This window comes from Schistocerca americana, chromosome 3 (assembly GCF_021461395.2).
Source record: "Schistocerca americana isolate TAMUIC-IGC-003095 chromosome 3, iqSchAmer2.1, whole genome shotgun sequence".
NCBI classification, from domain to species: Eukaryota; Metazoa; Arthropoda; class Insecta; order Orthoptera; family Acrididae; genus Schistocerca; species Schistocerca americana.
In genome coordinates, this window is record NC_060121.1 from 420267475 (window position 1) to 420339563 (window position 72089).

Here is a 72089-nt window from a genome sequence, read left to right on the forward strand (position 1 = left end):
CAAGACGCCCAGACCGCTCGGCTATCCCGCGCGGCTCCCTGGTTTTGTCCACCTGTATTTCGACAACTATAACGAGAGTAAATGTTATATTTTTCAGCAATGGCGTATTCCTGAAGGCAGACTATAGCCAATTTCCATTTGTGACGAGGACACTATAGAAGATTGCATGCACATAACTGTCAGGATAATCAGTTTCGGCTGTTACGTGACGCGTGTTATGCAACGTTATACTGCTGTGATAACATGGATTTAGGAATGTACATACCCCGTAACTGTATATGCAGCTTGTGCGTTAAAAACTGTTCCGCTGGCAAATTTCGGATTTCTAGATTCCTTTCGCTGAGGACTGATTTCCTTATTAAACTAATAAAGAATTTAATCTGTCTTGCCTTTGTTAGCGGGAAAGCTATTCCATGTTACTTTCTACTAAGACACCTTTGGATCTTTATTTTATTTTATTTTTGATACCTTGCACCAGAGTGTTAGATTATTACTTATTCTTCTTCTTTGCTGATATATGCATTGCGTCCCTTGCGTCTTCGGTTAAAGAAGAAGAAGAAGAAGAACAAGAAGAAGAAGAAGCTATCAAAGTTAAGAATTTAAAAATGAGGAACCGCCTCTCGGGCCCAGTGGGTATGTAGTAAAGAAAGGTAACTGAATAAACAAAAATTATGTTTTACCTCTTATGAGAAACATCCGCACCGTTGCAGAAAATGGGCGTATACACAAAGCTACCCGGTTGATGTGTGGAATATCAGCGTCCAGTCGTCAAGGTTGGAACATGATGTACTAATCCAGAAGCTGATCGATATAAGCAGAGTATACGAACCGACGGTATCCAAATTGAAAGACATTTTCTTGCACTCGACAGGAACTTGCGTATGAGTGTATGGCTCGAGATGTCAAAAGTAGCCAATGCGTCCCGAAGATTTAGTAGGACAACACGTTTTGCCGATTATAACAGAGCTCCGTCAATATCTAAAAGTGTTGACATCGGCGAGACTCTAGCCTTCTTGCTTTCTTGAAAGTGCCTACAAATTTCAACTTGTCAGTAGGTATATTCTATTCCAAGGAAACACTATCGCGGATCTTATTTAGTGCTGCCGCACTAGAATTTTTGCGAAGGACCTAACGATGTTCAGAAACAATAGGCTAAATGCAGTTGACGGTGGCGTGTTTGTTGCTGTTAGAAATAGTTTATCTTGTACCGAAATTGAAATAGATAGTTCCTGTCAGTTAGTATGGGTGGAGATCATTCTTGGCAACCGAAATCAAATAATCTTGAGCCTAATTTCACACGCCCGATTCATACGATTATAGTTGATAGTGACTTCAGTTTTCCCTAGATATGTTTGCGAAATAGATGTTTAAATCCGAAGGTACGCATAAAACATCCTTTGAAATTGTACTAAACGCATTCTCTGAAAATTATTTCGAGCAATTAGTTCATGAGCCCTCTCGAATATTGAACGGTTGAGAAAACACACTTGACCTCTCAGCAACAAACAATAAGGAACATCAAAACCGATACAAGGATTAGTGAACACAGGGTTGTCGTAGCCAGACTGAATACAGTAATTCCCAAATCCACCAAAATAAACGAAAAATACACCTATTCTAAAAAGCAGATAAAAATTCGCTTGACGCCTTCGTGAGAGACAATATCCACTAATTCCAAATTAACAATGTAATTGTAGACCAGATGTGGCTTGAAGTCAAAGAAACAGTATCGACAGAGACTGAGAGATTTACACCAAATAAATTAACAAACGGCGGAGCTGATCTCCCATCGTACACAAAACAGGTAAGAAAGCTGCTGCAGAAACAACTAAAAAAGCATCCCAAAGTTAAACGAACGCAAAATCCCCAAGATAGGCGATCTTTTAAAATAGTTCGAAACCCAGCGCGGACTTCCCTAACGAAACATTGGCTCGAAACCTGGCACAGTATCCAAAGAGATTCCGGTCGCATGTAAAGTATGCTAGCGGCAAGACACAATCTATGCCTTCTCTGCGCGATAGCAAAGGAGATACTATCGAAGACAGTGCTGCAAAAGCAGTGTTACTTAACACAGCCTTCCGAAATGCCTTCACAAAAGAAGACGAAGTAAATATTCCAGAATTCGAATCGAGAACAGCTGCAAACATGAGTAACGTAGAAATAAATATTCTCGGAGTAGTGAAGCAACTTACGTCACTTAATAAAAGTAAGTCTTCTGGTCCAGACTGCATACCAATTAGGTTCCTTTCAGAGTATGCTGATGCATTAGCTCCATACTTAACAATCATATACAACCGTTCGCGCGACTAAAGATCCGTACCCAAAGACTGGAAAGTTGCACAGATCACACCAGTATTCAAGAAAGGTAGTAGGAGTAATCCACTTAATTACAGGCCAATATCATTAACGTCGATATGCAGCAGAATTTTGGAACATATATTGTGTTCGAGCATTATGAATTACCTCGAAGAAAACGGTCTATTGACACACAGCCAGCATGTTTAGAAAATATCGTTCTTGTGAAACACAACTAGCTCTTTATTCGCATGAAGGGTTGAGTGCTATTGATAAGGGATTTCAAGTCGATTCCGTATTTCTGGATTTCCGGAAGGCTTTTGACACTGTACCACACAAGCGGCTTGTAGTGAAATTGCGTGCTTATGAAATATCGTCTCAGTTATGTGACTGCATTTGTGATTTCCTGTCAGAGAGGTCACAGTTCGTAGTAATTAACGGAAAGTCATTGAGTAAAACAAAAGTAATTTTTGGCATTTCGCAAGGTAGTGTTATAGGCCCTTTGCTGTTCCTTATCCATATAAACGATTTGGGAGGCAATCTAAGCAGCGGTCTTGGGTTTTTTTGCAGAAGACGCTGTCATTTACCGACTAATAAAGTCATCAGAAGATCAAAACAATTTGTAAAACAATTTAGAAAAGATATCTGCATGGTGCGAAAATTGGCTGTTGACCTTAAATAACGAAAACTGTGAGGTCATCCACATGAGTGCTAAAAGAATTCGTTAAACTTCGGTTACACGATAAATCAGTCCTATCTGAAGGCCGTAAATTCAACTAAATTCCTAGGAATTACAATTTGAAGGAACACATAGAAAATGTTGTGAGGAAGGCTAACCAAAGACTGCGTTTTATTGGCAGGACACTTGGAAAATGTAACAGATCTACTAAGGAGACTGCCTACACTAAGCTTGTCCGTCCTCTTTTAGAATACTGCTGCGCGGTGTGGGATCCTTATCAGACAGAAGTGACGGAGTACATCGAACAGTTCAGAGAAAGGCAGCACGCTTTGTATTATCGCGAAATATGGGAGAGAGTGCACAGAAATGATACGGGATTTGGGCTGGACATCATTAAAAGAAAGGCGCTTTTCGTTGCGACGGAATCTTCTCACGAAATTCCTATCACCAACTTTCTCCTCCGAATGCGAAAAGATTTTGTTGACACCGACCTACATAGGGAGAAACGATCACCACGATAACCAAGGGAAATTAGAGCTATAGGTGTTCGTTCTTTCCGCGCGCTATACGAGATTGGAATAATAAAGAATTGTGAAGGTGGTTCGATGAACCCTCTGCCAGGCACTTGAATGTGATTTGCAAAGTATCCATGTAGATGTAGAACGTTCCATTCTAGATTTTTGGATGGGTCCGAAAAACATCTGTGTTTAATGGTAGTAAATCAGTTTTAACTCCTGATGAAAATTACAGATTTAACTTGAGGCAAACGAAGAAGTATCAGTCGGCGCGTCAACCTGATATGCAAAGAAACATGTAAGAATCATGATCAATGAGACACCTAAAAGTTGCTGCAGAAAGCTGCGTTTCTCTTAAACGCTTTCCGACGCGGTTTTCAGTTGTTTATAAAATTCGGAGAAAGTTTATCACAAAAATATTATTATTCCAATATTCTGAAGAACTAATCAAATATTATTATTCCAACATTTTAAAGAACCAATCAGAACAGCGGATAATTTATGTTCAAGGCGGCTCACAGGTAGAGTCACTTTAGACAAAACTTTTAATTTTCATGAAGATGAGCGATTAATGTTTATTTCAAAATTCTCATAGCTTTCAGAAAGATTGCATGTAATAATGGCCGTTACGGACAAATGCAACTTAGAATGCGACAGAATGTAAACCCGGCATAGAACATTTTACAGGTGGCTCGCAGTGGAAGCTGTTAGACCTGGTGGGTCCGCAGTTTGAAGTTTATTGCTTTCTTTAGTCAGAATAAGAATGAACCAACACAAGTATTCTAACCGTTGACAAGCCACAGTTGGGGTGTATTAGATGGACACTGGAGCAGTAACAGTCTTTGAGACGGTCTCTTGATAACGTTGTGAAGACAAGCGATGTATGGCAAAATAATGAAAAATAAAAAAACAGTCAATAGCAACCAACAAAAACCGTACATTAAGTGGCGAAAAATGCGGCATATAATTGATTTCCACATAGATCCGTGGTCGAGGTAGTCTCCAATGGAGCCAGTCCGATATTCACCTCTAGTGATTTAAGGAAACTACAGATAGCGAAGGTAAATTTGCGTAGCTGTATGAGAATTTGAAGTCCAAGCCTCGCGAATGCGAGTCTATTTCCGTAACAACTGTGCAGCTCGCCTGTTGTTTGGAAGGCTAACACCAGAATTTGATGCACAAGGTACAGCAGTATTGCTAAAAAGCTTCCGTGAATTCGCGGTAGAGCACTGCGTGTGAAATAAACCCCAAGTCTACTGCCGCAGTACATTGCTTGTGTTTTGTTATTAAAATAGCGACCCGCGCCGACTTCGTGCAGGTAGCACTAAATACCTATGGCTAGATGACTTGCTTGGCGTAGCAGTAGTACATCACATATACGAACTTCCCTCGTGAATCAGTCTATCTTTTAATGAAAACCTTATCAATGTCCCTACAATAGTTTCTGAGACTATCCTTCATAAACGAACAGAAAAATGTGACAGGGGACTTCAATTAGTAATGTGTGTAGATAGCATGCGTATGGACTATCGTCTCAGTCGTGGGACTGGACTTGCTATTTCCTGTCAGAAAGGCCTAACTGACGGAAAGTCATCGAGTTAAATAGAAGTAATACCTGGCATTCCCTAAGGAAGTTTAATAGGCCCTCTGCTATGCCTGTTCTACATAAATGATTTGGATGATAGTCTCAGCAGCCCTCTTAGACTGTTTGCAGATGATGCTGTCATTTACCGTTTTGTAAAGTCATCGGAACGTCAAAAGAATTGCAAAAGACAAGACATCGTATGGTGTGAAAAGTAGCAATTGAGTCTAAAAAATGAAAACTGTTACGTCAACCACATGAATAACAAAAGGTATCCTCAAAATTTCGGTTACACGATAAATCACACATGTCTAAAGGCTGTAAATTCAACTAAATACATAGGGTTTACAACTACGAATAACTTAAATTGGAACGATCATGTGGATAATGCTGTGGGGAAAGCAAACCAAAGACTGCGATTTATTGGCAGAACACTTATAAAACTCAAGCGGTCGACTATAAAAGACAGCTTAAACTAAACTTGTCCGCCCTTTTCTGTGCTACCGCTGTGCGATGTGGGATCCGCATGAGATAGGATTGACGGAAGACATGGAAATAGCTCAAAGGATAGCTCACTTCGTTGGTTGGTTGGTTGGTTGTTTGGGGAAGGAGACCAGACAGCGTGGTCATCGGTCTCATCGGATTAGGGAAGGATGTCGGCCGTGCCCTTTCAGAGGAACCATCCCGGCATTTGCCTGGAGTGATTTAGGGAAATCACAGCTCACTTCGTATTGTTGCGAAGGACGGAAGAGAGTGTCACGGATATGATATGTGTATTGAGGTGCCAATTATTAAGACAAAGGCGGTTTCGTTGTGGTGAGATCTTTTCACGAAACTTCAATCATCAACTTTCTCCTCCGAATGCGAAAATACTTTATATACGCCAAGCTATATATAGAGAAATGTTGATCGCAATAAAATAAGAGAAATCGGAGCTTGCACGGAATGATGTAGTGTTCGTTTTTCCTGCACGCTGTTCGAGAGTGGAACAGTAGATAAATTGCCTGAAGGTACCCTCTGCCAGATACTTAATAATGAAATGCAGAGTGATCACGTAGATTTAGATGTAGATGTAGATGGCTGCACGTAGATATTCCCACACTACTGTACCTGGGTGAGTTGCGTAGAAAGACTTCAGAAAGTAATCCGAGTTTATATGACTAGTTTCTTTTGCATTTCTCACAATGACTGAAGAAGGCGCAAGACTTCTACGAGACAGCGCTTTACTCACAAGATGGAACGCCCGGTCACATGGTACACAGGGTAATTTCTTGTGAACCTCTTCTAAATCGAGTGCTGTCTGTGGCAGCTGAGAAACTGACTTCTCCTCAGGTTTTTGTATGTAAAGCCAAAGCCAAGTCATACGCAGATATACATACATAAAAACAGTGCTATAAACAAAGATGAAATAAAATTGCATATGTGCTAAGTAAAGAGACTGTGTTTGGTCCGTGCTTGTTTTTCAGGACTTGCAGGTCGCTTGCAGATATATCGGTAGTTTCGTATGCCTCACATCGAACGATTGTTGTTTACGTTGTAACAGTGACACTGTGCACTGTGTCACTTTATTAACAAGTACGATTAAAAGTTTAATATATGCAATACTGTACAAACAAGTACGATAGGTTTGATTGTCACTATCTGGTCGACATTTTACGTACCTGTTAGCGTTAACCTGCACTTTAGCTGGTCTTTGTTTGCTGTCGCAGCCGAGTATAGGTCTTCCAGCACAAAATATCTAGTACACGTATAAGCGATTTTAGATTCGATGCATTTGATTTATTATATTCTCAAAATGGTTCCGTAGTTCTTTATGGATCGCTTAAACGTATTCGTGATGTTAGTATGCGGAAGTAATCACAACCAGCTATCTTTTTACGTAAATGCTGATAAATTATCTGCTTACAACACTTTCACAGGTCTAATGGAGTATCTTTAGACAGGTTAACCAACTTAAAGGCTTTGAAAACTTAGAGCACAGCGCAAGCTAGGAATATATGTCGCAGCCTATGTCAGTGTATTACTGAATATCTATTGAGACTCAGTCCATTAAAATTATTGTAGCCCTCCTCTCACGGATATCAGGTCAATATGAGTAGCCAATACGGGTAATGCAGGAGTATGTTTAATAATGAATAAAAATACAGGAATATGGATAAGCTATTGCGAATAGCTTAGTGAATGCATTATTGTAGCCAAGATAGACACCAAGCCCACGCCTACCAAAGTAGTACAAGTTCATATGCCAACTAGATGAAGAGATTGAAGAAATATATGGTACGATAAAAAAATTATTTAGATAGTTAAGGGAGACGAAAATTTAACAATCATGGGAGAATGGAACTCGATAGTAGAAAAAAGAAGAGAAGGAAAAATAGTAGCTGAATGTGGATTCGGGGAAAGGAACGAAAGAGGAAGCCGCATGGTAGAATTTTGCGCAGAGCATAACTTAATCATAGCTGACACTTGGTTTAAGACTCATGAAAGTAGGCTTTATACGTGGAAGAGGCCTGGAGACACTGGAAGATTCCAGATAACTTGCATAACGGTAAGAAAGAGAACCAGGTTTTAAATTGTAAGGCATTTCCAGGAGCAGATGTGGACTCTGTCCACAATTTATTGATTATGAACTGCAGATTAAAATTGGAGAATCTGCAAAATGGTAGAAATTTAAGGCGATGGGACATGGATAAACTGACAGAATCAGAGGTTGTAGACAGTTTCAGAGACAGCATTGACAAGAACGGCCGAAAGAAATGCAGTAGAAGAAGAATGGGTAGCTTTGAGAGATGAAATAGTGAAGGCAGCAGAGGATCAAGTAGGTAAAAGACGAGGGCTACTAAAAATCCTAGGGTAACAGAAGAGATACTGAATGTAATTGATGAAAGGAGAAAATATAAAAATGCAGTAAATGAGGCAGGCGAAAAGGAATACAAACGTCTAAAAATGAGATCGACAGGAAGTGCAAATCGCTAAGCAAGGACGGCTAGAGGACAAATGTAAGGATGTAGAGGCATCTATTACTAGGGGTAAGATAGATACTGCTTACAGGAAAGTTAAAGAGACCTTTGCAGAAAAGAGAACCACCTGTATGAATATCAAGAGCGCAGATGGAAAACCAGTCCCAAGCAAAGAATGGAAAGCGGAAAGGTGGAAGGAGTATATAGAGGATCTATACAAGGGCGATGTCCATGAGGGCAATATTATGGAAATGGAAAAGGACGTAGATGAAGATGAAATGGGAGGTATGATAATGAGTGAAGAATTTGACAAGCACTGAAAGACTCAGTCAAAAAAAGGACCCAGGAGTAGGCAACATTCCATTAGAACTACTGATAGCCTTGAGAAAGCCAGCCATGACAAAACTCTACCATCTGGTGAGCAAGATGTATGGGACAGGCGAAATATCCTCACAATTCAAGAAAAATGTAATAATTCCAATCCCAAAGAAGGTAGGTGTCGACAGGTGTGAAAATTACCCAACAATCAGTTTAATAAGGCATGGCTGCAAAATAGTAACACGACTTCTTTACAGACGAATGGAAAAACTGGTAGAAGTTGACCTTGGGAAACAACTGTTTGGATTCCATAGAAATGTTGGAACACGCGAGACAATACTGACCCTACGACTTATCTTAGACGATAGATTAAGGAAAGGCAAACCTACGTTTCTAGCATTTGTAGACTTAGAGAAAGCTTTTTACGATGTTGACTGGAAAACTCTCTTTCAAATTCTGAAGGTGACAAGGGTAAAGTACATGGAGCGAAAGGCCGTTTACAATTTTTACAGAACCAGATGGTAGTTATAATAGTCGAGGAGCATGAAAGGGAAGCAGTGGTTGAGAAGGGAGTAAGACTGGATTGTAGCTTATTCCTAACGCAATTCAATCTGTATATTGAGCAAGCAGTAAAGGAATCAAAAGAAATATTTGGAGTAGGAATTAAAATCCGTGGAGAAGAAATAAAAACTTCGAGGTTTTTCAACGACATTGCAATTCTGTCAGAGACAGCAAAGGACCTGGAAGAGCAGCTGAACGGAATGGACAGTGTCTTGAAAGGAGGATATAAGATGAACATCAACAAAAGCAAAACTAGGATAATGGGATATAGACGAACTAAATTAGGTGATACTGAGGGAATTAGATTAGGAAATGAGACACTGAAAGTTGTAGATGAGTTTTGCTATTTCGGGAGCAAAATAACTAATGATGATCGAAGTATCGAGGATATAAAATGTAGACTAGCTATGGCGAGGTAAGCGTTTCTGAAGAAGAGAAATTTGTTAACATCGAGTATACATTTAAGCGTCAGGAAGTCTTTTCTGAAAGTATTTGTATGGAGTGTAGCCATGTATGGAAGTGAAACATAATTTAGACCAGAAGAGAATATAAGCTTTCAAAGTGTGTTGATACAGAAGAATGCTGAAGATTAGATGGGTAGATCACGTAACTAATGGGGAGGTACTCAATAGAATTGGGAAGAAGAGGAATTTGCGGCGCAACCTGACTAAAAGAAGAGATCGTTTGGTAGGACACGTTCTGAGCCATCAAAAGGTCACCAATCTAGTATTGGAGATAAGCGTGAAGGGTTAAAATCGAAAAGGGAATAGAAGAGATGAATACACAAAGCAGATTCAGAAAGATGTGGGTTGCAGTAGGTACTTCCACAGGATAGAGTAGCGTGGAGATCTGCATCAAACCAATCTCTGAACTGAAGACCACAACAACAACATGAGTAGCAAAACCTGCTTACACGTAAGCTTTTCATTTAGGAAATTTCCGGCCAGCGAAGATTACGCTCTTTTGTTCTGGAAGGTGTATCACAGTCTCACAGAGATCATGCTACAAGCGAGCTCAGCGACATGTTTCACTACCTACGTTGGCTTACTTCTATTTTTCTCTTATGAAAATAAATCTGATTTTCTTCGCTTTTTACTTTTGCAATATGCAGTTAGTTTTGTAATATTTGTAAACCAATCAGAATATGCTCGATTCTCTTGTAAATCTCTTTTATAGTAGATTTCTTTTTTTTTAAGTTAGATAGTAGTAGTAATTTAACTAAAACTCTTTGCGTTAAATTTGAAGACCTTCCAAACTATTATTTCTCAGTTAACTTTACTATTGGTTTAATATAAAGTTGTTGAAGGGCAGTTTATTTTAAATTATAAATCGGGAACTCAATTTTGTTTTATGTGCCGTGGCTTAGCTATACTCATTGTTAATTTCAATGTCAGCACAGTCAGTTCTTCGGAAGTGTACGAGTGCCAGCAAACTTCTAAGTCCCCACTGACGAACTATAATCATCAAGAAAAAGTACAAACAAAGATCCTACGTGCCACCAACAGTTTTGGTCCAGAATAAATAGTAGAGAAAAAAACCCATGTCCACGCACAGTAGTTTTAGATTTATTTTCAAAAGTCTTACCCAGAACACAAGGATTGGCAACTAATGTGTAAGAGAATAGGGTGGGGGAGGGTTGGGGGGGGGGGGGAGGAGGTGGAAGGCGCCAAATGATGTGTGGCTTGTGTGGAACAATGTTCTCTAACCGGTTCTGTCCATATCAAAAAATAATTACTCAAGCCTGTCAAACAGCAACTCGCTACTAAAAATATCCCTGCACCATATGAATCCTAACTTTCTCATCCGCGAAACTAGAAAGCAAATCCTCCATTATTCTGGAAGGATGTGTGAAGCAATACGTATCATCGGTAATCTCTTCCCCAATTACGACTTACCGCACGCAATAGCTCGCCCCCCGACAACTATCTTACCTAAGACTATCCCTTCACGACTTGAACAGACTTCTCGTTCTGTTGAAATGTTACTGCCTTTCTAGACCATGTTAAAACAGACTAGAATCATTAATTTTGACGAATGCACAGGATCACTATTCTTTTTAACTATTTAAATATTGCTAACGAAGACCAGCGGCCAGTTCCAATGGTAGGCTGTAATCTCTCTCCATTGCACGGTAACAGGTTGTATGGCATCGTTGGCCAGGAGGCCCCATCCGAGGAAGTTCGGCCGCCAAGTGCAAGTCTTGTTTCAGTCGACATGCGCGCCGGTTACGAGGATGAAATGATGATGAGGACAACACAACACCCAGTCCACGAGCGGAAAAAATCACCAACCCGGCCGGGGATCGAACCCGGGCCCGCTGCACGGGAGGCGAGCACGGCACCACCCAGCTAAGCAGGCGGGCACAGGTTGTATCGTACCGTAGCAATCCCGAACACGTACGTACTGCATCTCGATTTTATGAAATCTACAACACAGTTACAATAAACATATTAGAAAACTTTAGCAAGTATTGTTTTTTACTTTTCCTTGGATATTAAACCTATTTCCAGATGCTGATTCTGCAAGTAAAACCGAAATAAAAAAAATGGACGTTTTCAGCTTGACACAGCACAACTGCGAAGGGAATCAGACTGTTCAGAATACGTGGTTCGGCTGAGTAATATTAGACCACTTATCAGAACATACACCGCCTGTGGAAAATATCACATATTATACACCAAAAATGTCGGAGATTACAGTTCATGTATGACTTACTACCTACCGTATTTCTTGTCCCGTGGTAGGTGGTATAATGGCTACGAAAAGCCATTCCGTTTTGGAAAGCGTGATGTTCAAATAGATGCCCAGCTACCAGGATTTTCGGCGATACTCAGTATGATCGTATGCTGGTTAGCAATCGACTATCTGGTACAGTGTCGAACGGCTTTCGGAAATATATCTATTGCTCGGAATGTGTTGTGTGTGAATAAACCAATCTGTGTTACACGGAGTGGCTTTTGCCGGAATCCATGCTGATTCTTGTAGGGAAGCCTGTTTCTCTCCAGCAACTTCATAATGTTAGGCTTTAGATAATGGTCTAGGATCCCAGAGGGACGTCAGCAATATTGGTTAGAAATTCTGTACATCTGATATTTCACTCTTTTTACAAGCAGCACTGATTTTCGCTTTTTTTCCAGTCACAGAGGAATTATCCTCAATAAAGACGACCAAGGAAAGATGTTACTTGTGCGGCATATTCGTTTTAAAATCTAAATGAAGTAGTCTTCATTTTTTTTCAAAGCAATGGGTGGTAATGTAGATATCTCTCATTTGTGAATCTGTCGAACATTGCCACGGTCACATATTCCTGATACTGTGCCAGAATGGGGACGATCAGCAGTTAATAAACTCAAAAGAAAAATTTCAAAAAGCCAAGATCTCTAGTATAGCATTTATTTCGATAACCGGTTTCAGTACGACTACGCTACCATCTTCGGATCTGCAGTGGATAGAACCAAGTTCCCAGGGTAGCAGGTTTGCAAGTCAAGTATAACACTGCACAAAAATAATGGTCCTTGCGTTTGGAAAAATAACATACCTAAAATTCTACGAATCCACGTAATCTCCTCAACCTGTGCTATGTATGTATTGCCATTTCTTCGCATGGAAACTGAATACTTAATAGGTTTAGTTTCTGAGTTCGTTGTTGCAAACACAAACTTGATCATTTCGAGCCTGTTTTTCGATGTATGTTATAGAGTACGAAGAATGTTGGCTTGATTACTTACTGGATTACAACATACACTGCTTACGTAAACCAATTTTACATCTTAACAGAATAGGGTGTTAATAATTCCCTAAAACTTTTTACAAAAAATTATTGTTTTAAGCTTACAACGGTTTCTGATTTGGTTTACGCTTTGTATATAAATAATGGCTCTTTTTTCAGTTAGCATATTTAAAGTTACTTGGTATTACATATTCATGTCTTACACAAAACGATTCTTCATTGTACTACCACGTGCCACTTGCTGGGCTTATGGAATAGTTGTGCTCATTCTGCATTTCCGTCTGCAATCAGCTGTTATGTAAGCATGAGCACTTGTGTACGGCGCACTATCCTTACGTTTGTACATATTGTGTATTTTAAATTTGACATGCCGAACCCACTGATTTTCATGATCTTCATACGCCTATTTGTGAAGTGACATGCTACGTAGCAGAGATGGAGAAGATCGCGTGAATTTGTAAGGCATGTTGTTTTTATAGTTGCATGGGCAATTATTTTTTTGCACATCGCTATACTTTACTTGTAAAATAATCGCCCTGCCAACTTGGTTCTATCCGTGGCAGATCCGAAGATAGCAACGTAGGGTTGCAGAAACCGGTTATCGAAATACATGCTTTACTAAAGATCTTGGCTTTTCAAAATTTTTCTTCCGAATTTATTTTTACGGTCAATTTCATTACTCATGCTTACGCAACTGTGGAACAATAAACGTTGCTTTACACTCCTTCAGAAGAGCTAACGAACGTAGAGCAACTTCTTTACGGGAAACTAATGAAATTCCAACTGTTATTGTTGAAGATTTGTATGGCATCAGCTCAAACAAATTTCAAGGAATTTTATAAGCCAAAGGTGGTCATATTACGTGGGAGGACGTTAATATAATAGACTGGTGCGTAATTTCGTAGTGTTTTTGCTCTGCATGTTGGATTTCTGGTTGCTATGAGGTTTTATTTATTGATTGTCATTTTTTATTTGTATTTTACTGTTGCCATTTACGTTTACGTATTGTTAGTTTGTCATTTGGAGATGGTGAATGGAGTTGTGGATGCTATAAAATGGAGTGCGAAGTGGAGAAATTGAAACATTTCCGACATATTCTTATGTTTGAGTTCAATAGAGGGGTGACAGCAGCGGCGACAGCCAGAAACAAAAAAAATTGTTCAAATGGCTCTGAGCACTATGGGACTTAACATCTGTGGTCATCAGTCCCCTAGAACTTAGAACTACTGAAACGTAACTAACCTAAGGACATCACACACATCCATGCCCGAGGCAGGATTCGAACCTGCGACCGTAGCAGTCGCGTGGTTCCGGACTGAGCGTCTAGAACCGAGCCAGAAACATTTGCGCCGTGTATGGAGATCGTGCCACTGGACAGAGAAAGGAAAGAAAAGGGGGTTTTCCTTTTAAGGACGATCGTTTTGACATTAGTGGCTCTCCACGTTCAGGAAGACCTTCAGGGTTTGATGAAGATCGTTTAAATGCATTAATTCACAATGCTCCACATCAGTGTACTAGCGAACTGGAAAATGTGGTGAACTTTGGTCATTCCACAATCGTGTGGGAAGCGGATGTATGGGTACCGCACGCTCTAAGCCAAAATCACAGAAAATCACAGAAACAAGCGGGTGATCATATGTGCATCTCTGCCTGATCATCATCAATTGGCTCGTGAACAAAAAAAAGGTTCAAATGGCTCTGAGCACTATGGGACATAACATCTGAAGTCATCAGTGACTTAGAACTACTTAAACCTAACTACTAACCTAAGGACATCACACACATCCATGCCCGAGGCAGGATTCGAACCTGCGGCAGTAGCACTCGCGTGGTTCCAGGCTGAAGCGCCTAGAACCGCTCTACCACAGCGGCCGGCTGGCTCGTGAACAACACCGACCATTACTATCCTGCATCGTTACTGGTGATGTGAAATACTGCCTTTATGTTGACGTAAGAAAAAGAAAAAATGGTTGAGCCAAAACAAAGCAGCAACGCTCAGCACAAAGATCTGTGTGCATCTTATGGAACAGCGACGGTGTGGTGAACTGCGAATTGTTTCCCCGAGGTGTAACCATCACTGCAGACATTTGCTGTCTACAACTGAGACGTCTTGCAGACGCAGTGCAAGAATAACGACCGGGAAGACTGCCTGAAGTGGTGCTACTCCAAGAGGACGGCAGCCCGCATTCTACTAGAGCGACAAAAATCACTACACAGGAGAAGGACTGGGAAGCCATTGAGCACCCCGCCGTACCCAACTGATCTTGCACCCTCAGATTTTCACCTTCTCCGCTTTCCATCGATCAACCTTCAAGGAACTTCCTTTGTGGATGAAAATGCGCTCCGAATATGGCTCGACTAGTTGCGGAATGGAAAAGTTACCCCAGCGTTAGCAGACAATTGTAAATAGTGATGGAGAATATATTATTGATGACTGAAGTCTCTGTTGTGTTTATTAGACTTATAAAGAAATGCTTCGAACTTATGTACCAACCCAATATACCGGGTGATCAAAAAGTCAGTATAAATTTGAAAACTAAACAAATCACGGAATAACGTAGATAGAGAGGTACAAATTGACAGACATGCTTGGAATGACATGGGGTTTTAATAGAACCAAGAAAATACAAAAGTTCAAAAAATGTCCGACAGATGGCGCTTCATCTGATCAGAATAGCAATAATTAGCATAACAAAGTAAGACAAAGCAAAGCAAAGACGATGTTCTTTACAGGAAATGCTCAATATGTCCACCATCATTCCTCAACAATAGCTGTAGTCGAGGAATAATGTTGTGAACAGCACTGTAAAGCATGTCCGGAGTTATAATGAGGCATTGGCGGCGGATGTTGTCTTTCAGCATCCCTAGAGATGTCGGTCGATCACGATACACTTGCGACTTCTGGTAACGCCAAAGCCAATAATCACACGGACTGAGGTCTGGGGACCTGGGAGGCCAAGCATGACATCCCCGTGCATAGACGAACACGCTACAGTCTCCATTTCTTCCTGAACTGTCTCAGCAGCATTACGCCTTGTGCTCGGTCGGACACTACGGGGTCTATCGTCTAAACAACCCGTTGCTTCGAACTTCGAAATCATTCTCGCCACAGCTGCATTTGTCAACGGATCATTACTCATTCGAATCCCCTTCCTATGGGGATAGGATCGTAACGCTGAACTACCACATTCCCCATTCTGATAATACAGCTTCACTAAAAGCGCCGTTCCAGGTAACGTCAACATGCTGCGACTGCTGGCGCATCTGTTTCTCTCTATTACAGCTCCTTTTATACACGATTGTCATGCGCAGTCACTGACGTTTTGCTGTCCAGCGCCATCTGTCGGACACTTTGTGAACTTTGTTTTTCTTTGTTCTAATAAAACCCCATGAAACCCCATGCATTCCAAGCATGTGTGTCAATGTTTACCTCTCTATCTACATTATTCCGTGGTTTATAAGTTTTCAAATTTATACTGACTTTTTGATCACCAGGTAAATAAGTAAGTTATGTGTTAAGTGAAAATTTCTTTTAATGAAAAATCGCGCCAAGTTTTTGACCGATTTACTTCAAATTTTTAAATGATGCACTAACACACATTAAGACGGATATAGACTATATATTTTTAAACGACAATGTAAAGGCTTTTTGTTCAACCTGACCGCGGTAAAGAAAGTGCTGTACTTGCGCCGTGAAAATGTGCGCTTTAGTTCGCTTTCTTCCAGTTAGTTTCAGTGCTACATCAGGGAATGTAAACCGTTAGACAAATTGATTTCCCTGTGTGTATTCTTTCTCCTCATAAAAAAGTCCTACTGTCGTCATTGAGGATTTGTATGTTTCCATCCCAAACAAAAAGAGTTTTATATACCTAGAGCCGTCATATTACTTGGGAGGACGTCCACATAATTTTATTCAGACTCTGTAAAGTAACCATAGACCTGACGGGTCACCGCACTAGATAATCTGTGGTTGTGGATGTTTCTGGCGGCCTCGTTTTATTTTGTTTACTGCGGCATTTGAAGCTCGAACAAGCATTCTTCGTTGCACACAAACGACTGATAACTGTCAGTTTAAATCATCATTTTCCGACACAGAAGCTGGTCTTGAAGTGATCCTTAGTTGAAACAGCGATCGGCCCCTGCATTAGGCGACAAACAACATGAGGAACGGCCGCGAGAGCTGCACCTGCTACATAATTCCTGGCACGTGTGCATTAGAGGAGCGGGCGGCCGCTATCTACGCGTGTGCATCGGACGCACGCCGCCTGCCGCGGCCCAGACCAGACCAGCCCAACACAGCACAGCAGATCGCTTGTTGGGGAAAATAACAGCCTGCAGCCGCCGCCTGCGGCCCAAGTAGATTCGCATCAGCCCGCCGCGCGCACTCCGTCCAAAACGAGGACGGCCGTAACAACGATCCAGACAAATTACAGAAGCTAGTACGTAACCTGAGCAGTCAGGTGGCCGAGAAATTCAGTTTGAACGCTTCCGTGCAGCTCTACTGCGCAGGATAAGTAGACCACTTTAACCAGATCATTATTGCGTTTTGCAAGCTGGAAAATTCGCGTTTTGGACCGTTTTCTATGAGTTGGAACAAAGGAAGTCTGGGACTGACAGAGTCCGAGATCATTAGAAGGTGGCGATATCTACGCTCGAATGTGATTGTCTGGAGCGCCATCTTCAAGACTGCGCTCTCGCCTGACGGTCTACAAGGCCATTGATGATGTAGAAGTTCCTACGAGTAATAAAGTCGGAGTGCAAGTGATTCAGCAAGGCCCGTCGGTGTTCTGCGGATGTGTTCTGCACTTTACAGTTACGAGTAATTATACAGCTTCTCATGCTAATAGTTGGATCACTGGTGGAATTGTGCGGTATGCTGGTGATGTAGTGAAGGCCGTTGCAGGTCTGGATAGTTTTAATAGCTAAGATATGATTGCTTATCGCACCTTTCAAGTGAACGAGGTGTACAACCGGAACATAGATCAGTCATATTTTACGAGTACGATGATTATGACCAGGGATCATCGTAAAATATATGAGTCAGAGTCCGTTACTGTATGTTCTAAAGGTCATTGCCCTTGGCTGCAGTAGAGATCATAGCCACAGTTCAAAGAGATGAATACCTGTATTGGTGCATGTACCGAGTGATCACGAAGTCCCATTGGGAAATCGCGTATCCACATCTTCACAGATGAACGCATTGTATTAATGTGGGATCATATCAGAGGAGAGCTGTGAGGCAGTGTGATTGTTCTTTATTAATTATTCCAGAGTTTGTGTGTGTACACCATCGTTTTCATAACCGACTATGATATCCTCCACGTACGATGTGAAATTCTCCTCGACATTCTTGGCATGATGGTACTTAATGAACTTCGAACATCCTTAAATTCCAGAATGAGATTTTCACTCTGCAGCGGAGTGTGCGCTGATATGAAACTTCCTGGCAGATTAAAACTGTGTCCGACCGAGACTCGAACTCGGGACCTTTGCCTTTCGCGGGCAAGTGCTCAACCATCTGAGCTACCGAAGCACGAATCAGCCCGGTACTCACAGCTTTACTTCTGTCAGTATCTCGTCTCCTACCTTCCAAACTTTACAGAAGCTCTCCTGCGAACCATGCAGAACCAGCACTCCTGAAAGAAAGGATACTGCGGAGACATGGCTTAGCCACAGCCTGGGGGAGGTTTCCAGAATGAGATTTTCACTCTGCAGCGGAGTGTGCACTGATATGAAACTTCCTGGCAGATTAAAACTGTGTGCCCGACCGAGACTCGAACTCGGGACCTTGGCCTTTCGCGGGCAAGTGCTCTACCATCTGAGCTACCGAAGCACGACTCACGCCCGGTACTCACACCTTTACTTCTGCCAATATCTCGTCTCCTACCTTCCAAACTTTACAGAAGCTCTCCTGCGAACCATGCAGAACTAGCACTCGTGATAGAAAGGATACTGCGGAGGAGAGCTTCTGTAAAGTTTGGAAGGTAGGAGACGAGATACTGGCAGAAGTAAAGCTGTGAGTACCGGGCGTGAGTCGTGCTTCGGTAGCTCAGATGGTAGAGCACTTGCCCGCGAAAGGCCAAGGTCCCGAGTCCGAGTCTCGGTCGGACACACAGTTTTAATCTGCCAGGAAGTTTCATCCTTAAATTCGTCTACTATCTCGTAACATGAGGCAGCAACGCTATGTTTAATGAGCACCATAATGTGTTATCTGAAGAGACAGATCAGAACTTCGAGGTGGACACTCCAAAAGTGCAGGCAAAGGGACAGCACCACTTACCAGGAATTACCTCATTGAGATTTTCTCCAGCGGCAATATCACAAATGGTTCAAATCGCTCTGAGCACTATGGGACTTAACTGCTGAGGTCATCAGTCCCCTAGAACTTAGAACTACTTAAACCTAACTAACCTAAAGGCATCACACACATCCATGCCCGAGGCAGGATTCGAACCTGGGACCGTAGCGGTCACGCGGCTCCAGACTGTAGCGCCTAGAACCGCTCGGCCATTCCGGCTGGCGGCAATATCACAATAGGCTGCTGCTCCATCCTACTGGAACTATATACGACCGACCTTTCCCCGATTTTGCAGATGTAGAATAAACCGATCGTGTAAGATGGTGTGATACGCGATGACGTTCAGAGCATCGTCAATGAAATATGGACCTACCAAGTGGGTTGCAGACATTTCAGACCAGTTCATGACATATGGCGTATTGTGTTAAATTTCTTCATAAAAATGTTGGTATTCTTTACTCCATGAATAAATGTTTTTCGCTTTTGAACTGCGACATATTGCACACTCGTCCCAGAAAAACACTTTCCACAAGCCTGATGGCGTTTTTGCATGTCATTATCACTTAATTCGTTTACACATGAAGGTTAAATGCCCTTAACTCCAAATCATCCGTGATGTGTTTCTGTAGTGTCCATGTTGTAAGTGGACTCATCAGCCACGATGTAGGTGTACATCAGCACACACAACAACAAGACACAAGAATTTAGTAAGATCTCTGTGATGTATAGGGAGTAATGGGGCGTATTGATCACCTTGCGGTACGACAGCACATTAAAAGTTGTTGGCCTCTCTTAAACATCCCGGCGACTGTTCATCTAAAACAAAAGTGAGTGCCCTGGAAAGTGTCATAGGACAGCCTTTGTTCTCTATATACAAAAGCGATCTGGCGGATGGGATAAGCAGCAAATTTGCGACTGTTGGCGGATAAAACTGTAGTGTACGAGAAATTGTTGTCGTTGAGTGATTCTAGGAGAATACACAATGACAGGCAGAATTTCCATTTGATGTGATGAACGGCAGCTTGCTCTAAACGTAGGAAAATGTAAGTTAACGCTGATGAGTACGAAAAACAATCCTGTAATGTTCAAACACAATATTAGTGGTGTGCTGCTCGACACAGTCGCACAATTAAATACGTAGGCGTAAGGTTGCAAAGCGATATGAAAGGGAATCAGCACTTAAGGTCGTTAATAGGGAGAGCAAATGGTCAACTTTTATATGCAAGTATTAGGAGAATTCTTGAAAAATATGGCTGATCTATTAGGGAGTCTGCCTATAAAACACTGGTACGAACCGTTCTTGAGAACTCCCGAATGTTTGGGATCCCTACCAGTTCGGATCAAAGGAAGACATCGAACCAATTCCAAGGAGTGCTCCTAGATTTGTTACCAGTAGGTTCGATCAATAGGCGAGTATTACAGAGATGCTTCGTAAATTCAAATGAGAATCGCTGCGGGAAAGACTATGTACTTTTTACGTGACACTACCGACAAAATTTAGACTATCAGCATTACGATTCTACCGCCGGCAACGTCCATTTCACATAAGGACCCCAAAGACAAGATAAGAGAGATCATGGTTCGTATGGAGGCATATAGACAGTCCTTTTTCCATCGCCAGATTTGCGAGAGGGAATGATTAGTAATGGAAGTAGACACTCTCAGCCATGCACTGTAAACTGGCTTATGGAGTACATATGTAGATGTAAATACAGATTCCTGTTTTCTGTTGTACAGTGAGAGAGGCACATTTTCTTCTGTGCTTATTGGGTTTTCATACAACAACAACTTCATCTAAAAACGTAGGACAGAAATTGCTATTCGTGAGATCTGGCGATCATGTTAATCTTGGAACTGGACCTCCACTACCAATTCAGCGTTGAGGGTAAATGCTGTTAAGTTGTTCACTCACAACAGTGAAGCAGAATGGTTGCTGTGTCGTTGCGTTGAAACTACAACCTCTCGAGAGCAACATCTGAGTCAATACATCTCAAATAGACACCAGACAATGTGCAACTTCATAATGGGTGGTAGCTGAAGAGCTGTTACGTGTCGTTGAACAATTTCAGCTCGTAAGCTGATAGAAAATCGTTGCTTGAGATCTAAAATTAGTGTGCCATATCGATTTTCCTTAGAGTTGTACATGACGCAGGATGAGCCCCGAGCATCGCGCACTAGTCCAAAGCGTCACAGGCTAGCACGTCTGACCCGCAGCCCGCCGCGCAAGATAGCGGAATAGCAGGCAACCATCCCACTATGTAGGCCCAACAGATCGCTGCTCTCTGCGCTCCGCTTAGGAACTCACTAGAAATGGGCTAAATTGTAATGAGGAATGGGTTAGAATATTCCAGTTCTGAATAGGTAATAGCTGACAGAAAGCGAGTAATTATTGAAAAGGTTCTACACAGGTTGTGAAGCACACAGGAATGGTCAAAAGTGATAGTATTACTGCAACAATGTTTTGTAAGTGTTTTTTTCGTTATTAAGAAAATCAATTTCAACTTCGATTTGTTTAAGAAACTTAACCATACATTCAACCCATGCTACGGTCGCAGGTTCGAATCCTGCCTCGGGCATGGATGTGTGTGATGTCCTTAGATTAGTTAGGCTGAAGTGGTTCTAAGTTCTAGGGGACTGATGACCTCAGATGACAAGTCCCATAGTGCTCAGAGCCATTTGAACCATTCAGCCCATAACAAACATCATTTAATTTTGTACACGTTTAGTGTTTAAGTGAGTGCGACGGTAATTGTGAACTGGTAAACTTATAGTTGGATATCAATAGCTGAAGTGCTAATCGGGTCCATGTGCAGACATGTTGTATACTTCATGACGTTTTCACGTTTTTTGCATGGTGCGTTCATGGTGTTGTAACTATAATGGCCAGCAGTTTATGAAATATTTTAAATATTGAAAAAAATCTTAGCTAAATAAATAAAATACACCTTCACTTACCTTCTTAAGTTTCCGCAAACAAATAACTATTGGCTGTCTTGGAAGTATTAGAGAATTGTCAAGACCGTGCCAAATAAGCCTATATTTGTTCTGCATCGAAAATTCGCTAGAGAATGCTAAATACAAGTCGACCTCTCATAAGAAGTTCAATGAATATTTTTTAAAACGACTTTTAACATTTTTGTTGATATGTTCTTCATGTACTGTATGTATCTTACGTTTGCATGTATACATTATTTTGCATATTATTAAAATAAACGTGAGTATATATATGTATATTCAGTGTAAGTACTAAAGTCTACTATCAGTCAAACTTGTTTACTTGAATTTGTCAAGACTGTGCTAAATGAGCCTATATTTGTTTTGCATGTAAATCTATTACACTTTAATAACTTTTCTTGTGTCCTGACCACACTTTAATTATTTTCAAAAACACCTTCACGTTCAGTCATTTTGAAAAGCAGTGTTATGGCAATCTTCGCTTTCGATTATTTGAATAAATGTTGTTTCGAACTCTCAGTAATTTGAATTTTTTTCCTGGTCTCGCGTTCCAAATTATCGACAGTCGTAAATAGGATGAGTCAACAACTATTGCCACCTAGAATAACATCGAAAGTATGATAGTAGCTGAAAATTTTGTAGGACAAATGTTGCATGGGACAACGGGGGCCATAATATGACGGTTTTTTGTTGCTAGGTAGGGTCACGTCAGAGATATGAAGGTCAACTTTGTTTTTTTAAATGGGATGCTGTAGTTTGATACTTTTTTCTGATAGCGGCTATCGAGACGAATCCAGTGATGTGTACAAGTAAGGTCTTTCAAGGTCAACGAATGGTTCAAATGGCTCTGAGCACTATGGGACTTAACATCTATGGTCATCAGTCCCTTAGAACTTAGAACTACTTAAACCTAACTAACCTAAGGACATCACACAACACCCAGTCAAAGGTCAACGAAGGTCAAAACGGTGGCATGAACGTCCATTTACAAAAGGTGTTCGAAGTGATGACCATTGGTATCAATTCAGTGCTGCAATCTTATTATCATGGATTGACTGGCATTCCTTATCACTTCGGCACTTATCGAAGCACATTCTCCGACAATTCTATCTCGTATATGGAAATTGGTACTCTTGCCATTGTGGTTCGAGATCCTTGTGTTAGTTCGCTCGCAAGGGAATCTGGCGTGAGCCAGAGTAGTGTTTGTCGCGTTCTGCATCGCCATAAATATTATCCTTACTATATCAGTCTCCACAAAGAATTAGCTGGTACGGATTTTATGCGTCGTATTGAGTTCTGCCAAAAGGCTCAACTTCAGGTTCAGAGGGATGACACATTTATTCAATTGATTTTATTTACTGACGAGACTACATTCACGAACCATGGAAATGCTAATTTGCATAACATGCATTATTGAGCAACTGAAAATACATTTTAGCTGTGACAAGTTGCACACCAAAAACCGTGGTCGGTGAATGTATGGTGTGGAATTATGGAGGACAGAATTTCATCGCAAAAAGTCTTAATGGCAGGAAGTACACCACATTCCTGCAAGAAACACTACGTTTGTCATTGGAAGAAATGCCATTAGGAACGAGGAACAGAATGTGGTATCCGATGGATGTCTGGCACATTTTTCGCCGATGATGCCTAGAAATGAGTTGCAGAGACAAATCGTTGGATTGGACGCCGAGGAGATGTACCGTGGCCGGCTAGTTCACCAGACTTGACGCCTCTGGGTTTTTGCTTGTGGGGACCCGCAAAAGACATTGTTTATAAAGATGTTCCAACTACACCTGAAGATATGCGAGAGAGATATGTCAGAGAATGTGCTTCGATAAGTGCTGATGTGATAAGGAATACCACTCAATCCATATTAGAATATTGCAGCACTGCATTGATACCAATGGTCATCACTTCGAACACCTTCTGTAAAGGGACGTTCATGCCACCTTTGTGACCTTCGTTGACCTTCAAAGACCTTACTGTTACACATCATTGGATCCGTGTCGATAGCCGCTATCAGAAAATAAGTACCAAGCTATAGCATTCCATTTAAAAAAACAAAGTTGACCTTCATATCTCCGAAGCGACCCCACCGTCATATTATGGCCCCCGTTGTCCCATGCAACTTTTGTCCCAGAAACTTTTCAGTTCCTATCATACTTTCGGAGTTATTCTTGGTGGAAATAGTTAGTGACTCACCCTGTATACATACATACATACATATATATATATATATATATATATATATATATATATATATATTGGGTGGGTGGAGGTGGAGGGGGGGCGGGGGGGGGGGGGGGCGACGGGCCAGAGAGCCTGCGCAACCCTGCCACTGAGCGAAGCACCGAAGTCCTGCGGATTGTCCGGGCTGGCCCACGCACCATAGAGGCCACGCCAGGCCGATGACTGATCTCCACCATTCCAGATATGGCATTTGCGACATTCATCATTCACAGAACATTAAACAATATAAACGATGCGTACGACGTACGTTCCGAAACAATCATGTTATTTTTCAACGTAATCACCCTTTATTACAATAAACTTATCACGTCTGTCGATTAAAAACTATGCATTTGAAAAAGTAATCTGATTCTTTGTCAGCAAAGTGTCCCATTACTGCAGCTTTCACTTCATCACCATCGTCATCGTCAATAAATTTCCTTCCTTGAAGATCTTTTTTCAGTTTGGAGCAGAGATAGTAGTCACTTGGGCTACATCTGGACTGTAGGATGGACGATCAATCTTCTGGAAGGTACGTTCCATCACTGCAGCCTTCGCAATTGCCACTGTATGCACTGGCGCATTGTAGTGGAGAGGACCACGCTATGTGACAACTTTTTTCGCTTTTCTAGTTTGACGGAGTCACGTAATTTGTGCAGAATAGAAGCATACATAGTATTGTGCGTTGACAGTGATAGTCCTTTCTTTCAAATCAATCTAGAACCCCAGAAGATTGCTGCCATGATCTTCTTTGTGGACTGAGTGACCTTCGCCTTTCTTTGTTGAGCTTCGCCTGGTTTAGGCCGTTCACGAGATTCTCTTTCAAATAGGGGCTCATAATAAAGAACAATAGTTCCGTCTCCTTTAACAATGGACTCCAGTACTTGATTGTCATGGCACAGCTATAAAAACTTTGTGCACAACTCACGCTCTGCTCCTTCTGCGCTGCCGAGAGAAGTCTGGGTACCTATCTTGCACTGACCTTTTTCATGTACAAATGATCATGCATGATCCGGAAAACGGTAGTTTTTGATAACCCTAACCTTGGTGCAATTTCTTTGAGTTACAACTGCCTGTCATTCAGAACTCCACTTTCAACAGTAGCGATGGTTTCGTCAGTAGGCACCTCAACAGGTCGACCAACACGTGGGTCATCAGCAATGCTCTCTCTGCCTAGACGAAACTGTTTAGACCATTTCTTGACTGTGAAGTGTGAAGGGGAAGCATCAAGCGGACTTTGATTTCAGCTGGCCCTTTTCTGTCAGGAACTTCATCACTGCACGATACTCGATTTTATTTATTGCATCACGTCCTACTCAAACAAGTGTCGCCACTCGACTGAGGCTAGTAGCTGGCCCATCTACTGATAGAGGTCGATAGCTCCCCTCCAAGGCGTTTTAACCTACGCGCGCTTATTCAATGTCAGACTGTAAACTTATGGTTGAAGGTCTCCTGCCCGTGTTTGCTTACAAACAGATTTGTTTTTGGAGAGGGTCCGCCTTGAGCAAAACACAATTTTTATTCCCCAAACATGTTTCACTGAAATGTCAGCATCATCAGTGGGCTTTTTGTTATTTTCTTATTTTCACATGCTGTGGATTTCCTTGATTTTATATAATTTAATGCAGTTGTTTTGTTTCACAGTTTTCATTTTTGTTGGTTTCTGTTTTCCCCATTACCTTCACCGGAAACGCCAGCACTTAGAAATTTTTCGTGTCTCTCACGCCTTCCCAGAGAAGGTAATTGGGAAACCAGAAACCAACAAAAATGAAAACTGTGAAACAAAACAACTGCATTAAACTACATAAAATCCAGAAAATCCTCACCATGTGTTAACAAGAAGATAACAAGAAACCACCGATGATGCTGAAACTTCAGCGTAACTTATTTTGGGAATAAAAAGAAAAAATTGTGTTTTGCTCAAGTTAGAGCCTCTCCAAAAACAGATCGAGTTTCTCGTACTTGTTCTATTAAGATTTCCGCCTTTACGGAAGTTCTCTCTGTATATTCTTTCGCCTTACTGGGCATATCCAATGAACCAAGCGGAAAAGAGTAACGTTATATCTTTGATACACAACCATGATCTGAAAGCAATGGTAAATTCCAGAGTGAATAAATCACAGGCGAACGTGCATCATTAATTTCGGCAACATCGTTAACGTCAATATGGCAGGCAGTTGTTTGTTAAGTTGTTTGTTATGAAACATAGCAGTTGCAAACACGTGCCTCGCAGGCACTGCTCATTCAGGATCTCATACCGCCTAAAACATTTATTTCCGACTAGTTGTTCGTGATCTCAAAATATTCAGTTATGGATACTCTGCTGTCTTTATAAATAGTTTTCATCCCTAAAGTTTCAGACACACTTATACGTAGGTGGTGTGGTGTGGTCTCACTGCTCAATCTACATCTGAAAAACGAGATTCACCATGTAAGCTAGTACAGTGGCGCTTTAACTAGAATTAACAGGTGCGAATAATGATTGTTGAAACTTCCTTTAGCAGTATTCGGCCAAATAGGGAAGATGGTAGTTTACGGTTCTTGATCACTGGATCATGCGCTGAAGTCCTACACTAAATTAAAAATCCCTCGGCTGTAGGTCATGGAGTCAAAATGGGGACATTGCAATCAGCGAACCATTTGGTGTTGGTAGAGACGAGTTGGCTATGCATCATGGCACGAGAATTAATCTTATAGCTTTTTTCCCACACCACCACCACCACCATAGACACAATCATCATCGTCGCGTCGTCGTCGTCACCATCATCAACAAAAGAAACAAGAAATGAAACTCAACACATACTAATTGTAGTCACTTGAACTAAACTGGTATACTCAAGAGACTTAACATGCAAGACCCTGAAATGATATCATCTGGTAAGGTTTTGCATCAGAACGCGTGCCACATAAATAAGTACTTGAATGTGTCCTCACATTCGTGCCTTTTCGTCGCTGAGTTTGGGAGTGACCCGCTACATTGTGATTGCTGCAATCACAAGTAGCAGATAATGACCCTCTCGGCCCACTTTTTTTATGTGTACGGCAATCTGCCATGTGTGCGGCCGCAATTATATGCACACTCGTCTCATATCTCGCTTATTTTCTGCACGACAGTCACTTAGCCGGCTAGTACAAGGTTTCGCGAACTGGCGACACATTCAGAGCGCCGAGTAGTGAACGGTATAGTAACGTTTTATGAACATAGAAACTCTGTGACAGACAGTTGTTTCTGTACCAGACTGATATATCCTGTCTCCACATTTCAAACAAAATACAACATACATCACCTGTCTGGGACTGTGTCTATACGGTGTCGTGTGTTTTGCACTTTTGCATAATTTCATCACATACAACAAACAACTGGTTCAGAATGTGCGAGTTTTAGATTCCGTGGCCGTTGTCACATTCAGTAAAACCAGTGTGACTGCTCGTTACGTTGTTTATAAAAACAGCGTTTCGACCACCAAAAGTTGACCGGTAAGTAGATCAGACACGACGGCATTGATGATGATGATGATGATGTTTAGTTTTTTTGGGCGCTCAACTGCGCGGTCATCAGCGCCCATAATACGTCCCAGTTTTTCACACAGTCCAATTTATTTACTCAGTCCAATTCAGCCACTGTCAAGAACGATTATCATGATGATGAAATGATGAGGACAACATAAACACCCAGTCCCCGGGCAGAGAAAAATCCCCAACCGGCCCGGGAATCGAACCCGGGACCCCGTGATGCAGAGGCAGCAACGCTAGCCACTAGACCACGAGCTGCGGGCAGACACGACAGCGTTCACGACATTATCAACCGGTCCGCGCTAATGTCTAGGATTAACAGCAAACTTATTCACTTTGTTTTACGAAGGCAGTGTGTGTTCATAGTGAAACAGAAACAAGATGCTTTTCGTGTGACGCAGGCTGAGGCGCTGTACTAATCAGACTGTGCATATTAGCGTAATACTGCTATTATAAACAATCAGGACACTACCTTGAAGCGCTTGCCATTCTATGACTTTGTAACATCAACGGAGCAGAAATCTAAGTGAAACTGTACATCAACATTCATGTTATTCATTACTACTTACACAATTTCAAATATCTGCGCTACTGGTGCATTCGTAAGCATAATATATAATACTATAATTTAATAGATGGCTCTGAGCACTATGGGACTTAACTTCTGAGGTCATCAGTCCCCTAGAACTTAGAACTACTTAAACCTAACTAACCGAAGGACATCACACACATCCATGCCCGAGGCAGGATTCGAACCTGGAACCGTAGCGGTCTCGCGGTTCCAGACTGTAGCGCCTAGAACCGCTCGGCCACACCGGCCGGAATAATTTAATAGAATATAATATAATAAGTAGACATCATTTGTGAATTCATCCTACCAATTGCAGGGCGAACGTCTCTTAAAAAGTTATTATTTTGACGATATATAAAAGTGCGAATATTTTAAAATTTTTAGTAATTGCTGTAAGTTTCTTTCAGAACCTTAAGGTAACGTTCGTAAACATAGATTACAAAATAGGAAAGTGTCTCACTGACAGATGCTGCGACTTTAAACGTTCCATCTTTACTGCGTAAATTCAATGTGAGCTTCCTACCTTGCAGACTCCATCTTACCATCGGTGTTCAGGGGCCTTTTCCCAGTTACTGTCTTTGTTAGAAAATGAGTTCACTTCCATTCATTCACTTTAACAGTACACCATTCCATGCAGCTATTCCACATTTACTTGTGTGTAATTAGCTGACTAATTTTCTTACTATAATAACTTCTATGTAAGTATTTCTTAGTCGATTAATATTTAATTGTGACAAGAACAAACAAGAACACTGTTTCTCGATACGTTTCTTATACGAAAATAAAAGTTATAACCGACTATCTCTCCACAGAATGGCTCCAAGCGTAAACATATTCTACAGGGTGTTAGGGGTGTAATTGTTGACTGCGGACGGTGTATTGAACAACATTACATCAGTATTTACTTCATTTACACACTAATAATTACTGATGTTATGAGTAAAATGTTTTTAGGTTGGTTAGTACCCCTAACTAGGTGTGGCACAAGCAAGCTATTAATGTTTATTTTCCATTGGGCAGCAGTTCAGGTATTGAAATGTGGACGCGTAGATGCAAAACAGATAGTCTATAGTGACAGGTGTAGTGTTTGCGGGAAGACTGTTACATACAGATAAAAAGCAACTAACGTACTTCAATGCGTACAGCACTAAAGTATAAAATTCACGACAACTAATTCCGCAAACAGTCTGAGTGTTCTGCTTGATGTGTTACACTTGGAGATGACTGTTTATGTTGGAAATGTATTAGAAATATTGAAAGCCAGCCGTGGTGGCCGAGCGGTTCTAGGCGCTACAGTCTGGAACCGCGCGACAGCTGCGGTCGCAGGTTCGAATCCTGCCTCGGGCATGGATGTGTGTGATGTCCTTAGGTTAGTTAGGTTTAAGTAGTTCTAAGTTCTAGGGGACTGATGACCTCAGATGTTAAGTCCCATAGTGCTCAGAGCCATTTGAACCATTTTAGAAATATTGAAGGAATTCGGATTTGGTTCACAGTAATAATAACTAAACAAGTAACAAACATCTGTTTGTATCCTACTTGCTTGAAACTTTGTCTTGTGCTAATAGTTTTACACATTACATTACGAAAACTTCTACCAGATACTAAGTTTGTTATGCACGTTTAAATGTCAATAAAAATACACGTCAAAATTTTAGAGAAGGGGGAGGGGGGGGGGGGGGGGGAAGAGAGAGAGAGAGAGAGAGAGAGAGAGAGAGAGAGAGAGAGAGAACATAAGTAAGATTGCGTCACTATGACAATTCATTTTCGTATCACTACTTGTTGTGTTCTGCTGTTGCATTCTGTTCCATTACTGGCACGTTGCATATAAAGTGTTAGTTAATTGGCGATGAAATGGATTGCTCTTTAATTAACTCTAGAGAAATACTGGCAGTACCCATATGTCTAAGAAAATCGGTCTTACAAAATTAAGAGGGTCCCATCCGGTCACGAACGTGTGTCCATTAATTCGAAGGGAAGGATTGCATGAAACTTTAATTGGAATTTCTCGTGTGAATACCACCTGAGACAGAAGAGCCCATATTTCATCAGAAATACGTGATAAGTCTGCCTATTTTAGAGCTTTAATGGTGTAATATTAATACGAACAAATTAATTACAGATCCTGTGTTTTTATAACTGTTCCTGGTTTACAAAGATAGCCTTCATAAACCGTATTGCTCGTATTGTACTACAGTTATTTTTTCTCCATAAACTACGGTTGTGACTGTGAAGCAGGACAAGTTTGCAAAATAGTAGTTATTCCATTGTTTCTGTTTCCAGAAAAACCATAAACTATCGGAAAATTATGTTACTCCTTTCGTATCAAGAAACACTTTTTTTTTTGCATAATGCGGGTTATGATAGTAAAACCGACACTTCAGTTCTCCTGACACAAGGCAAAATGTGTTTCAAGAGTTACTGTCAACTGACGATCATAGCGTGAGGAAAATGGTCCATATCTTAATTGATTAAAAAAGGTTAGGTGTATTGGTTGTCATTAGATGACGTCGGCATGTAAAGAGAGTGACTCAGGATTTAGTATTTATTTGAGGTACACTATGTGATCAGAAGTATCCGGACACCCCCAAAAACATACGTTGTCCATATTAGGTGCACTGTGCTGCCAGCTACCGCCAGGCACTCCATATCAGCGACCTCAGTAGTCATTAGACATCGTGAGAGAGCAGAATGGGGCGCTCCGCGGAACTCACGGGCTTCGAACGTGGTCAAGTGATTGGGTATCACTTGTGTCCCGTTGGATATTTATACTTTCAGAAAAATAATATTTCAGTGTCAGCAGAGTTCTATGACTACTGCATGGGAAAAATGTATTGGTGTTGCCATACAATCTGAGCAATATTCGTATTTTTTACCACACCCGAAACAGCTACGTTTCAGAATGGCTCTCCAAAGCTTTTTTATTTCTTGTGTTGTCAGTCATCGAGCGATACGGTGCAGCTGTGGAATCATTCTCTTCGCTTATGGGAGCGGGCGCTCACTTTCTTTTTGGCTGTTTAGATTTAGGTTTCCTGAGATTTCCCTAAGTCGGTCCGGGCGAATGCTAGGATGGTTCATTTGGAAGGACCACAGCCATTTCCTGGCCCACTGTTGTCCAGTATAAACTTGTTATCCCTTCCAAATATCGCAGTTTGTGTAATCCATGTTGATTCCTACGAAGGAATCCTGTTAGTTGGCACTATATCTGAACGTGGCATTAAGAACTCTAGACGTGTACATTGGATGCTGTAGGACATAACAGAGTTGCGTCATGTTGGTCAGGGCATGAACGACAGGATGGTGTATAGGGAGTCACAGAATCTTCTCACATACTCGACAAGATACGCCTCCGAATCTAGAGACCAAACCAAAGGCAACTTGAGTGGGGCACTAGAGGCACTGCGACGTTCGTAGTTAATAAATTAACAACCGATTAAGAATGTAGAAGATCGACGGGTTATGACGGTGACGGCCAATATCCCATCCATGTCAGCCGAACGGAATTCAGAAAAATATATTATTTTGTAAATGTAGAAATGAAGGCTTTGCTAATCATGCGGTTCAGAGTTGCCTCTACTTCCAAGACGACAAAAAATACATTATGACTGGAATCTGTGAACAATTATCAGAGGATGCGGATCTACTGAATAACGTTAATATTATTGCAAATCACATTTCCGAGAAGCACTTCAGTCGTTCAGGTCAAGAGGACATTTGGTATTTCTCCCAAACAATAACGGGGTCGATAAATCAGTCGAGATGATGGTATAATACGAAGTGTTATTTCCACAGCAGTAATGTACTAACCAAATACGATGCAGTTTAAAATCATAATACAAACTATATGGAACAGCCGCCTACACGTTATTCCGCAGCCTCGAGGACTGTCGAGGTATCCATGTACCGGCAAGAAATACGCAGAACAGTGCAACTATAACAGATTTCACTGCAATTTGATAGAAAATACTGTGAGACGAGGCGGCCATTTGGATGCATTTTAATAACTTTTCTTATGTCTTGAGCACACTTTTACTATTTTCAAAATCACGCAAGTTTGCACTTGTGTCATGATTGAGAATGTTGAATGTGATACTCTCCATCTAATGAAAAATTTTACATGACTGGCATAATACTGCCTTTCAAAATGACGGAACGTCTAAACGTGTACGGTGTTTTCGGAAATAATAATAGTGTGGTCAAGACACAAGAAAAGTTATTCAAGTATAATAGATTTAGATGTAAAACAAATATAGATTCATTTAGCACGGTCTTGACAAATCTCTAATACTTCCAAGACAGCCAATAGTTATTTGTCTGTGGAAACTTTAAATGGTAATTGAAGGTGAATGTTATTTACTTAGCTAAGATTATTTTCAATTTTTTGAAATATTTTATAAACTGCTTGCCGTTAAAATTACGACACATCAACGCACCATGCAAAATATGTGAAATCGTCATGAAGTGTACAACATGTCTGCACATGCATCCGATTAGCACTTCAGCACGACGGCACAAAGTAGGTAGGAGTAATGTTTGTATACAAGGAAAGATTACGCAGCGGCTTTCTCACTCAGAAATAATATTTAAATGTAGACTGTGTGTGAAAACATGTTGTTTTGTTTTGCCAAAGAACGACGATTGTCTGCCAACACATGTCTGAATTCGAAAGTGGCTTATCGTGACGTGGCACTGCTGTCGTCCGAATATACAGTTCACGGAGAACCGTGCTCAATGCCGTATAGGGCCTCAACGATTCCACGCGACTAGCGCCCGAAACGTCAGATATCCTGTTCACCCGGCCGCGCAGTATCGCACGGAAGTAACCGTATATGGAGGTTTCGGGGACAACTAAGCTTGCCAGATTACATTCGTCATACTCATACGTGCCCAGCACAAAGGGCGATGATATGTGTAGCAGCTGGATACACCACAGAATTATGTCTGGTTCGAATAGCCGCCACTGTGGTCAGCAGGCATTACATTTCTCACTTGTTAAGACGGCGACTGTGCCATATATTCCAGGTCTCGGAGAGGTTGTCTTTCAACTACACAACGCAAGACCTTATGTTGTCGATGCTGACCTGACCTAACTAGATCCATAAGGTGTTCGACATTCTCCAGATACCTCAACCGTCGAAAATATCTGCTGAGAGACTGGTACGCCTGCACTTGGCAGTCACTCCGACTCAAATTCTGGCAAACAGATCAAAGAGATCAGTGTACTAAATTTCGTATCCTGTACACCCCAAATCACTTACATCTACATGTTGTTGTTGTTGTGGTCTTCAGTCCTGAGACTGGTTTGATGCAGCTCTCCATGCTACTCTATCCTGTGCAAGCTTCTTCACCTCCCAGTACCTACTGCAACCTACATCCTTCTGAATCTGCTTAGTGTATTCATCTCTTGGTCTCCCTCTACGATTTTTACCCTACAATACTAAATTGGTGATCCCTTGATGCCTCAACACATGTCCTACCAACCGATCCCTTCTTCTAGTCAAGTTGTGACACAAACTTCTCTTCTCCCCAATTCTATTCAATACTTCATCACTAGTTATGTGATCTACCCATCTAATCTTCAGCATTCTTCTGTAGCACCACATTTCGAAAGCTTCTATTCTCTTCTTGTCCCAACTATTTATCGTCATGTTTCACTTCCATACATGGCTACACTCCATACAAATACTTTCAGAAACGACTTCCTGACACTTAAATCTATACTCGATGTTAACAAATTTCTCTTCTTCAGAAACGCTTTCCTTGCCATTGCCAGTCTACATTTTATATCCTCTCTACTTCGACCATCATCAGTTATTTTGCTCCCCAAATAGCCAAATTCCTTTACTACTTTAAGTGTCTCATTTCCTAATCTAATTCCCTCAGCATCACCCGACTTAATTCGACTACATTCCATTATCCTCGTTTTGCTTTTGTTGATGTTCATCTTATACCCTCCATTCAAGACACTATCCATTCCATTCGACAGCTCTTCGAAGTCCTTTGCTGTCTCTGACAGAATTACAATGTCATCGGCGAACCTCAAAGTTTCTATTAAAAAAAAAATGTTCAAATGTGTGTGAAATCTTATGGGACTTAACTGCTAAGGTCATCAGTCCCTAAGCTCACACACTACTTAATCTAAATTATCCTAAGGACAAAAACACACACACACACACACACACACACACACACACACACACACCTATGCCCGAGGGAGGACTCGAACCTCCGCCGGGATCAGCCGCACAGTCCATGACTGCAGCGCCTTAGACCGCTCGGCTAATTTTATTTCTTCTCCACGCATTTTAATACCTACTCCGAATTTTTATTTTGTTTCCTTCACTGCTTGCTCAATATACAGATTGAATAACATCGGGGAGAGACTACAACCCTGTCTCACTCCCTTCCTAACTACTGCTTCCCTTTCATGTCCTTCGACTATTATAACTGCCATCTCGTTTCTGTACAAATTGTAAATAGCTTTCGCTCCCTGTATTTTATCCCTGCCACCTTCAGAATTTGAAAGAGCGTATTCCAGTCAACATTGTCTAAAGCTTTCTCTAAGTCTACAAATGCTAGAAACGTAGGTTTGCCTTTCCTTAATCTAGCTTCTAAGATAAGCCGTAGGGTCAGTATTGCCTCACGTGTCCCAACATTTCTACGGAATCCAAACTGATCTTCCCCGAGGTCGGCTTCTTCTAGTTTTTCCATTCGTCTGTAAAGAATCCACGTTAGTATTTTGCAGCCGTGACTTATTAAACTGATAGTTCGGTAATTTTCACATCTGTCAACACCTGCTTTCTTTGGGATTGGAATTATTACATTCTTCTTGAAGTCTGAGGGTATTTCGCCTGTTTCATACATCTTGCTCACCAGATGGTAGAGTTTTGTCAAGACTGGCTCTCCCAAGGCTGTCAGTAGTTCAAATGGAGTGTTGTCTACTCCCGGGGCCTTGTTTCGACTCAGGTCTTTCAGTGCTCTGTCGAACTCTTCACGCAGTATCATATCTCCCATTTCATCTTCATCTACATCCTCTTCCATTTCCATAATATTGTCCTAAAGTACATCGCCCATGTATAGACCCTCTATATACTCCTTCCACCTTTCTGCTTTCCCTTCTTTGCTTAGAACTGGGTTTCCATCTGAGCTTTTGATCTACAGGGATATTCCTCAAATGACACCTAAGTGCCTGGCAGAGGGTTCATCGGTCCATCTTCACAATAATGTTCTATTATTCCACTCTCGAACAGCAGGCGGAACACCTGTATCTTTCCGTGCGGGCTCTGATTTACCTTATTTTATTATGATGATCGTTCCCCCTCTGTGCGTTGGTGTCAACAAATTATTTTCGTGTTCGAAAGAGAAAGTTGGTGATTGACATTTCGTGAGAAGAATCCGCTGCAACGAAAAATGCCTATGTTTTAATGATGTCCACCCCAATTCCTATATCATGTTAAGCGAATCACGTATTATTCCACCTATACGTTACACGCAAGATATAATTTTGTTATTTTCTATCGTTTCTGGTGTTGCAGTTTGAGTGGCTAGCTGTGTAAACTATACATTTTCTACGAAGCAAAAGCGAACTACAATACCAAATAAAAATTGCATTGCCGGCCGAAGTGGCCGTGCGGTTAAAGGCGCTGCAGTCTAAAACCGCAAGACCGCTACGGTCGCAGGTTCGAATCCTGCCTCGGGCATGGATGTTTGTGATGTCCTTAGGTTAGTTAGGTTTAACTAGTTCTAAGTTCTAGGGGACTAATGACCTCAGCAGTTGAGTCCCATAGAGCTCAGAGCCATTTGAACCATTTGAAAAATTGCATTGTGTAGGCCTGTTTTAGAGTTTCTACTTAAAAGGTCTAAAATCATGGCAATAAACTGAATTTCATTCAATATTCCGAATATGTCGTGCGTGATCTAGGTGTGGTAGCGTATAAAAGCGCTCTTCTCTGCTGTTACAATATCGGTTTCTCCATTTCGTCAAATCAATTTGTGTAAGAGCGCTCTGATGTAGACACTTCGGAAACAGTCAACTTTCATAGTTATTCTCTTCACGATTAGATTCTCTATAAACTGTTGTCCATGTATCCCCATGTGTACTGTAATTTACGTTTCTTTATTGTTACCGTGGTAGTGTAGAATGTAAACGGACAACTGCGGAATGTTCTTTTTAGGAAGCTACCAGAATAAAAGTGCGGGTAGGAAGGCATCTTTCTTCGTGGACATTCCATTTATAACCACAGGACATTCGTATAGCGCGTTACTGCCGACTGGATAAGCCAGTCACGAACCATAGAGCTCATCTTCGGACATTCAGAATCTTCTCACTCAGTCTTGCAGAGACGCCACGTGCTTAAACGCTGCCAAGGAATGCATTGGTAATGTCGTTACGTAAGAGGTTCCAGTCACCGATAAGTATATTGTACCTATTCTCTCCATACCAATGGTGTCTCATATCTCATTAGTAGGTTTATTTCGTCAGTTTTAAGTGCTTGGTCTAGTCTATTGGTAAACGCAATTGTGTATGGCGGTGGCAATTATCTTGTAACTGTTAGTTGCCTATAACCACACATACCCATTCACCTCTAATGCAGGATGACGGATTTAGGAGGTAACAGTACCATCCTACGCATGCAAAACAAACACAAGCGAGAATTATGCTTCAATTAATTAATCTACGAACATTGAGATCGTCCACGTAATGCAGTAATCTTTATCTCTCCACTGGTTATTTAAAGAATAGAAAACGTCGAATCCTTTACGCTACCCGTATTCTGATACGTTAAATTAGCAAATCGTACTACACGAGGCACTGATAAAGCTAGTTACACTCTGCACATGGCAGAAGCATCTTCCACATACTCAGTAACAGAACTTAGAAGATTCTTGTCGCAAAGCTTGATATAAAACGGCAATTCATTACCGAGCGAGGTGGCGCAGTGGTTAGACATTGGACTCGCATTCGGGAGGACGACGGTTCAATCCCGCGTCCGGCCATCCTGATTTAGGTTTTCCGTGATTTCCCAAAATCGCTCCAGGCAAATGCCGGGATGGTTCCTCTCAAAGGGCACGGTCGACTTCCTTCCACGTCCTTCACTAATCCAATGACACCGATGACCTGGCTGTCAGGTCTCCTTCCCCAAAACAACCCAACCCAACAGCAATTCATTCTGAAGAAGAATTGCAATATGTGTAGTAAAAAGCTTTATCCTAGGAAATGTGGTAATATAACTGCGTACTTTCGCGGTCATAGGGATACGGCAACACCACTGCTAAGCGGAAATCACTGTAATCAGCCACCTGAGTGTTGGAGGAAACGCCGTACTTACTTGGGTTATGAGGAAATATCTACTGTCAGCTAGAAAATATCTCAAGGCTCTTGGTTCAAATGGCTCTGAGCACTATGGGACTTAACATCTGAGGTCATCAGTCCCCTAGAACTTAGAACTACTTAAACCTAACTAACCTAAGCACATCACACACATCCATGCCCGAGGCAGGATTCGAATCTGCGACCGTAGCAGTCACGCGGTTCCGGACTGAAGCGCCTAGAACCGCACGGCCACCGCGGCCGGCTCTCAAGGCTCTTCATTTGACACCACACAACAAACGAGTAGTTGGTTGTAAGGTCTAAAACCCCAACGATAAGAATGCTTCAATTGCCCAGTGTGATACATCTTAGGCCCGAGACGATAACAGCAAAGGCTACCCTGATTATTCGGATTCTGCGGAACCAGAACATAATGCACGGAAGAACAGTATCTTCCCGGAACCTCTCAAAACACAGGAAACAACATTTACTGGCTGTCTCAACATACAGATGTTATTCAAAAAAGGAAAATTGATGCTAGTGACAATTGTGACAGATTCGAAATTGTTCTATTTGCAGTACTAGGCTCATATTCTCGTGAGTCTGATCAGTTTGATTCGTGTGTATATCGTATATACAGCTGAAAACCATATTTTAAACTCACGAACAGTAATTTAGAAACGATGGGCATTGCATTCCTGATATTTAATAGTATACAGCGTTCAGTAACAAACTTCATGTCGCCCTCAGAAATACTCTCTCTTTTCACAGAAAAGTGCAGCAAGCCTTACAAGCTGATGAATGGCCCCGTAAATAAATTAAAATAGTTCCAATCATCCAGTTTCGACTAAGGCTTTTGGGAGAATTTCCTTGGTTGTCAGGTAAATATCATGACTGGTAAGCCCTTCCTTCCCAAATATGCACAACTGTGGACTCCTTTACACCACTATCAACTCGCATGGAAATTGGCTAACAAGAGCCAAGACTCTCTAATGGAAAAGATATACAATGATCCTGAAAAATTAAAAGTTTAGACGTTCTGGTGAGAACTCGAACGAACGCTGTCGAAGGTCACCAACTACCATTTTAAAATCCTATCATAATTAAAAATTTCAATGAGCAGATCGGCAGAGGTCGGAAAGACACACTTATCTTCAGGAATTTCTCGGCCCAGACCTCGTCAGCAAAACAAATGCCAATGGACAGCGATTAATAAATGCATGTAGAATGGCACCCTCAAACACTGTCCACACACTTTAAAAAACCACCATGAAATATGACGTCAAAGAAATCACCAACCAACCACATAGAATGACAGGTAGGCTATGTAATTGTAAATGTAGAAAAATGTACGTTAATGCGGATGAGTAGGAAAAAAAAAACAGCAATGTCCGGATACAGAACTGTAGCGTTCTGTCTGACACAATCACGTCGTTTAAACATCTGGCGCAACCTTATAAAGCGATATAAAATGGAACGATGATGTGAGGGCTGTTGTAGGGAAGACGAATGGTAGACTTCGGTTTATTGGGAAAATTTTGGGAAAGTGTGGTTCAGCATATAGGATGCTAGTGGAACCTATTCTTGAATACTGCTCGACTGTTTGGGACATTCAGCACGTCGGATTAAAGGAAGACATCGAAGCAACTCAGAGGCGGGCTGCTACTTTTGTAACCGGTAGGTTCGAACAACATGCAAGTATTACGGAATTTCTTCGAGAACTCAAATACAAATCCCTGGAGGAAAGGCAATGTTTTTTACGAGGAACACTACTGAGAAAATTTAGAGAACGGGCATTTGAAGTGGAGTGCAGAGTGATTCTACTACCGCCAACATAAAATTAATGTAGATAAGATACGAGAAATTAGAGCTCTTACGGAAGCATATAAATAGTCGTTCCTTCCTCGGTTTACATGTGAGTGAAACAGGAAAGGAAATGACTGGTAGAGGTACAGTGTACCCACGTTACGCACCGCACGGTGGCTTGCGGATTGTGCATGTAGATGTAGATGCAGAAGTAGATCTTTTGTGAGTGCGCAAGGACTACATTAAGTCCAACCAACATCTATCATAGACCAAAATCTATCATAGACCAAAATCTGTTTCAAACCTAATCGGAAAAAAACAGAAGATAAAGTACAGCGATTCGGTCAAGAATACTTAAAAAGAAATCGTACGTGAATTTATATGATTGCTGCGGACAAACATACAAACATGGAATGCATTTGACAGGACTATTTTAGAACCAGAAAGAAAATTCTATTACTCCGCGTAAACGTAAACAAGGACGATGGCCCCAATAATGTGATGGAATCTTGGAAATTCGCATCCGTGCCTGGAATCAAAGAACCAGTAAAGTGCAAATAATTGATGAAACTTCTTAGAGACACAAAAGAAAACACTCAAAACAAACAGGCGACTTAGATGCACCTATCTCTTCAACAGATGCCCGGAAATTGGTAACAGCTGACCACAAGAGCGTGCGAAATATCTGCAACATTTTTAGGGAAGAACCACCATATTACAGACAGCCCAATATGTCTTTACGTATCGAGACTAACAGAGAAGATAATTGTGACATCCTGCTGCATTGCTTTGAGAAACGACAAAACTGTGCACCCACTGAGCAAAATTGCAATCGGACACATGAACTGCAAAACTTAAGCACGAAAATAATGTGCGCATAATGCTCTCGTACCTAGAGCTCCACCAACTGCGGTGACCGAGCGAGGTGGCGCACTGGTTAGACACTGGACTCGCATTCGGGAGGACGACGGTTCAATCCCGCGTCCGGCCATCCTGACTTAGGTTTTCCGTGATTTCCCTAAATCGCTCCAGGCAAATGCCGGGATGGTTCCTTTCAAAGGGCACGGCCGAGTTCCTTCCCCGTCCTTCCCTAATCCGATGAGACCGATGACCTCGATGTCTGGTCTCCTTCTCCAAAACCAACCAACCAACCAAATGCGGTGCTCGATGCGGTCGCACATTGTCATCCATTAAAAATAAGTCAGGGTGGAATGCACCCCTGAAAAGATCCACATGGGGAAGGTGTACAGCATCACAATAACGTTGACAGTAAGTGTACGTTCAAAGATTTGGAGACAGTACACCCATGCAACGTTTTATCTCTCCACAGCACAACACCAGCACCACCAAAACTATGGTGTTCGACAATGGTCGACGCACCCTCATATGGCGAGAGGAGGGAAAATGTGAAGCATCTAGGAACATTGTTGAACATCATCGCACAGGCGGTCCAGGTGTTATGGTGTGGGGGACACATTAGCTCACAGACATCCAAAACTTTAAGCACACTACACTAACTGATGAACATTATTATGACACTGTACTCTTTGCCCATATGCGTCTTTGCAGGAGTGGCCTGACTTCATTTTTATGGAGGACATTTCGTGACCGCGTCCAACAGCGCAGGTGGAGGAGCATCCGCAAAGAGAGGATATTTGGTGAAACTAATGGAGTGGTCCGCCCGTTGCCAACGAATTAAACCCCATCGCTAGTGGCTGTAAATTATTGGAAGAGGAACACAGAACTGCAGGCCGCAGTGGACGAGCGGTTCTAGGCGCTTCAGTCTGGAACCGCTTGACCACTACGGTCGCAGGTTCGAATCCTGCCTCGGGCATGGATGTGTGTGATGTCCTTAGGTTAGTTAGGTTTAAGTAGTTCTAAGTTCTAGGGGACTGATGACCTCAGAAGTTAAGTCCCATAGTGCTTAGAGCCATTTGAACCATTTTTGATGGGGGCATTGTCGGATACTGGCCTTTCGAATGGGAGCTGGATGGGGACTGGGAAAGCTCTGATGGATTGACGGAGTGTTTTAGAAGACAGGGTGGTGGGAGGGGCGATTGGTGGTGATGATGATGGTGGTGGTGGCGGCGACGATGATACGCTTGGTCCTGAGGGCTCCCTGCTCACGTGCTCTGTGTTGAGTAGAACTGCAATCGACGAGCCTCCCGGTTGTGGGACGACTGTCCAGCCTACAGTCTGGCTGGGGTCCATGTCCGGAGCGGAAAGACGAGGCAAAGCAGCCAAGGCAGTGTCGGGTGTTACACGTTTCCAGCAACAACATCGATCCTAACTGCCTACCAAACATGGGTGACTGGCGAGCGACCAGACCCTAGCTTGGAAAATGCCCTACGCCTCGGGGGAGCAGGTGGAGTATCTGGTAGGGGCCGGAATCTTGGTTGGTGTTCTTTGCAGCAGTCTTCAACTGTTCCGGATTGTTTGACCGATGAAGGATTTGCCACAACCGCATGGAATATTATATACGCCCGCTTTCTTGAGACCAAATTCGTCTCTTACTGTCCCCAGTAAGGCGCGTATCTTGGACGGTAGTCGGATAACCGTGTCAATTTTTTGTTGTTTTAGCAGTCTCCCAATGTTTGCCGTCACGTTGCCTGCATACGGTAGAAAGGCAAGGCCTCGTTCCTCATCTTTAGGCTGTCCTTCATCTGGCTTTCATCTGTGTTTCCGTCATCTGAGGGCTGTCTGGATCTGTCGATTGCTGTACCCGTTGCTGTGGAACACATTTTCTAGGTGTTTTAGTTCTTTGTGCAGATTTTGTTCGTTCGATATCGAGTAGGCCCTGTGAACCAGTGTGTTGAGCATTCCGTTGAGTTGTGCAGGATGGTGGCAACTCGAGGCACGTAAATATAAGTCCGTATGTGTAGGCTTTGGGTACACGCTATGTCCCAGTGTGCCATTTGATTTTCGCTCTACAAGTACAGCAAGAAAGGGTAATTTCCCTTCCTTCTCCATTTCCATGGTGAACCAATGTTGTCATGGTCGGAATTTAGATGTTCTAAAAACGTCTGTAAATGATGATGTCCATGGGGCCAGATGATAAACGTGTCGTCCACGTATCGGAAAAAGCACACAGATTTCTGTTCTGCCGCTTGTAGTGCTTCCTCTTCGAAACTCTCCATAAATAAGTTGGCTACCACTGGTGAGAGAGGACTCCCCATAGCCATACCGTCGGTCTGCTCGTAGTATTGGCCGTTGAAGACGAAGTAGGTGGATGTAAGTACGTGCCTGAAAAGTTGTCTCAACTCGGGACCAAATTTCTCGCTGATAAGGTGGATCGAATCTTCTAGAGGGACCCGTGTGAAAAGTGACATGACATCAAAGCTGACCATGATGTCCGTTTCTCGTAGGGTCAGCTTCTTAAGACGACGAATGAAGTCCGCCGAGTTCCGAATATAGTGTTCGCACTTTCCCACATACGGTCTGAGCAGGCATGCCAGGTGCTGTGCGAGGGGGTACGTGGGCGCCCCTGTGTTGCTGACAATGGGACGCGTCCCTTCCTTATGTGTCTTAGGGAAGCCGTATATTCTCGGAGCTACTGCGGAGCGCTGTCGAAGTCTCTTCGTATCCTTCTCCTCAACTGCGCCATTTTCCAGTTGGGTGGCAGTGCTTAGTTGTATCCCGTTGGTCGGGTCCGTCTTGATCTTCCGGTATGCCGGGTCGTCAAATAGTTGGAGCATCTTCTCTTCATAGTGCTGTCTGTCAGAAGACAAAGAGACCGTCGTCCTGCCCGCCGACAAAGGAAACACCACAATCGAAGCGTCGACGCTCGCAATCGAAATGTCGACGGCCACAATCGGACCGTCGGTGCAGGGAATCAAAGCCCTACTGACGGACACAAATAACACCAACAATGAGCAGACAGACCAAGCCCTAATACCAATCCTTAAAATACCCAACATCTCGCCAACCTCAGGCAATGAGAAGACACTACCGAACACCATCACAGTCCACAGACAGCCAAAACTATCCAAGACATTCCCACACACATAAGCATACAATGTGGAGTAAAAGCCAACAGGCTACAAACTCCTCAACACACTTCCCCAAAGGGGGTAAAGTAAAAGGTGTGTGTGTGTGTGTGTGTGTGTGAGAGAGAGAGAGAGAGAGAGAGAGAGCAGACAGACCATTTCATCAGAATCACCTGATGTTTATTCGCCGAAATATCGTGGGACTTCAACGATAGCATAAGGCTGGACACCCGAGAGACCACCTGGAAACAACACACGTGCCTGGAGAGCCTCCGATCACATCTCTCACACCGTTTCTCAGGCGCCGACATAGTTACGTTATAAGCCACCATGTTACACTCTAGAATTCGGAGCCCTCTAGTGGCAGAGAACTGCAATGAAGAATAAAGATGTAGAATCTTAGTAACTTTTATTTTATTTAAAAGCTTTAATAGTTTCCACGTAAAAATTCCTGGACATTGCTTTTCAGCACTCTCTCGTACTACTACTACTACTACTAGTAGTAGTAGTAGTAGTAGTACTTCTCTTTCTCCTTCTCCTCCTCCTCGATTCTATAACAACTATTACGACCTTCCGTTTCCAAACGCTAGTTCCTCACTCTGAAGGACAGTATTTGAGACTCCTTCGAGGGAGACCTTTGTTTCAAAGCAGGGTAACGAACAAATACAACATTAAATAACACTTAATGCTGCTTCAGACGTTATTAGAATATAAGATATTTCATGCAACCAGCGAGCTTTAGTTAGCTGAGGAATGATGAACGAAGTATCAGAAAAACCGAAACTAGGAAAATTGACTGACAGAATTTTGAAGACGAACTTGTAGTTATATAATCGCCACGGAATCCTACACTGGGAAAATTTTTTAAAGAGGGGAGAACTGTTAGCAAAATCAGCACTGGAAGTAGATTAGTTCTAGTAAAAAGTAACTCAGAGTTTTGAAGTGCAGGGATTAGCCCGTTACAAACTTCTAGGACTTGTAGAGCGGAGTGAGTAGATAATATTTTGAATTATAATCCATGTCAGGTTCAAATGGCTCTGAGCACTATGGGACTTAACATCTGAGGTCATCAGCTCCCTAGTACTTAGAACTACTTAAAGCTACCTAACCTAAGGACATCACACACATCCATGCCCGAGGCAGGATTCAAACCTACGACCGTAGCGGTCGCGCGGATCCGGACTGAAGCGCCTAGAGCCGCTCGGCCACAGCGGCCGGCTCCATGTCAGGTGACGTACCTTTCCGTGCTACAACCATTTGAAAATACGTTGGTAACGAGACCAGTTTCACAAGTCATTGATTAGGTGTCACCCATTACATCATTTATTTTACAGTTGCACTCATTAATGGACAAAAAAATTGCCCTTGTACTCGTGGACGGGTTCTCTTTGACGTGATGCAGTACGGCTTCTTCCAATTCGTGTGTGTGGTGTGTCTTTGGAGCACTGTAATTACGCCTGCTGACGGTGAAGGTAGCCTTTGTCGAAGCCGTTGCGCAATTGTGGCGAAAAGGGTATGCAATGGAGTTGGATTTCGTGGAAAACGATCTTGATAAAGGCGACGAGCAGCGTTTCCATTACCGTGAGCTTAGCCATTCAGAAGAATCATGTTCGTGTATTTTGCAAACGTGTACTCAACCTTGTTGTTCTAACACGTATTGACACGTGATTGAGACTCGAACCAGGTCAGAGAGGTAGGACAGATGTCAAATGGCATCAGCCGTTCAGAAAAAAATTCCCCCTCCCCCCCCCCCCCCTCCCCAAAATCCCGCTCACCCTCGATTACCCTGTTGTATACCTGACTAACAACACGTTTTCAGACAGCTGCAACATGGAAACGGCATGTTTCCGGAGACGAGTTTTATTCAAAGTTTTATGTACTCACCTCCACATGCCTTTCATAACGCGTAGGAGAAGTTTGTGGTTTCGGTCTTATGAATTTTTGGTTTTAAAAGGCTGAACAATAACTGAAGTACATACTGCATAATATTAAGACTATTTGTATTCAGTGAGCGAAGTTGTATGGTTTGTAAATTCAGTTTATTATATCTCAGGAACAAGAAAATGGTTCACATGGCTCTGAGCACTATGGGACTTGACTTCTGAGGTCATCAGTCCCCTAGAACTTAGAACTACTTAAACCTAACTAACCTAAGGACATCACACACATCCATGCCCGAGGCAGGATTCGAACCTGCGACCGTAGCGGTCGCGCGGTTTCAGACTGTAGCGCCTAGAACCGCTCGGCCACCCTGGCCGGCTAACTCAGGAACATAACTGATGGTAATGTAAGGAAAAACAAACAGTAATATACAGAATATTGTCGCTTCAGCATACATACCTTACAACAAGTTCTGGAAAATAAAACGTTAGTTGCAACAGAAAAATGAGAGTAACGCTTTTCCTACTAATTTTTCCAGTGTCGATGAAGTAACAGCAGCAACCAAATAAAATAATGAGCTACATGACAGATACAGACATAGCTGTTTAAACCAGAAAAAATTATGTTGTACAGTGGTTTTCAAGCCAATGACAATCTTACAGCAACAAAACTACCTGATCAAAAGTATCAGGACACCATTATGTAATGCAGAATTGACTACCAGATGTCACAACATGTGGAACCGCTTGCATAAAAGGAGGTAGGGAGTATTATGCCAGTAGAGAAACAGTAACAACAGAGTGGGTCGGGTGGGTCGGTCGGAAGAGTTCGGTGACTTTGAATGTGGACTATAGCTCGCGTCACGTAAGTCGACGCTCCTGCGCATAGAGGCGGAGCAGTGACGAGACGAGAAGTGCGCATGCATGGCAGCAGAGAGCGGGCTAACAAAGTCCACGTTGCCGAACTGCATCGCTGCAGACAACAGTCAGGCTCATTTGCCTACGGTACATCGTATTGTATGTTCAAATCTATGAGGGGAATAGTAAATATTAAAACCAATTTCGATCATTAGTCATGAGAGATATATTAATTCACGTCTTGACGACGTTGCGTCCATTTGCTCCACAGATTTACTCTGCGTGACGTCGGGAGGTGAGAACAGCTGACACAGCTTAGTGAAGACGTTAAGTACAATTTTTCTCAAAATGACAATTGTCTAACGACAAGATCATTGAAACTGCTTGCAGTAATTATCATTTATTGCGGTTTCAACTTTATTATAAGTAAAAATTTAATACACAACAAAATTAACTTCAAGCATGAGTCGAAATCATTATATTTGCTTGACAAATGCTTCTACTCAGTAGGATTTTTAAAAATGTGTGTAAGGTGTGTGTCTTGATGTGTTAGACTGTAGTTAAGTGTAATCACTGGGCATAAAAAAGAATTAGTGGTAGAAAAGACTATCGTAAAAATGGTCAGTAAGTTGTCATATTTTTCGTTGTTAACGGGCATTATGAGTGTAACCTAACTCGTTCAACATTACAGTCAGAGACCGCATTTATAATTCACTGAACAAGCAAACAATTAACCATCATCTGCGAATAACTCCAGGGAATGATGACTGGTAACACTGAAAACCATCGATATCTCGACAAGTAACAGTTACTGTCATTTAGGGCCTTTTCCAGTTCGTATCTTGGAAATGACAGGGGTTAACATGTGGAAATATCGGACTTTTGATGAATATATCCAGCTGCATTCTCACGTGTTATTAGAGCATACAACATAGTGGGAGAAACTTAACTTCTCCTTGGCAATATGTTGAACATTATAGTATGCATAATTCAAAGGATACAAAGCCCTAATAAAAAAGGCTAGGAAGTTCTCGTTATTATGTACGCAACGGTTAGGTTGACAAACACATTTTTTAAAGGACGAGTCTTTAAAACTAAGAAATATTATTACTTCCTTCCAAAGTGTACATCACAAAACCACCGTCACTTCTATTTGAATATGTTTCCGAACAATCTGATTGTAAATTTACGATGACAGGTTCAAGGCTTATATCCATCATCACTTCCTTGTCAAATTATTCTTTCTGAAGCTTTTCAGCATGCCGCACAGACTGTGCCCACGCTACAGGTGGAATGTTGCAAATTGCCTCATGTACAAGCGATTCAGTGAGTGTTATCTTGAATGTTTTTTTTTTCTCCCACAAAGCCTTATCCTTTGCCCAAATTAATTCAATAGGGCTAAACTGACAGTGACACATGGGTAAACGCAAACCTGTGTGACCCCATCCACGTGCAAGGAAGTCAAGTTTGCACGTGATTGTATAAATTAACGAACTGCAGGAGATTGGTATGAGTCTGGTTTATATTGTGCTTAATCTTTTTCTTTTAACCCAGGGAAAAAATCCGCTTTTCTGGTGTTTATACTTGGTGTTTTCTCTGTGACAGTTGAATTATAACTGTCAATGACCGACTTCGAAGCAAGGTATGACAAAAATTGTGAATCACGTCACGAAACTGGCAGCGATCCTTCCGGAATGGCAGTCACTGCCGTTTTTCTTACACGTAAATACAAGTTTACCCTCAGGAACGAAACCAGAAGAAGAGTCAGCATGTAGAATAATTAAGCGAGAACCTATTCCTATGAAAACTTTAAAACCGTCAATACCATCACTCATTTTCCAGCAGATCTTCCTGGAATGATTCTAATTGACTCATGTTTCATCAACGTAATACACTGTTGAGCTACATCCTCCTCTTGTATCGTGAATCCTTATATGGGATGTAGTTCATGCTGCACCTACGTCACTTCTTTGAATTAAAAACTCTCTTCTTAATAGATCAGAAACGAACGTCTTATAAAATTCTTACCATTGAAGCTAATTTTCTCCTGCTTAGCTATAACACGTTTTTGTGATTCGGGCATTCATCATTCACTTGGAGCACTTTAAAACATCGTTGTTGAAACCATCCATTTGTGTTACAGGTTCCTTGTGATTTGCCGGCCGGAGTGGCCGAGCGGTTCTAGGCGCTTCAGTCTGGAACCGCGCGACCACTACGGCCGCAGGTTCGAATCCTGCTTCGGGCATGGATGTGTGTGATGTCCTTAGGTTAGTTAGGTTTAAGTAGTTCTAAGTTCTAGGGAACTGATGACCTCAGATGTTACGTTCCATAGTGCAAAGAGTCATTTGAACCATTTGAACCTTGTGATTTAGATGCTTTCCAGGTGACACAAAACCAACTTTTTCTGCTGTTCCTACCGCTCTGAAACTTTCGTTTACAATTCTCTTTACAGTTCTTTGACGACATCACATGGTTCGGGACTACTATGGGACTTAACTTCTGAGGTCATCAGTCTCCTAGAACTTAGAACCATTTAAACCTAACTAACCTAAGGACATCACACACATCCATGCCCGAGGCAGGATTCGAACCTGCGACCGTAGCGATCGAGCGGCTTCATACTGTAGCGCCTAGAACCGTTTGGCCACTCCTGCCGGACATGGTTCGGGTGTCCGTTCTTGTGTATTCAGATGTCAACAGTAGGAGACCTGCCTTCAACTTCACGTTTGGAAAAGTTATAAATGCGGTAAACAATCCCCCTCGCCTGCTTGTGAAGCACTTCACATTTATGACGACATCAGCTGGCTTTCTTTTCTTTTTTTTTTTTTTAATCGCTCTTAAACATTTACAGAGACACATTCACATCTATACTGCTACAAGAAAAAAATTACGAAACAAAACTGACAGTTGAATGAATAATTCGGTTGTCGCGAAGAACGGCAACAGTGCAGCATGTACGAGCGAGTTTCTAGCTGTCTAGCTGTAACTCGCTGCTAGCCGGTCGGAAAGAGAATGAATATTATTGGCTGCAAGTGGCTAGTGGTGGGGGATGTGCAGAGCGGCTGAAAACTGGGTCGCCTTCCAACTTGACACAGATTTTAGTCATTGCTTGTCACCCGAGTAACAAACCCGTCAGGGACATTTCAGCCCTTCTTATGCTGCCCAATTCGACTCCTGACGATGTGATTGTGATGTGGAAACGCGGAGGAACAACCATGGCTAAACCAAGACCAGGAAGACCTCGTGTACTATGGGCAGGAACCGTCGAGCATTCCGGAGGGTAGTTTAAGAACTAGCATCAGATCAGCGGAGGCAATCGCTCATTACTCCCGAAATGCTACCAGCAATCCAATTATCACAATGACTGTGTGAAGGAGTTAAAAAGAATGATTTACGATGATCCAGCAGCTTCTCATAAGCTGCACATTTCTTTAGTGAACGTTAAGCGACGCTTGAGATGCTGTAAAGAGCGATGTCACTGGACAGTGGATGGTTTGAAACGAGTATTTTGGAGTCATGAATAACGCTGTACTTTGTGGCCGTCCGACAGAAAGGTTTCAGTTTGGCGAATGCCTGGAGAACTTTACTTGCCATCATGTGTAGTGTAAAAACTGAAATTCGGTGGAGGTGGTATTACGTCATGGGAGTTTTGTTTTCGTCGTCAGGGTGCGGTCTCTTTATTGCGCATAAGAAGATGGTAAATGCAGAGTCATCTGAACACATTTGACGGCGTTGTTCATTGCGTACAGTAGAGATCTGTTCGGAGATGATATTTGTTTTATCAGCTCGACTGGGAATCCTATCACAACGTAGCATTTCTAAGGCAATGGCTTGTGGACAGCAACATTCCTGAAATGAACTGGACCGGAATCCAGTAGAACACCTTTAGGATGAATTAGAATGTCGATTTCGCTCCAGAACCCAAAGTCCAACATCACTACTTTTTTCTGGTTTCGGCTCTTGTGAAAGAATGAACTGCCATTCCTCCACAGACATTCAGTCACGTCATTGAAATTGTTCCCAGCAGAGTTCGAGTAGTCATAAATGGGAAGTGTGGACACGCCCCATATTAATGACCAATACCAGACGTCTTGGAACTGATGAGAGAGTGCATAAAGGGTGTCCCAGGAGGAACGGTAAATATTCAGGGACGTTACAGGAATGACCATTCGAAGGAAAAAAGGTTAGTAAACACGGGTTTTGAAGTACTTACCTTAAGAACGATCAGCACTTCTTCAGTAGAAGAACAATGTTTCACAGGATAAAAATGAACAAGTGCTCATGGATCTTAAGGTATTTATTTTAAAGTCCATGTTTACTCGATTTTTTTGCTTCCAAGGATCGTTCCTGTCATATCCCTGAATATTGACCATTTCTCTTGGGACACTACGTATACTATTTTGTGCCATATTGAGACTAGTTAAACGGGGATGAAAGGACACAATACAACAACGAAAAGGTGTTGAGCACCCGCAAAAATCTATACAACGCATTACAATACCAGATGCTACATGCAGGCAGCTGATATCGACGTAGTTTTACACGTCCACTCAGTGTGGCATGTCTGATATAAAACGACGCCTTGGGACGAAGAGGCACAAAAAAGACATTTTAATTAACACTCTGACAACAAAATGTGTTTCACTACCGCTGCACGCTTATAGTACATTCAAAAGTAGGAACTAAATATACATTAATTCGCAAAAAGTGAGTTGGATGCGACAGACATATTGTAAAACGAATGGTTTCCCTTTCAATCATACATTGAGCAAGTAATCCCCGTACATAAGGCACAGAGAGAATATGCTCCAGCAAAGAATCTTTTAGACTTGTCTGAATTTGATGGTTATCTTTTTGTTGATTCGTGAAGCACCAGTTTTTACTGCAGTGCCTTTAACAGAAAGTATCCTACTGGAACGCAATGTTTTCGTGGTATCTTCCCGACTGGTTCCTGGAAGAAATACGAAAAAGGAACATACACAGAAGTTCTACTTGTCCTGTTATGTGTGCTGCTCGTAGAAACATGCAAAGCATTCTCGGAAGCTGGTACGTAGAATACTACGACGTGGAGCAGGAAGTAAATTTGAACGAAGTCAGCTACGACAGTAACCGCGAAGAATTCTAGTGGGACCGTCTTTTATCGCTGGCCCCGGCCCCAGAGGTGCCTTGGGACACGCTGCAAGTTTTAGAAGCTGACCGACAAAGCGAAGAAGCGGGGCCGGCCAGGCGACAAGTAAAAGGAAACAGTAAAGTGCTTGTTCTTACAGCCAGAACGAGGGGAAGGAGTAGAAGCACGCCGCGCCAGACGCGACCGCCCTGGCATACAAATACTCACGGTCCCTCCGCAGAAGAATATAATGCCAACTTACAGAGGCGCACATGTTTATTTATGACGAGGCTAGGGTGAAGTGTCCATTTACATTTCCCTTCCCCCTCCCACGCCAGCTCGCGGCCTTTCAGCGCATCACTCCGAACCGACCGAAGCGGCAGGCAGCGGTGCTGGTTTTGGACTGCGGGAAGAGACCTCTGCTGACCGTCCAGGTGCCGCACAGGAGCACTATTATGGCGGCAAACGTCAAATGGGACAACACAACGCTGAACATCTGTCTGCACCAAACCTACACTACTGGCCATTAAAATTGCTACACCACGAAGATGACGTGCTACAGGCGCAAAATTTAACCGTCAGGAAGAAGATGCTGTGATACGCAAATGATTAGCTTTTCAGAGCAATCACACGAGATTGGCGCCGGTGGCGACACCTACAACGTGCTGACATGAGGAAAGTTTCCAGCCGATTTCTCATACACGAACAGCAGTTTACCGGCGTTGCCTGGTAAAACGCTGTTGGGATGCCTCGTGTAAGGAGGAGAAATGCCTACCATCACGTTTCCAACTTTGATAAAGGTCGGATTGTAGCCTATTGCGATTGCGTTTTATCGTATCGCGACATTGCTGCCCGCGTTGGTCGAGGTCCAATGACTGTTAGCAGAATATGGAATCGGTGGGTTCAGGAGGGTAATACGGAACGCCGTGCTGGATCCCAACGGCCTCGTATCACTAGCAGTCGAGATGACAGGCATCTTATCCGCATGGCTGTAACGGATCGTGCAGCCAAGTCTCGATCCCTGAGTCAACATATGCGGACGTTTGCAGGACAACAACCATCTGCACGAACAGGTTGAGACTAGCGAGGTAAAACAAATGTAGGACTGGCACAAACAAAATAATTCTTGTGAAACTTGAGTTTCAAATAAATTACGCGAATGCGACCGAGAAACGTCCTCGACAGCCGCCGATATTTCGAGGGGAGAACACGTAAATGTAGCGCACATTAGGAGGCAACCACGTTTGTAGTTTCGAACATGTTCACTGCATTTCAAAAATAGCAGCAGGCTTCAGGTCGTCCTCACACTGCAGTAAGCAGCACATGGCGGAAGTTACAGAGTTAGGGCGCTACGCGGTACTAATTTCTAATGGGGATCACCAGTAGCGATACGCGATAGGGATGCTCGCTGTTGTTCATGAGCCACACCAAAACAGCAGGGAACCTCCACCTTGCTGCACTCGCTGGACTTCTAATGGGAGCCGGCCGAAGTGGCCGTGCGGTTAAAGGCGCTGCAGTCTGGAACCGCAAGACCGCTACGGTCGCAGGTTCGAATCCTGCCTCGGGCATGGATGTTTGTGATGTCCTTAGGTTGGTTAGGTTTAACTAGTTCTAAGTTCTAGGGGACTAATGACCTCAGCAGTTGAGTCCCATAGTGCTCAGAGCCATTTGAAGCCATTTTCTAATGGGAAGAAGAAAAACATAATTCGATGGTCACAATTCGAAAACCCCATCGCAAAAATTATAAAGGGAGCAGGAAAGACAAGTTACGGATCGACGCCACTTTTATACATTCTCATCGTTTCAGGAATTATTAAATGGGCTCTGAGCACTATGGGACTTTACATCTGTGGTCATCAGTCCCCTAGAACTTAGAACTACTTAAACCTAACTAACCTAAGGACATCACACACATCCACGCCCGATGCAGGATTCGAACCTGTGACCGTAGCGGTCACGCGGTTCCAGACTGAAGCGCCTAGAACCGCACGGCCACACCGGCCGGCAGGAATTATTGGGTTGGTGCGTAAGTTCGTATCGTTTTTCCATAATTTCAATATACGTACAAGCGCAACGCACTGGCTTAAAATTTTAGAACGACATTTAAGTTTAGCAAGAAGATGACACACCGATGCAGGCCGAATTTTACCAGTGTCACAGAAGAGACTACAGATCCTGAAATCACGCTTTCCTTCAACCTGGATGCTATGTAATGGAATGACGCAATCGGGATAGAGAACACACTCACTGATTATTACCCGTTTTATGAATTAAAGTCGAAAACAGTACCGTAAAGTCCACCGACATTTAAAACTGGACCCCTACATCCCGTACACAGCTGAAGCTTCAGTTGATGCGGGAGAAGTGGCAGGAGGAGGAGAGCAGAGAGGCCGAGAAGCAGGCTCAGCAGCAAAGTGCTTCAACATCTATTAAAGTTCCAGTCAACATTCAAAGCTTTGGTATTGAGGTAGCACCACAAGTGCTACAGGTTCACATTGAGTTGAAGAACCCTACTCGTTACCATGTAATGCAGAAGCAAAAGAATCAGGTTCGACAGTTCTCGTGCGAGTCGGGTCAGCAGCCGTTACTAGCATCCTGGCAAGTTTTGGGTAGTGTTCGTGGTCAGCTTTCTGCAGTACACGGTGCTCCTGTCAATTCTGCACCAGTGATACCTCAGCAGCAGGAGAAATCAGGGCTCGCACAGAAAAATTTAAGTGCACGTTTTTCCCGCGTGCCGTTCGAGAGTGGAACGGTACAGAGACAGCTTGAAGGTGGTTCATTGGACCCTCAGCCAGGCACTTTACTGTGAATAGCAGAGTAATCACGTAGATGTAGATGATACACACAACAGAGACTTTATTCATCTATAATACATTCCCCTTCACTATTTACAACAGTCTTCCACCGCTGGGATAACTTTTCGATTCCGTGACTGCTCTTTTGAAGCAAAGAACTCGTCGAGCCATGTTCGGAGGCCATTTTCATCCGGAAACGAAGTTCTTTAATGGTTCTTTGATAGAGAGCGGAAAAGGTGAAAATCTTAGGGCGCAAGATGAGGTGACTGGGGTGGGCGATGAAAGATTTCCCAACCCATCTTCTGCACAGTGTTTTTTGTCAGTCTAGCAGAATGCGAGTGGGCGTTATAGTGGAACAACATCACTTCACGAGTCTTCCTGGTCGCTGCTGTCCGACTGCGTCTGCAAGATGTTTCAGTTGTTGACAGTAAATGTTAGCAGTGATGGTTACACCCCGGGGAAGCAATTCATTATACATTACACGGTCACTGTTCCACCAGATGCATAACATTACCTCTTGTGGATCCACGTAGGTCTTAGTAGGGGAAGTTTCTGCTTTGTTTGGGCTCAACCATTCCTTTCTTTCCCTATGTTAGCATAAAGACACCATTTCGCATCACCAGTAGCGATACGCGATAGGGATGCTCGCTGTTGTTCATGAGGCACACCAAAACAGCAGGGAACCTCCACCTTGCTGCACTCGCTGGACAGTGAGTCTAAGGCGTTGACCCTGACCGGGTTGCCTCCAAACAGGTCTCCGACGATCGGTTGAAGGCATATGCGACACTCATCGGTGAAGAGAACGTGTTGCGAATCCTGAGCAGTCCATTCGGCATGTTGTTGGGCCCATCTGTACTACACTACATGGTGTCGTAGTTGCGAAGATGGACCTCGCCATGGACGTCGGGAATAACGTTGCGCATCATGCAGCCTATTGCGCAAAGTTTGAGTCGTAACACGACGTCCTGTGGCTACACGAAAAGCATTATTCAATATGGCGGCGTTGCTGTCATGGTTCCTCCCAGCCATAATCCGTAGGTAGCGGTCATCCACTGCAGTAGTAGCCCTTGGGCGGCCTGAACGAGGCATGTCGCCGGCAGTTCCTGTCCCGCTGTATCTCGTCCACGTCCGAACAAGATCGCTTTGGTTCACTCCGAGACGACTAGACACTTCCCTTGTTGAGAGCCCTTCCTGGCACAAAGTAACAATGCGGACGCGATAGAACCGTGGTATTGACCGTCTATGCATGGCTGAACTACAGACAACACGAGCCGTGTACCTCTTTCCTGGTGGATGACTCGAACTGATCGGCTGTCGGACCCCCTACGTCTAGTAGGTGCTGCTCATGCATGGTTGTTTACATCTTTGGGTGGGTTTTGTGACATCTCTGAACAGTCAAAGGGACTGTGTCTGTGATACAACATCCAAAGTCAACGTCTATCTTCGGGAGTTCTGGGAACGTGGATGATGCAAAACTTTTTTGGATGTGTGTAGTTTAAATTAAAAGATTTTTATGTTTTTTTTCTTCATACGGAATGACTAAGTAAATGAGGACGGATATATATTCTACTTTTGTCCAGAAGTAAAGGCAACGATACAAAGCACGATTAGTGACGTGGGCGGAGTACAAACCAAGTTTCGAGCATGTAAGTATTCTCAGTATGCTGCATGTAATGTGTCAGATGGTTATCAGTGTTGTTTATGCTCGTCGAAGTATGCCCATGCTAGTCGATTTTGTTACGAACAGTAGCGGCAGACTCTCGGGTTGAACACCGCAAGAGACGAACAAACCATTATTAACAGAACGGCCATATGAGCACAAATTAGGCCAACGTTACGCCCAGATCAAATGGCTCTGAGCACTATGGGACTTAACATCTATGGTCATCAGTTCCCTAGAACTTAGAACTACTTAAACCTAACTAACCTACGGACAGCACACAACACCCAGTCATCGCGAGGCAGAGAAAATCCCTGACCCCGCCGGGAATCGAACCCGGGAACCCGGGCTTGGGAAGCGAGAACGTTACCGCACGACCACGAGCTGCGGACACGCCCAGATCGACAGCTAGGATCATCAAGCACCGGACTTCGAGTAAGGGTGTCAATCAATAGTAGTCCTCTCAAATTACTATGTTGCCCGCCACCGGTACTGTGGAGGAACGCAAAGCGCAAAGTCGTGATCAGTGATAGAGAATTGATTCTGGTTTGGCGTTAATGAAGGTTGCTTGTAAATGCGGCATCAACCAGGGAAGCGGTTACAAGATGTGTATCAGGTAGCAACATATAGATTGAAACCTTGTACTACTGTGCGGAAAGCCACAGTCTACAATGACGGTACACATGTGGTGTTTGTTGAGGAAGCACTTAGCAGTGCAGGATAAGCAGAGAACATCTTCCAGCCCATTGTGTTGCCGTTACAGCGAGTACGGCAGATGCGCTTTGTTACAGGACGATGTTCACGCACATATTTTTCGCATTACATAAGGTGTTCTCCATAATCTTGAACTGCACGAGCATCTTACCTGTTTTGCGTTAAGCAAATGGGGAACTTGGGGTTGCCTAATGTCTTGTCTTCATTACTGGCAACATCTCTTTGTCCAATCGACTGAAACAATTGAAAATAGCAACGAACACTAGCTTCCAAGATATTTTTAGAAGGTCTTGGTTTCTTCCAAGCTGTGCAACTAAGCCAAATGAGCATATAATAGTAACAGCTTCTTTCATTTGCTGAAGAATCTATCTGCAGTAAAGCCTGGAGAACTCACCACCAACTCCACAAACTCCCCAGGAAGTATCCTGTACATGGGGGAACACCTGCAGCAACGGGTAGCAGCAATATATCAACCGGTCAGTGCCGAGGTGGAGGCGGTGCTCAAAAGCGTCCCTTTTTTTATTTTGAAGCATTCCGTGTTTGTAAGCTTATAATAAGGTACATGGTAATTACAATATGACACACAAAATGATTGTCTTAAGTTATTCATAATGGATAAAAGCTGGGAAAGGTGACTCCACTAGCCTCATTTGAGTGTGGTGTTGTGATCATTATGTTATGGAATCTTCAACGCAATGTTCGTATAATAATCGTTGAAAAGGCTGGTCGAGTGCGAGTTACGTAAGGATCTGTGTGTCTGATCATTTACATTGCAGCATTTTTTGGGGATCATGCGCATCACATCTTTAGCGGCATCATTTTGATTATGTCATTTCGGTTTCAGGTTATCCATTCAATGACCTCAAGTCTCCTTCAGATATAAGGCCACATTTCGGATGCCGTGGTGAACTTGTGAATTAACATATGTGCGATAACACTTGTTTCACATGTGAAAGTTATGCTGAGGTGGATGTTGTATAATTTTTCATTAATAGCTATTTTGTTCGCTGGCGATCATGTACCACACGGCCTTAACTTTCGATTATATAACATTGCTACGTAGATTCCTGCAGATGATATTCCGGTTTATCTGATAGTTCATTTCCTATAGGCGATTTTTTCTTTTTATATGCATTGGATTGTGGTTCTTGTATATGGAACTGAACCCAAAAAAAATATGACCTAATATTTCTAAAGCTGTTGGTATCGTTGTTATGTCGACCGACGGCTCCATGCTTCCTGGTTCCCATCGGTCGTCTAACGCTTATATACAACTATGATTCCCATTTCTCGTACTTTTGTGCATGCGGTTGACCAGGAGAGATTTTATTTTTGCCTTACGTCGGTGAGGTCTAGACCACGCCTCGTTATTGGCAGCGTTAGGGTGTCGGAACACACTTTGAAAATATTTTCCCCATGCTAAGCAAGCATAGCGCTTTGGTATGATAAAGTTGCTGTAAGTGTCTATTCCAAGTAACTCAGTTTACGTATTATAGAAATTTTTAGTGCTTGCATTTTTGGTAACCAGCTCAGCGACCTGCCGCAGAACAATTTGATGTTGGCTCTAATTTTTACAGCCTATTTGCCAATATCGTGTCGACATCTTCGCGGGCATTGCTTCCGAGTATATGGTGAGGGTTTTGCAGCAGCTGCTTTGTTGACACCAGTCATAATGTCTAGTATCACTGATGCTGCTACCGGTGTCAAGTACAGAGGTTTTTTCCTTCATTTAGCCGAGCAACCGTAGTCACAGTAAAGTCACTGACGTGTCACAGGTGTACGCTGTCCAACATTTCCTGACGTTTCCGATGGTCGCACAGGACTTTGTGGCCAGCATGCTTGTTAAGAGAGGCTCTGCAGAGAGAGCATACAGAGCCATCGTGAGTTTGCATGCTTTTGCCATGTATGGCGCTGTATTGATATGCGCATAAGTTCTTCTTGAAAACTGGCTGCATTTTCAGTTTAACCTCCCTAGTGATGATCTCGTAGCCAGATTTTAAGAGAGTGATGGGTTACATTTTATTAATATTCTTGCTGTTGCCCTTCTTAGGTAGCGGCACGACGATGCAATCTTTGAATACGAGAAGTGTATCTTTGGCGTCTCATAACGTATTTGCATTTCCAACAACATGCATCACAAAAGATCCCAGTAAAGTTCGTACAATATTGCGGGTAGCCCATCAGGTCTTTGTGATTTCCATTTAGCGAATTTGTTAACAGATTCTTTGAAGCCTTCTGCGAAGGATCCCTCAGATTTGCAGTTCCATTCTGTGTCATTCGGACGACGGTCCTTTCAATCACCCTGTGATAAAGGCGTTCCTTACATATTTGTTTGCGGTAGGGGTTGCTATAATATTCCTATGCTTGTGTTATGATTTCGCGCTGATTTAGTAGTCTTTTTCCCTATTCGTCAGTGACATTCTCAACAAAAGTCGCACTTCGTCGCCTGACGATTCTCAGATGGTGGTGTAAAGAAGTGGTTTCCTTGGAGGCTACACTTTTGGCTAAGATCTCACTAAATTCGTCTCCATCTTTCGTCGCTGAAGAGCTATTATTTGGTTTTGTATTGCTTAATGTCCCTAACGACGATATCACTCAGGATGTTTCTGCGTTAATTCAAGACGCGCAGACATCGACAGTAAAACTCTGTTGTCTGTTTCTGCCAAAAAGCTTTTTGCTTGGCGTATCGAACGGCTTTATTCCTTATTTTAGATTTAGCTAAGCATATTCACAATTGTAAATCATTATTGCAGCGTCCTTTGTATCGCGAAATCTGATGCCAAGCTCGCGTTATTTCCTCATCTAGTTGGTTATCCGGCAAGAGATTGACGGTGAGCTTCCAGAGCCCTGTACCGCTACGATAGTTTGTACGTTGGAGGTTTATGTAAATCTGATAGGCGCGGTGATGAGAGACGTTGACAGAGCCCTTGTGAGACATAAATTTCGCGCATTCGATCTGCGAGACACCTAATCACGTAAGTATAAGCCGAACTTTCACCATGAAGCTTTTACCACGTGACCTGCAAACGAAGGTCATGGACAATTTGTTCGTACTCCTCAGGTTTATTTATGTTTGGAATTTAGTAGTCATCGCTTACCACACAGTCAAAATCACCCCAAGGATAAGATCTGGATTGAAACAACCGTGTAAAACAGGGATGTCATTTTTGTAAAACGATGACCTCTCGTGACGTCTGTTAGTTTCGGAAGGTGCATACACATTGGTGAAAACATTCGTTTAACATATGATATTCCCTCCCCACTCGTGAGATACGTAACTTCCGTAAAATTGATACCTATACACAATAAAACTGCCGTTCCAGTTGACTCTTATTTGTTCACATTACTAATTGTTACGTATCATCCAATGCTGATTTAAGCAAGTACTTTTTGTAACAGCGCAATGTCCACATTTGCGCCACAGAAAAAGTTTGTCAGAGATCGTAGTTTTACAGCACTTCGGATCCTGTTTACGTTCAAAGTCCGAAAATTTTGAGTTTAAAGTCTTGTTTTACGGAATTTCTGGGTTTCCTTCTGACTTCACCGTCAGACTATCATGCTCTGTCACATTGTGCGGGCAGAGAACTGGAGTTTCCACTATATTTTGTTGGGTGTTTCCCGATTCTTCGATGTTTACAGCTGTACGCACAAATCCGCTGTGAGCCCTGGTTACTGCATATTCTCAGGTACTCCCCTAACACCCCTGGTACATGCGCTAAAGTATTAGTCTTGGTGACACTTCTTTCTCCATCTCTGACTAATGGCTTAGGAGAAAGCTTACGAATGATCTCCGGGAAGGTACCGTAAAGCACAAATGAAGTCACGATGGAGCGGCGGCACAGTGATTGATTGGCCGAAGATCTGAGTTGGACAGTCACCCACTGTCAAAGACAGGTTACCCATATTCTCAGTCACTTCCCATGAACGCCTTGGTAATAATGCTAAAAAACTTGTGTTGGCAAGATTTGGCATTTGACGAGTAGTTGCTATGTACGCTTGCGCTTTACCTTTATCGCGTATGGGTATGACTGGATAATCCACAGATAACTTTAAGTGTTAGCATAGTGCGCTCTGCCTAAAGACTTCCTCGTGGGCCCAGACAGCTGATATCTCTGTAAAATCTCTAAGACTAACTGCAAGGTTGAATCGTAGCTTTTTGTCGTGTTTAGTCCGAATACCGATTCGATTCTGCTAGCCACGCTATTCTATCATGTGAAAGGCTCTTCACCTGCTCATAAATACAACAACATCCATCCATTTTAACCTCTTTTTACTGTTGTCAAGCCTTGAACTCCATCTGCCGATTTTACACCGCTTTAGTCAAGTTGTGCCATAAAGCTGTTTTCTCCCCAATTCGATTCAGCACCTCTTCATTAATTGTTCGGTCTACCCGTCGAATCTTCAGCATTCGTCTTTAGGACCACTTTTTTATCTGCTGTTTACTGTCCACGTTTCACTCTCATATAAGGAAACACTTCAGAAAAATACTTCCAGAACAGACTTAGTAACACTTAAATTTACATTCGATGATAAATTTCTGTTATTCAGAAATGCTTTGCTTCCTGTTGGCAGTCTGAATTTTACATTCTCGCTACTTCGGCCAATGTCACTCACTGTGCTCTCCAAATAGCACAACTCAGCTACTACTTTTATATTAACTTCCTAATCCATCTCCCTCAGCACCATCTGATTTAACTCGACTATACTCCATCACTCTTACTTCTCTTTTGTTGATATTTATTTTATAACCTCTTTTCAAGACACTAACCATGCCGTTTAATTGTTCTTCCAGGTCTCCCGCCGGCCGCTTGTGGCCGAGCGGTTCTGGCACTACAGTCTGGAACCGCGCGACCGCTACGGTCGCAGGTTCGAATCCTGCCTCGGGCATGGATGTGTGTGTTGTCCTTAGGTTAGTTAGGTTTAAGTAGTTCTAAGTTCTAGGGGACTTATGACCTCAGCAGTTGAGTCCCATAGTGCTCAGAGCCATTTGAACCAGGTCTCCCATGCCTGGGATACTCTTGGCTGACAAGTTTCTCAACGAATAATCGCTCCCCGAACCGTGCAAAAATTGAAAATTGCCCTGAGAGAGGAGTGGTGCAATATCCACCAAGTACCCCTCAACAGTTTGGTAGCCAGCAAGAAAAACAGGGGCTAAACATGCATTGGTGCCCAAGGAGGGCATAATCCTTACTGGAAGTCTGATGCCGATCTTTATGTTGGGAGTCTGACCTGTGTCAAGCATGGATGTTATTTGTGTCTATTATCCTGCTTTCCCATGTGATGAAATCTGTATCAGTTTTAGTTATAAACACATATCTCCACGTATGTTACGTTTGTACTGTGTTTCATGTCGTCCATCATTGCCTGTGATTATTCCTGACCAGAAACGTCTATGTACCTTGGCAATTGTTGAGCAATGTATCTTGCTCACCATGTGGGATATATTTGTCATCGCTGGCTCTCCCAAGGATCTCAGTAATTCTTGGGAATGCCTTCAAATGAGAGTGCCTTGTTTCGCCTAAGGTCTTGCAGCACCCTGTCAAATTCTTCTCGCACTGTCGTATCTACCATCTTCAGCTACGTCCTCTGCCCTTTCCAGAACACTGTATTCAAGTTCATTCTCTTTGTACAGCCCTTCTATATTTATTCCTCCCACCTATCAGTCCTCTCTTCTTTGCTTAGTACTGGCTTCGAATATAGGCTCCTAATATCTAGGTGCTCTTCTTTCCTCCAAAGACTATTTAGTTTTCCTGTAGGCTGCAGGCAGGCAGGCAGGCAGGCAGGCAGGCAGGTAGGCAGGCAGCCAGCCAGCCAGCCACCCATTCATCCATGCACTGCTCCTGTAGCTGTTCCTGCTTTGTCATTTTGTTATTTTTGGTCAATTTAATTTTTAGACGCCTGTTTTCCCTTTTACCCGCTTCATTTCATTCATTTTTAAATTTTTCCTTTTGTCAACTAAGTTGAACCACGAACCTTGCCGTTGGTGGGGAGGCTTGCGTGCCTCAACGATACAGATAGCCGTACCGTAGGTGCAACCACAACGGAGGGGTATCTGTTGAGACGCCAGACAAACGTGTAGTCCCTGAAGAGGGGCAACAGCCTTTTCAGTAGTTGCAGGGGCAACAAAATTCAAATAGCTCTGAGCACTATGGGACTCAACTGCTCAGGTCATTAGTCCCCTAGAACTTAGAACTAGTTAAACCTAACTAACCTAACGACATCACACACATCCATGCCCGAGGCAGGATTCGAACCTGCGACCGTTGCGGTCTCGCGGTTCCAGACTGTAGGCAGGGGCAACAGTCTCGATGATTGACTGATATGGACTTGTAACACTAACCAAAACGGCCTTGCTGTTGTGTTACTGCGAACGGCTGAAAGCAAGGGGAAACTACAGCCGTAATTTTTCCCGAGGGCATGCAGCTTTGCTGTATGGTTAAATGATGATGGCGTCCTCTTGGGTAAAATATTCCGGAGGTAAAATAGTCCCCCATTCGGATCTCCGGGCGGGGACTACTCAAGAGGACGTCGTTACCAGGAGAAAGAAAACTGGCGTTCTACGGATCGGAGCGTGGAATGTCAGATCCCTTAATCGGGCAGGTAGGTTAGAAAATTTAAAAAAAAGGGAAATGGATAGGTTAAAGTTAGATATAGTGGGAATTAGTGAAGTTCGGTGGCAGGAGGAACAAGACTTCTGGTCAGGTGAATACAGGGTTATAAATACAAAAGCCAATAAGGGGTAATGCAGGAGTAGGTTCAATAATGAATAAAAAATAGGAGTCCGGGTAAGCTACTACAAACAGCATAGTGAATGCATTATTGTGGCCAAGATAGACACGAAGCCCATGCCTACTACAGTAGTACAAGTTTATATGCCAACTAGCTCTGCAGATGACGAAGAAATTGAAGAAATGTATGATGAGATAAAAGAAATTATTCATGTAGTGAAGGGGGACGAAAATTTAATAGTCATGGGTGACTGGAATTCGAGAGTAGGAAAAGGGAGAGACGGAAACATAGTAGGTGAACATGGATTGGGGGAAAGAAATGAAAGAGGAAGCCGTCTGGTAGAACTTTGCACAGAGCATAACTTAATCATAGCTAACACTTGGTTCAAGAATCATAAAAGAAGGTTGTATACATGGAAGAATCCTGGAGATACTAAAAGGTATCAGATAGATTATATAATGGTAAGACAGAGATTTAGGAACCAGGTTTTAAATTGTAAGACATTTCCAGGGGCAGATGTGGATTCTGACTGGTTATGAACTATAGATTAAAACTGAAGAAACTGCAAAAAGGTGGGAATTTAAGGAGATGGGACCTGGATAAACTGACTAAACCAGAGGTTGTACAGAGTTTCAGGGAGAGCGTAAGGGAACAAATGGCAGGAATGGGGGAAAGAAATACAGTAGAAGAAGAATGGGTAGCTTTGAGGGATGAAGTAGTGAAGGCATCAGAGGATCAAGTAGGTAAAAAGACGAGGGCTAGTACAAATCCTTGGGTAACAGAAGAAATATGGAATTTAATTGATGAAAGGAGAAAATATAAAAATGCAGTAAATTAAGCAGGCAAAAAGGAATACAAACGTCTCAAAAATGAGATCGACAGGAAGTGCAAAATGGCTAAGCAGGGATGGCTAGAGGACAAATGTAAGGATGTAGAGGCTTATCTCACTACGGGTAAGATAGATACTGCCTACAGGAAAATTAAGGAGACCTTTGGAGAAAAGAGAACCACTTGTACGAATATCAAGAGCTCAGATGGAAACCCAGTTCTAAGCAAAGAAGGGAAAGCGGAAAGGTGGAAGGAGTATATAGAGGGTCTATACAAGGGCGATGTACTTGAGGACAATATTATGGAAATGGAAGAGGATGTAGATGAAGATGAAATGGGAGATATGATACTGTGTGAAGAGTTCGACAGAGCACTGAAAGACCTGAGTCGAAACAAAGCCCCCGGAGTAGACAACATTCCATTAGAACTACTGACAGCCTTGGGAGAGCCAGTCCTGACAAAACTCTACCATCTGGTGATCAAGATGTATGAGACAGGCGAAATATCCTCAGACTTGAAGAAGAATATAATAATCCCAATCCCAAAGAAAGCAGGTGTTGACAGATGTGAAAATTACCGAACTATCGGTTTAATAAGTCACGGCTGCAAAATACTAACGCGAATTCTTTACAGACGAATGGAAAAACTAGTAGAAGCCGACCTTGGGGAAGATCAGTTTGGATTCCATAGAAATATTGGAACACGTGAGGCAATACTGACCCTACGGCTTATCTTAGAAGAAAGATTAAGGAAAGGCAAACCTACGTTTCTAGCATTTGTAGACTTAGGGAAAGCTTTTGACAATGTTGACTGGAATACTCTCTCTCAATCTTTCAAACTCCAAAGGTGGCAGGGGTAAAATACAGGGAGCGAAAGGCTATTTACAATTTGTACAGAAACCAGATGGCGAAGAGCTGAGGGGCATGAAAGGGAAGCAAGGAGTGAGGCAGGGTTGTAGCCTCTCCCCGATGTTATTCAATCTGTATATTAAGCAAGCAGTGAAGGAAACAAAAGAAAAATTCGGTGTAGGTATTAAAATCCATGGAGAAGAAATAAAAACTTTGAGGTTCGCCGATGACATTGTAATTCTGTCACAGACATCAAAGGACTTGGAAGAGCTGTTTAACGGAATGGATGGTGTCTTGAAGGGAGGATACAAGATGAACATCAACAAAAGCAAAACGAGGATCATGGAATGTAGTCGAATTAAGTCGGGTGATGTTGAGGGTATTAGATTAGGAAATGAGACACTTAAAGTAGTAAAGGAGTTTTGTTATTTGGGGAGCAAAATAACTGATGATGGTCGAAGTAGAGAGGATATAAAATGTAGACTGGCAATGGGAAGGAAAGCGTTTCTGAAGAAGGGAAATTTGTTAACATCGAGTATTGATTTAAGCGTTAGGAAGCCGTTTCTGAAAGTATTTGTATGGAGTGTAGCCATGTATGAAAGCGAAACATGGACGATAAATAGTTTAAACAAGAAGAGAATAGAAGTTTTCGAAATGTGGTGCTACAGAAGAATGCTGAAGATTAGATGGGTAGATCACATAACTAATGAGGAGGTATTGAATAGGATTGGGGAGAAGAGAAGTTTGTGGCACAACTTGGCAAGAAGAAGGGATCGGTTGGTAGAACATGTTCTGAGGCATCAAGGGATCACCAATTTAGTATTGGAGGGCAGCGTGGAGGGTAAAAATCGTAGAGGGAGACCAAGAGATAAATACACCAAGCAGATTCAGAAGGATGTAGGTTGCACTAGGTACTGGGAGATGAAGAAGCTTGCACAGGATATAGTAGCATGGAGAGCTGCATCAAACCAGTCTCAGGACTGAAGACCACAATAGCAGCGACAACTAAGTTTTGATGCACTCTACCAAAACTACGGTTCGGTAGATCTAGTACACTACATAAAAGACGTAGTAAATGGTACGATTACCAATAGTATTAGTAGAACTGGCAGGGAAAGAAACATACATGAACGCGTAATAGAGAAACTGGGAGACGACGACTTTTCATTGTATTTTTCTTTTTGATAGTTTGTTTTTCACGTAATCATAATGTAAAGAATTCAGTGTTAATCCATTGAGTACTTTATACCCTTACAGAAAATAAATTGCATTTCATAAGTAGCAAATATTAGTTGATCGAGTAATTTCTACACTTTAATGTAACCAAATTATTTTTAATTGAAGTAACATGCACAAACGTCATATGATTGCTGTTATTTTGTACTCAGTGGAACGTTCTTCATCATGATGAAAGACAAGAGTTTCCTGTTAGTGCTGATAAATGTGAAAACTGAAACTTCCTGGCAGATTAAAACTGTGTGTTGGACCGAGACTCGAACTCGGGACAGAAGAGCTTCTGTGAAGTTGGGAAGGTAGGAGACGAGGTACTGGCAGAATTGAAGCTGTGACGACGGGTCGTGAGTCCTGCTTGGGTAGCTCAGATGGTAGATCACTTGCAGCGAAAGGCAGAGATACCGAGTTCGAGTGTCTGTCCGGCACACAGTTTTAATCTGCCAGGATGTTTCATATCAGCGCACACTCCGCTGCAGAGTGAAAATCTCATTCTGAATGTGAAAACTGTTTACGAATGACAGAAACGTGTTTGATATGAGTTCGATGAAATATTGAATCGATGTTTGATGTATTTTTGTATTACTGTTTTTTTTTATTTTGCCTTTTCGTTGAGTAATTGCGTTTTCTAGCGCTACATGATAAATCAGTATCGTCTTCTTTATTTTTACTATGACATCACTCTGATTCACGCTACAAATCAACACTTTTCGTAGCCGGCCGTTGTGACCGAACGGTTCTAGGCCCTTCAGTCCGGAACCGCGCGACTGCTACGGTCGCAGGTTCGAATCCTGCCTCGGGCATGGATGTGTGTGATGTCCTTAGGTTAGTTAGGTTTAAGTAGTTCTAACTTCTAGGGGACTGATGACCATAGATGTTAAGTCCCATAGCGCTCAGAGCCATTTGAACCATCTTTTTAACAATTTTCGAATAAAACCTGAATTGACAATTTCAGTCTTGGTATAAATACGTTTTATTCTGAAGTAAGAGACAGAAGGATAACTACATAGAACAAAAATGTTCCGTAGATTATGCGCTCCCAGTACATATACTCTCTCAGTTTATAGACGGTTCGCCGCTTCCGGTTTTTAGGGGAATCTAGCAAGAAACTGATCGCATACGTAACGATCGCGTTATGAGGTAACGCCTGATACCATGCAACACGCCAAACTTACAGGTAGCGCGGGTACGACATTAAATGGCCAAAATTACTATGATACTACGTCTCTTACGGTGGTCTACGGCAGCTTACAGTAGTTTTACAAGCCTGGTTGGGCGGGCCGGTGTGGCCGTGCGGTTCTAAGCGCTTCAGTTTGGAACCGCGTGACCGCTACGGTCGCAGGTTCGAATCCTGCCTCGGGCATGAATGTGTGTGATGTCCTTAGGTTAGTTAGGTTTAAGTAGTTCTAAGTTCTAGGAGCTGATGACCTGAGAAGTTAAGTCCCATAGTGCTCAGAGCCATTTGAACCATTTGAAGTCTGGTTGTGGTGACTAGCTCCCAAAGATAATTGTCCGTAAGGATATGACTGTATTCACAATAAAGTACAATAAAGGACGTGCATAACAGGAGAATAAAATTTCATTTATATGGAGCCATTGCTTCAGGATGTTTTCACTTTCCACATTTTTTTATAGCCTGTAGCCAGCAACCTTGAATGAATAAGCATGCATTCGGCTTCTTTGTAACTGCGTGCACGTTCGGATGAGGTATTAATGGAATTAAAGTGAGGAGTAATGGTGGGTCCTCTGGGGACGGTAGGGACCCCACTTAGCGCCGCGTGTGGGCACTGCAAAAAGCAGGCCCCGCCAAACGGTCTTCTTTGGAGGCGCGTCGCGGCTGCAGCTTGGCACGCAGCGCCGGCGCAGACCGGGAATAGCTGCCGCCCACGCCCGCCGCGCCGCCGGAATGCCTAATGCACTCGCCCGGCTGCCGCGGTTCATCGGTAGCAATGCCCTTTGCTTCCGCTCTTCCAGGCCCCATCCTCAGCCCCAGCCCCAGCCCTTCTCTACATACACGCGCGCGCACACGCACACACACACACACACACACACACACACACACACACACACACACGTGCTGAATCGCTCATTTGACTGACAACTTTTCAAGTGAAACACCCCCCAGGCTGTGGCTAAGCCATGTCTCCGCAATATCCTTTCTGTCAGGAGTGCTAGTTCTGCAAGGTTCGCAGGAGAGCTTCTGTAGAGTTTGGAAGGTAGGAGACGAGGTACTGGCATAAGTAAAGCTGTGAGGATGGTTTCTGAGTCCTGCTTGGGTAGCTCAGATGGTAGAGCACTTGCCCGCGAAAGGCAAAGGCCCCTAGTTCGAGTCTCGGTCCGGCACACAGGTTTGATCTGCCAGGATGTTTCATATCAGCGCACACTCCGCTGCAGAGTGAAAATCTCATTCTGGAAACATTTCAAGTGACAAGACACTTATCTTAGGATTTTCTGGTCTCACGTAGCAAGTATTCCTTCCTTGATATCCTTCGGAAAGCCATTAACCACATGTTTTACAGACCAGGACGCCTTTGTACAGAAGGAATAAAGAGTTGTACCACAAGCTAAACTTGCTGACAGCCAGAATAGCAGGTCTACAGCACCGAGGAACAGTATAGAAAAATCCATGTGCAGAGTGTTCAAACAAGGGGTATACAAAAACATTAGTTTATATTTCAGTATCTATTAGGCTTTATAACTTAATTCATCCAACACTGTATACAGGAGCTCAAATATTCTTTGTATGTTGGTGCAGTTCAGTGTGCGCACGATTATAGCTCGACATATATCGAAACGATACTCCACTTCTCGTCACATGATGTTCCTGAGCATGACAGGTGTTAGGCCTCTACTGCGGCGTAGGTCCGTTGTCTCAGATCTACCCGATGTCGAACCTGTTCCGGCGTAACGTCAAGCGCCGCCACGACGATCAAAAACGGAAGAGCAGAAGGGGCTGTGAGGCGACTGTGCCAATAGTACGCTGACAGACCCGTCTCGCAGGCCGGGGTGGCCGAGCGGTTCTAGGCGCTACAGTCTGGAGCCGCGCGACAGCTAACGTCGCAGGTTCGAATCCTGCCTCGGGCATGGATGTGTGTGATGTCCTTAGGTTAGTTAGGTTTAAGCAGTTCTAAGTTATAGGGGACTGATGACCTTAGATGTTAAGTCCCATAGTGCTCAGAGCCATTTGAACAGACCCGTGTCTAGGACGACACCGAGACGGGAGCGGTATCTAGACCAAGAGAATACAAGCGCCGCTCCGTCTGGCCGCAGCTCGCACTGAAGACGAGTGATCCAACGAGCGGTATTGTTTTGCTTGTACTGCAGTTGTATGTACTGAAGGACATTGATTATTTGCATGTCGCCATTTGCTTGCGACACACCTTTGTGAATACGAAAAGTTAAGTATTATCATTTACCTTACTGTAATAAACTTCATCAATACGATTTGCTTGAATTGTTGTCTAGCGACCCGAGAAAGCAGGTTTGCTGGGCACCCTGCATTAGATGAGTGGGCAGAACACAACAGAACCATTGTTCTGTAAACAATGTTCTTGATAAACCCCCATGTACTGAAACCCACCGGAGTCAGGTCGGGAGACAGAGGAGGTCAACCCTCCTTCCGATCCAACGCTCAGAAAGCATCTCTTGCAGAAATGTGGTCGTATCCCCATAATAGCGCGGTGGGGCACCATTCTGTTGGAAAATGACGTAGGGAGGCATCTGTGGAACAGCATATTTCGGCTGCATGTCGAGACACTTGTACCCTGTCACTGTGAACTCCATAAAAATGGACCAGTCACACTTTGTTTATGTACTCCCCAGCACACGCTAACTTTTGGTGTGTCCCTTCCCTATTTAATCATTTCTCTCTTCTCCTCGTGTCTCACTCCCCCATGTTCGACAGTTACGAGGGCCGTTTGAAAAGTCCGTGCAAAAATAGAAACTAGTTTGCCAGAGAGGTGAAATATACATTAATCACTAACCAACACTGCAGTGAAGTAGTCGTTGTTTTCGTCCATACGATGCAATATTTCAGTATCAAAATCATATCGTCTGCAATGATCCTCAGGCTTAATGTGATACAAAAGTTGGAGTTTCTATGTACGCAGCCGTGCACAATGTCGTGCACCGTCTAACAGGGATGTTACTTCCCTACTAGCTTGTCTAATGGATTTGCGTGGACTTCTAGCGAATTATTCGCGCACACACGCCGCAGTCTCTTCATTCACATGCGTTTTAGGATTTTTTGCAGCATCTAAAATCAAACTTACCGTTTCTCGAAGAGTTCTGTCCCACTGTCAAATGGATTTACGCGCGGAAGAATCTTAAGGGATTTTAAATCTACTAACCATGGCACACACTGCACCTTTCGTTGTAGCGTTCACATATTGACTGCCTGGAGTTCGTCTCACTGCTGCACAGTACACATTTGTGAGCATGGGCCATACGACTCAGCGCTGTTTATAAAATAGTGAGGATCATTTCTTGGAGAGTGTCTCTATCGATTGCGTACCTAACAACATAAAATGTCAAGTTCTTTCGTTATTAGCATTTGTTTGTGTTTACCTCTAGCCCGGAAACCATGTATTACGGCATGTAAAAAGACAGAACGCCTAACACAACAACAGACGATATGAAAGTCGGGGAGGATCAGGGAAGATTTCCTGGTACCCTTACAGCCATCTCTCTCCCTATCTCTACACCTCACGTGATGCGACAGCACAGCACCCGTGAACCCTGTATGTCTCAACGTGCCAGAGGCTAAAAATCCAGAAAAAAGCAGAAAAATAAATTTCCCTTCTAATATCCAATAACGTAGAAAGGAATTACAAATTACAAAATATTAGTGTTGTAGTACCGTGTTGCAGTATCGTGTGCCTTGTGGATTCGGTATGAGCATATACAGTGATGACCTAAAACATTATGACCACTGCCTACAGCGAGGCTAATGCCGCCTGGTGGCGTTGCACGCGCATGGCGCGCTAGGAATGGAAGAGCAGAAACGAATGAGGAATGATTTTGCCAATGATGCGTAAATAGGGAGTCCACCGACACCGACTTCGACAAAGGGCAGAGTGTAAGTGCCTGGCCCCTGGAAAAGACCATCTCTGAAACGGTTAAGATGGCCGGCAGTTCCCGTGCAATTGTTGTGAGCATCTACGGAAGCCGGTTGAAGGACGGCGAAGCCACCAATAGGCGACAAGGTGTTGGACGATCAAGCTTCGCCACTCAACATAGGAATCGGAGACTTACCCGCTATGTAAAGCTGGATAAGCGGCAAATCTATGGCAGAGCCGACGACAGTGTACAATGCTGGTTCAGGTGAGAGTGTAACGGAACACACAGTCCAGTGCATATCGTTGAACGTGAGATTCCACAGTAGATCCTTACGTGTTCCACATTGTCAAACAAAATCGTCAATTATGACTCAGTGAGCACGGTGTCATCGAAACTGAACCCGTCAGTTAATGTAAACGTGCCGCCTCATCAGATAAATCATGTTTCATATTACACCAGTTCGAGGGGCATACCCGGATACGCCGTCGTCCAAAGTACGGCTGCTCGAAACATGTAGCCCTTGACAGTCGCAGGCGTGGGCGAGCAAGGGGGGATTTATCCTACGGAAGACATTCATCTAGGCTTCCACACGACCTGTGCAGTAATCGAAGGCATCATGACACCTGTCGACTACATGAACATTATTGCGGACCACTTGCATCCCTTTATGCTTGATGTCTTCCCCGACGGCGGCGGCATCTCACTGCACGATAACTGTTCGTGTCACAAAGCTAGAATGGGCTACATTGTGTTGGGGAGAACGATAATGAATTCACATTGATGGGCGCCATCTCCTCGCCCACAAACCACCGGCTTCTAATTAACGAGAATTTTGGTACCCGTTGGTAGACATGTGGTGCGTCATACCGAAGAAACCTACCAAGGACTTCTCATACTATGCAGAAGGGCAGTTATGTTTTGTTGCAAAGGTGGATCAGTATGCGGACGTTCATAATCTTTTGGCTCACCAGTGAATGTGTGCGTGAGACGTCCAAAGGCAAGTATGTACACTTTTTTCCCTTAAATCTTGAATTAAAAAATTAATTTTTCAAGCACTAGCGTCAACAGTATTAT